The 60,948-nt window shown below is 36.8% G+C and overlaps 1 protein-coding gene across 1 annotated transcript; it reads left to right on the top strand.

The window, feature by feature from the left end:
- Positions 1–235: 235 nt before the first annotated feature.
- rps6ka4 (ribosomal protein S6 kinase, polypeptide 4) lies at positions 236–28,973 on the top strand. The gene is made up of 18 exons (XM_058775969.1): positions 236–1,146; positions 1,970–2,041; positions 2,641–2,708; positions 3,720–3,870; positions 6,109–6,224; positions 6,641–6,748; positions 6,868–6,948; positions 8,233–8,336; positions 9,366–9,516; positions 14,994–15,155; positions 15,692–15,817; positions 15,929–16,062; positions 18,114–18,207; positions 18,382–18,552; positions 19,741–19,938; positions 20,466–20,625; positions 24,671–24,834; positions 25,748–28,973. Exons 1-18 carry the CDS (start codon positions 1,059–1,061, stop codon positions 25,958–25,960), a joined length of 2,361 nt encoding a protein of 786 aa, XP_058631952.1. The 5' UTR covers positions 236–1,058; the 3' UTR covers positions 25,961–28,973.
- Positions 28,974–60,948: the final 31,975 nt, after the last annotated feature.

Genomic DNA, 60,948 nt, shown 5'->3' with positions numbered 1-60,948 from the left:
AATTCATAAAACGAATCATCAATTCGTTCACGGCATAACTTAATAAGGATATTTATTTACGTCATGGTTTATAACGAAGTAAATATATCCATATACAGCCGATGGCTTTTTACGTTTCCAACCTCACCTCACACATTTTTAAACAAAATGAACACAACCATGTCCGCAATTCGAGTGCTTTAAAAAGCGAATCGATTCTCTCAAATCAACCAAAAGAACCAGTTCAAAACAACGATTGGTTCGCGGTTCGAACAGCACTAAGTTACTTCGGCTTCCGTAGCTGAAATGATCCTTACTACACTTTCTTCCAGGCATTAATCGTTCAATTCATTTCATTTCCTTTCCAAAACAAACGCATGTTTTATCGCGAGTCAGGCATAACTAACGTTACACCCGGAAGGAAGGAGCAAAGGACTAAAATACGCCCGTTCAGCTTTAGTGAATCCGCTGCTAGGGACATTTTTAACGTGATCTGTCATGGTTGATAGTTAGCACGTACGCTATCAGTGTATAGCTCGTTAGCAGAGCTAATACCGCTTTATTTGAAGTGTGTTTTTTGGCAATACAGCGGTAACGAGATAAGCGCAAATGTGAACAGTCGCACTTGATGGACTGCGATCTTCACTGCAGTTGCGGACGACCTCACGACAGTTGTGTCGAAGTTGGAAATACGGAAATAACAGCCATTTATGGCCCACTTTATAATCAATTAGCTGTAATTCAAGTGTTAAAATACCGTATATCGTCGCCTTGTTTTGAAAGGTAATAAAGTAACGTTATATGGCTGTGCGCGCGCCTATCTAAAGTGGAGATTAATATCTAGGTCGTGCGCGAAGATTAGTGTTCACAGCAGGATGTCAAAGGGATTTGTGAGCTGAGAGAATAACAAAAACAAAAACATGTCATTCTCCCTGTCATAACGTGCACAATTTCGCTTTATAAAAGAAATCCGTGTGTCGACATTTGCCGTAGATAATATAGATGTTTACGCATTGGAAAAGCAGGCTGTCAAAATCACTTTACGTTACTGATCAAGTAGTCTAGAAATCAGAAACATCATGTCAGGGGAAAGTAGTGGTAGTGGCGAGGACTCCGACCAAGAAACCCGCCGTAAAGTTTGCACTGTTAAACACGAGATCACTAATGGTAGGTGACTGAAAGATTTCACCTGGTGTGTTTTGATTTCTTTACAAAAGTGGTTGTACTGTATCTCGGTGATGCTCATGCCAAGGTATTTTGATGTGTATCATGGCATTTAATTCTGAGATTATTTACATTATTTTAATTAATTAATTTATTAGCTTATTACATTTGATCATTATACCATGATATTTAAATAGAATTTAAAGGTACTTCAAATAATGCTAGTGTTTAAACATTGTTTTATCATTGTGTTTATGTGCATTTCCAAAGAATCATTGTATGGTCAAAATTATGTAGTGTAATGGTGTGTTGTGAGTGTAATATTTCTCAAATCTGACTCTTTTTACCCTAAAGAACTGTTGTTATTTAAAAAAGAATTGGTATGGCATCAAATATCTTGGTATGGTATAATTACCATTTTCCTATTACTATTGCAATAATGTGGTGCTTTTGTTACATTTTCTGTCTGTGTTTTCTTTTGAGAAACTTTATCAGATTGCGTAAAACAAAACTGGTTATTTAGCTGCGAGTGACATCATATATCATTTTATCAGTATCAGTCAGATTATTTTTCCAGTTTTAAACCATTTTCTTTTTCTGTGCTAGGTTTCTAAATATTACATCGTTTCTTTTCTGATATCTCTAATGTTAGATGGAACTGGAAAATATATATTTGGTATTGCCCAAATATCTATATCATTGCATCTGCATGTACTGTGTACTATATCAAATGTATTTGATGTAGTAGTGTACTAATATGTGTGTGTGGATTTAAATGGCCGTGAGTGTGATTTGTTGTGTACATTCACTGTTTGTCCCTTCTCAGCAAACCTCACCGGATACACTGAGAAAGTTGGCATGGAGAACTTTGAACTTCTCAAAGTGCTTGGCACTGGAGGTGAGAGCACTGCGCTGAACTTACAAAAGTATTTCTGTTGCATGCTACAGTTTGTCTTTACTTGTTTATCCATCCCGTAAAGGTCATTGGCGATGTTTATACTTGCATGATTATGAAAGCAAGTAGTAGCTCTAGCACATTTTTCCTGTTGTTTGACATTGATGTTTAGAGGTAAACAAGTACACCTTATGAGATTACAATCCACAAGCTCTCTGAAAAATAGACTGTACACTTCTTTTCAGTCTTTCAGGGTAATAATCAGCTAGACTGCTAGAGACACCAGACCCCTAATCGGACCTAGTGTACGCCCAAACAGCTTGTGCATGTTTAATGTTGGCTTATTAACAACGTATAAATTACAAGAATCATTTAAGTAATAACTGTATACTTTTGTAGTTCATAATACATTTTCTTCTCCAGTATAATAAGCATATTATGCAATTGCAATTAAGATGTTCATATGCTGATTTGCATAATGTGTGGCTCTTTGGGGTGTTTAAAACATTGTTTAATTGGTTTAAGCATTGAAATTACTCATGCACCTTGGTTGAGTTGTCTCTTTAAATAACTACATCTCTGTTTTTCCCTCTCTTTATCAGCTTACGGCAAAGTGTTCCTGGTCAGAAAAATCAGCGGCCACGATAAAGGCAAACTCTATGCTATGAAGGTTTGCACCGTCTGTTATCACACTTTAAATTTTGCTTGTCCTTCAGTTAGTAAAAACTAACAAAAATATGCACTTAACACTAGAACCACCATGGGGTAAATTTTACCCGTGGCTGTTTTTCAAATGTACATCACAGATTTTCAACAAAACGTTCAAGTCTCCTAGTAATTGACTTATACTAAAATTATGTAATTTACAATCCAATGTTGTTAAAAATTATTTAGATAAAACCAGATCAAAAAACTGAGCATTTATACCTATAAGCGCCACACGGGGCAAATTTAACCGCTATATAATGCATGTATTTTCACGCTGTCATTTTCTTGCTGCTTATGTTTTAACATTGTACATTTCTAGGCAATGCCTTTCACTCACAGATTTAGCGGTTATCAGTTTCATAAATAAAGTCTTTCATAAATAAATGAATTATTATTGCTCATTATTCTCTATTGACTATTTTTGTAATTTAAATAACATGGGTTATCCTAATATATTGATTAATGACATTGTATTATAATATTACACCACCCAAATATTTACTACCTTCTACTTTTCGTTGTCAGTGGAGGTTTTTTTTTTTTTTTTTAGCTTACTGACCACTGGATTAGTGTAGGCTGCATTAAAAAGTCTTGAACGTAAAACAACAGGTAAAAATATAGTTGACAACTAGACATAATCATTTCATGACTCTAGACACTTCTTTGTGAAGACAGTGGCATAATACAGTGAAATAATATGTTCTTTAGCCAAATAAAAACAGTTGCCATGTGTGTGGGTAAAATTTACCCGCTGGCGCTTTTAGGTATACAGCAACCTCTGGCGGTTCTAGTGTTAAAGGTGTATGCTTAATATGAAGAACTGAGCACTTTTTAAAACACAATTTGACACTGTGCTGTGGTTCTTCAAATAGAAATCTTCAATATCTACTATTGGGCTGAAAAAATCTAAACAAAAGTGACAAGAACAGTTTTTTTTTTCAATTTTGTATCTTTTCCATTTCTTTCCCTGTAGGTTCTGAAGAAAGCAGCCATTGTTCAGAAGGCAAAGACTGCTGAGCACACTAGAACAGAGCGGCAGGTACTGGAACACATCCGCCAGTCACCCTTTCTGGTCACCCTCCATTACGCCTTTCAGACGCAAACCAAACTGCATCTCATACTAGGTAAGCAGCACATGATACAGATTTCATCCTGATTCACTTGTGCATGCTGTTTTATGGATGGTATTTGTAGCATAGTTGTGTTTCAAGTAGGGCTGGGTGGTTCAATTACATGTGTCATCCAGCAGCAGTGTTAATTTTGACAACAAATTTTAATTTAGTTTTAGTCATAGTCTTTGGACTAAAATGCCATTTAGTTCTAGCCATATTTTAGTCATCTGAACTGTTGTAGTCTTAGTCTAGTTTTAGTCAACTAAATATCATAAGACTGTAGTCGACTAAATTTACAGTAGATTTAGTTGATTAAAATCGAATGGGTTTAGTTACAGCGTAATGCATTTATTAAGCATTTCTCTAAAATTTCCAAACTCATATGTTCTCTGAGAAAACATCTATTAACCCATTAATATGAATGATATTAAGGTTTGAATATGCAATACAGACACACATTTAATTCCTGTGACACATAACATGTCTTTGTCTCAAAATTAAAGGTGCCATAGAATGGAAAACTGTATTTACTTTGGCATAGTTGAATAATAAAAGTTCTGTACATGGAAATGACATACCGTGCGCTTCAAACATTGTTTCCTCCTCCTTATGTAAATCTCGTGAATAAAAAAGACCACTGAAAAATAGGCGAATCAGAACATAACACTGACTGTGACGTAACAGTCGGGATCACTAATAGTTACGCCCCCACCATTTGCATATACCCACCCATGTTCTAGGCCAGCCGCCAGCAGAACTATCAGAAGTTCTGCAGGTATTGTGAAGAAACAAGTGAGGACAACAGCGAAAATGGCAGATCATGGAAATAAATGTTATGTTCCAGCCTGTGCAGGGGATGTGAAGTGTAGGGATGGGTTGGTGTCTGTATTCAGAAAGGCACGGAAAGCAAATAACGCGTTCTAATAAAATAACGCGAGCCACTAAAGGGACATGGTCAGCTCCCTTGCTAGCTGTAGCCTGTTACATTGCAGTGCATAAGATTTCACCACATAAACAGAGTAAGGAGAGATGACTGAGGATGATGGTGAATGATTTACAGATCCTGAGCACCACTGACAAGCATCTGATCTTGTAAAATGTGTGGTAAGTACTGCCGCTCCATAGTATAAACAGAGCACGTGTGATAGTGAATCTCGAAAGTGAAAGTAAAAAGCGATCGTGCATTTGAAAGCAGTTTCCGTGCCCAGCATAATAATAATAATAATCAGCGGCTCCCTGATGCCCGCATTTTATATGGAGTATAAAAAAATGAAATATGTATTTTCCATGTTTTTCTTTCCTGTGAGCTACTTAAATGAGCTGCACTGTGAAACAGCCAATCAGAGCAGAGCTCAACATTGAGCCGCACTGTGAAACAGCCAATCAGAGCAGAGCTCAACATTGCTATTCATGACCCTTCCAAATAAGCCAATAACAGACCATTTCATTCTGGGGGGAAATCCTAGGGTTGTAAATGCACATGTAAAACCGTTCTGGAGAATTTTTGCCCTTACCTATGCCACATACCTTCTATGTAGATATCAGAGAACAATTTAAAATATTGTATCAATGCATTCTATGGCACCTTTAAATAAAACCACTTCTCATAAACAAACAAGAATATGGTCCTCTTTTCAATGAAATAAAAATGGTTATATAATATGCATTCTTTATAACAACTTGCATACAACTTCATTCTTTCAAGCAGACATATTTATTTATATTTATTAAAGGGTTAGTTTACCCAAAAATGAAAATTAGCTGGTTATTTACTCGCCCTCAAGGCATCCTAGGTGTATATGACTTTCTTCTTTCAGACGAATCCAATCGGGATAAAAAAATTGTCCTGGCTCTTCCAAGAAAATATAAAAATAGAAGCGTAAATATTCAAAAATTCGAAATATTAATAAACGTAATAGTATATAAATGATACTAAAATAACAAGCTGCAAGACTTATAATTCATTTGTTATGAATCATATAAAATGAGTCTGTTCCAAATAAAAAGAAAAATATATCAAATGGTAATGCCTATGGCATTACTATATAATTGGGTAAAATATGTTTTTTGAGTTTATCGAAATGAACTAAGTTGTGGTATTTACCATTACTGTGATGTAAACTGTCTTATACACCATGATGAAAAGAAACTGGTCATGCCACCCACCTGTAGTTATTTAGCTCTAGCTATTTGACTTTTAGTAAATTGGTGTTTTTGGAAAATGTTGTGAGTGTGTGTTTGTTTCGGAAGACTATGTGAGTGGAGGAGAGATGTTTACTCACCTGTATCAGAGAGATCATTTCTCAGAGGATGAGGTGAGGATCTACGTGGGAGAAATTATCCTGGCCCTGGAGCATCTGCACAAGGTACTAACATCTACTGGAGTATCTGCTGCCAACACTTTCATTGATAAGCACTTACACGCTTATGCATATGTAAGTTAGTGGATTTAAATTCACTTATACAATTAATGAAATATGCTGAAAACCGTACAATTTTAAAATGATTTAATTTAATATTTTTATGCCTAAATTATTTGTAAATTAAATGCAAGCAGGAAAATAACTCATTTATAATTACAGTTTGGGAGAAATGTAATTTTAGAATTATCAATAATATTTTATTATCCAAACTTTATAGTAATTTTTTTTACTAAACTGAGTTTAACGGTTAGGTTCAAGCTGCTGAATCTATAAAAAGAGATCATGATGAGATTTATGGTTTAAATTAAGATATAAATATTATCAGTTTTACTGTATTTTATTTGATCTTGTGTTTTCAGCTTGGCATTGTGTACCGGGACATTAAGCTGGAGAACATCTTATTAGACAGCGATGGTCATGTGGTTCTGACAGACTTTGGGCTGAGTAAGGAGTTTCTAGAAGAGGAGGTGAGAAAATAAAAACTAACGAATAATAACTGTAGTTTGGATTTCTATATTTTTTCCATTGTATCCATGTTGTAATCCAGAGTGCAGTTCTCATGCTGCTATGTTTTGTTCACGCGTAGAAAGAGAGGACTTACTCATTCTGTGGCACTATAGAGTACATGGCACCAGAGATTATCAGAGGGAAAGCTGGCCATGGCAAGGTGAGAGGAGAGAAAATTAGTTGTCAAATCTCACAAAATAATTTTTTGTGTCATATTAAAATATCTATAATGTATTCATCTTTTTTTGAGTTTGTATTTATCATTATTTACAAACATGATTCTCATTATTGTAATTACCTACAAATGTCTTAATGTCTTACCTACGCATATTTTACTTTCATACATGTGAAGCTGTGATCGGTTGCATAATTTTTTTTTCCCCACAGTTTTTTACCTTAGAGTGATGGCTTTTTTTTATTGCATTACAGTAATTAGAAATTTTTTATCATATTGCAAAATATACATACATTTGATTTTCATCAAAAATATGACCCAGGCATGTTTTTAATCCTATTTGGGTGTTAATCGTTTCCCATGAGGGTGTTTGTAGAAATAAATTAGCATGGCACCTGTAACTTTTAATCAATAAATGTAATGCCGTGACACACCTCAGTGATTAAAACATTCAGATGACATGTTATTCATGTTGGAGGAGCAAACTTATTTAAGTTTATAATAGAAAATAATATCCTGTTTATGATTTGATTATTGAAATATCCTTTTAAAAAAAATATGAAAATTAGCGGTATAGTTTAATAGTTTAGGTTGGTTTTGTGTCTTGCATTTTTTTTCTCAAAATGATGGTTGTCATTTAAAAAAAAGTGCAAATTACCGGAAATAAGTTAATTCAAATTCTTAGAAGGTACATGTTGGACATGGCTATCTGTTTGACTTGTAAAATGATTAGTTGTCCAAGCCTACATTATATAAATTTATATAATTAATATTTTAAAACTATAATGCACCCTATAATGATGGCCCTTTTCAAAAGCTTGTTCTCTTTTTTTCATTTTATTTTTAACAGCTCCCACTCACTGTCGTGGAGCAGTGATGTAATATTATTCTCATTAAGTTTTCAGTATTTCAGTAATAAAAGAATCTGTATTTAAATCGCATGCGTATTATCACAAAGCACATTAGTTACCATAGTGGCAAAAAGGATTTATAAAACAGATTTTAGATTGAGTCAAAACCAGCAGGTAATTTGACTGGGAATTTTTATGCTGGTGGTGGAAGACAAACACCAACATTTTGGATTTGAATGGCAATATAAACACCGTCTGGCCATTGTAAATGTTGAAATTACCATACGCCCCCATGAGAAACAATTACTGTCTGAATAGGTCTGTTGACAGGATTTTGAGATTCACCAAATTCTGATTAATGAGTGATAAAGCATGACATGTATGATAGTGGTTATAATTCGTTCCTTCCTGTCTGTAGGCAGTGGACTGGTGGAGTTTGGGGATTCTTATGTTTGAGCTGTTGACGGGAGCGTCTCCGTTCACTCTGGAGGGAGAAAGAAATTCCCAGAGTGAGGTGTCCAAGTGAGTCTCGTCTGCACATGGGCAAACCTCCATGACTGTAATGATTTTCTCCACACGTTCAGATCAGAGTATGTGAGCGGAGCGTGGAGTGGAGCGGTGTAATTTTGAATTGAGGGAGGAACAAATTTTTTAAAAGTCGGAGCGTCGTGGATTTCACTCGCTCCAAGAACGCTCCACTACCGCTCAATCACGAGTACAATTCATGCCAACGGCCCGTAATATAACTGCATATTTAGCAAGAATTCACATGGTAAACATATTTAGCTAGCTTGATAGAGAAGGATCACTCAAATCAGAAAGAATGTGAAGGTTATGAGCAGTGGACATGAGTGGGAAGTTATAGTTCTCAAGGAATTTGTTTGTTCCTTCTAGATACTGAATATTTTCGGGTGAGAGCATGATTTAAACTGATACAACACATTCACGCGCAATCGCTTTCTCAATAATGCATTCAAACAAATGTAATCTTACAGTGCTACTTCATCTGTAAGCTGTCTGATTTTGAATGAGAAGAAATCTAAGAAATGCATCGATCCGCAGGTAAAATAACTGACGAAAACGTACTGTTATTTTAATCACAAAACAAATCGTGCACTGCAAAAAGCACAAATTATACCTTTTAATGCTGACAACCATGTTATTAACTTGGCATGTGGTAGGAAAAAGTTTGCACACTTGTGCTCCAATAAGCCACTTGTAACTCTCCTGTAATTTAATTTTTTCTTTTAATATACTCTATGAACAGAACTGTGATATTTCAAACGTACTGAAATACTTGAGATGCGGAGCGGTGTTTCTGATATCAGTGAGTGCGGAGTGGAGCGGGAAATGGTGAACCTGGAGCGGAGTGATTATTAAATGCTCGGAGCATGGAGGGGAAATTGTTGCCGCTCCACTCCACTCACATACTCTGGGCCAGATTCATAGTGAACTCCCACAGTGTTTAAACTTTCAGTGATAACAACTGTTGTTATGACTGCATCAGATAAGTTATTTCCTAGAATTAAGTGAACTTTCTGTCTCTGACAGGCGCATCCTGCGCTGTGAGCCTCCACTCCCCTCGATCATTGGCCCCTTGGCTCAGGATCTCCTGCGAAAGTTACTGGTGAAGGACCCTCATAAAAGACTGGGCTCTGGTCCCAGAGGAGCCGAGGAGATTAAGTCTCATCCTTTCTTCAAGGTTCTCTCTTCATTCCATCTGCTTTCTTTTTGCTTTTCAGCTGTTTTTATTCCTCACACCTCTGTGTTTAATGTTGTTGTAATTATTGTAGTGATGTAGAAAGTGTGTTGACTGAAAATGGATTTTCAGTTTCGAACAAAACAGGGCCCAAATGTTTGGTTCATTTAGTTTTGTCTTAGCCACGGCATATTAACTTGTGGGAATGTGATTTGTCGTGGCCACGAGATCATTTTGTCCAGGTAACAACATCCTTATGTCGTAGATATCCAAGATCCTCAAGATCCAATGTTGAGGGAACGAGTCTACTTCCATTTCTCATAGCCACGACTTCTTAGGTTGAAGGAACAACATATTTTTCTCGTGGCCATGTGTTTAATGCCTAAACAAACCTATGACCATAGCAACCTGGGATTATCAGTGATGGATAAAACATTTTTATCCATCCCACAGTCTTGTAAATCCTTTGACTGACCGTGTCGTCTTATTTAATAGCCTATTTGTATATTATTATTATTATTATTATGATATAACTAATATAATAATATTATAATATTCTTATAATAATAGTAATAATAATAATAATAATAATATTAACTGGTTAGGGCTATATTTTTATATTTATTGTTCTATATGCTTATTTCTAGGGCTGCCCCCTAATAAGCGACTAACTGTTAGTTGATGAGAAGAGGCTTGGTTGACCAAAATTTTATTAGTCGCTTAGTCGCAGATTTAAAAAAAAAAAAATCGACATGCGAAGTCATGCAATCCGTGATGGACAGATCATTAATGGCTGGTCTTTGTGGTAATACAGTACATCGGGCAGGACATCCCAACGCTCACCTATCATTCCATCAACCTCAAATATGGCTTATCATCTGAAATATTTTAGTAGAGGCAACTTTACATACCTGCTTAACCCAGAAAATGTGCGCTATTCAAGTGTCTGTACGGATTGTGGAAGCTGAATTAGTGCAATCACTGCATGACCAATGGAGGCACCGGTGCGGTCACCTGCTCTTAAAATACTCCCTCATTTTTGCTCATACAGATAAGAGAGTCCTAATACAAAAAGAGTCAAAAGTTTATTTGTGTGCGCTCACAATAACAACAAAATATTGCTTTTTTGTAAAATAATGAAAGCAAACAGGATGCACTTTCTGCACTTTATCGCTCTGAAGTATAAAGTGTAGCAAATGCAGGAAGTCACAAAGTCACTTGTCTTTTTAATAAATAAATAAGGCCAGACAACAGCCTATGATGCTGAATTAATTAAATACCTATAGTCAAATACAAATTAAATAAGTTGGTATAACAACTAAATAATGCATTCAATATTTTGAAATGTTAAGATTTAATTTAATAAATACATTGTTTAAGTTTTATCCAACATAGACTTGCTGCTGTAGTTTTGTTAGTCTGAATTTAGTCTGAATCACTTAATGCACAGCTCTATTTTGACATCGGCTCGTCAGATGATTCATTCCGTTGCCACTGTTAATTTATAACAATGACTCGCGGCATGATTTAACGGATTCACTCGCGTAAATTTAACATTCGCGTTTGTCATTCCTGAAATGGTATATGTGGAAGTTTGGTCCTCTTAGACAAACAAAACTTTTCTCCAAATTGTGAATGGATTATATAGAGAAACCGAGCAAAGGGCGCTCCCCTTACGGCAAAGTACAGTTGACCGGAAATGACTGAGCTGGCTTATCTAAAACCAGGAAGTAATCGTGCATATGGTCATACATTTGCAGTGATGATATCAGTGACTTGCCGCCACCTGCTGGAGGATTTAGTTTAATTTTTAGTGTATAATTTCAGTTATTTAAATAATTTAATATTTCTGTATTCAAAATTTTATATTTAAAACATTAATCTCCACATGAATTTATGAATTGAATTTCACTCATACCACCTCTGAGCCTCATTAAACGTCTGAAAATGTACCTACAAGCCACTTTTGTGTTCTTCCGTGCCACCTCTGTAGTACAAATACATTTTTTTAATAATACTAATTTCATATGATTGGTAACTTCTTATTATATTGTTTTAAATAGAAATTTTCAAAAGCTTATAAACATAAATTTTGAATTTGACATAGATGAAAATGATGCCATTACAAAGGTAAAAAGAAAATACCCCTGTAAGTCATTTTAAGGAGTCAAATGTCACCTAAATTTTTTAAATTAGGAGGACAAGCACTCCTAAAAAGAAAAGTAAGCATAGAGCCCTGTGTAACAGTATATTAGATAGGTGCATGAGGTCTTAAAGAGACAGCAGCCTAAATAAACCTGCTGCTGTCTCTCATTATACAGTGAAGACTATCCAGTGTTATTTTACAGTTGAATAGATTATAGTTAGACCTAACTGAAAAAATTAAAGTACTGTTAATTTAATTTGTATCTTGTTTTTGTTTGATCTATTGATTGTCATTAATTTATTTGTTCTTATTTTATTATTTACTGTTTACTTGTCTTTTTTAGTTAAAATAAATTAAATTCTGAGTGCACGTGATACTTGGGTGGGAAGGGGACGTGTTCCATGGGAAATAGTCCAGCCACCACAGCTGGAAAAAATCCTAGAGGAAGCACTGCAAACATTTAATAAAATTTAATGAGAAAAATGCATTTACGAAGGTAAAAAGAAAGTCCCCCTGTAAATCACTTTGAGTCAAATGTCACCTCTTATTAGGAAGGCAAATTTTTGATCAGAATTTTTTATTATTATTGATTAGAAGGTGCTCCTAAATTTTTTTTTAAATTAGGAGGACAAGCGCTCCTAATTACAAGAAGAAAAAACTGCTGTTAAACTGGGTGTGTGACAGGTATGGCTGTGGAATGGGGTTTGGCCGAGGAAAAATTTTCAATCAAAATAATTTTTTTTTGCTTTAACCCCTGAGAACAAATATTCTCAGATTATGTAACCCATATGAAACCTGCATACAGGCACATCCACTACTGCGGAGATGATGAGTCAGTGTCGCCAACTTCATCTCTTAAGCAGGAAACACAGAAAACACTAGTTTCTCAATAAATTATTAAAATGTTAATGCAGCCTCCTTACTGTTTTTCCTGACACATTCATAATCATTACTTCTGCCGGTGCGCTGTGGAGAGCTTTATGTGTGTGCTTGAGCGCTTATTAGGCTATGTAGACAATTATGTAGACAAAGGCTCATTATTATTATTATTTAAATGGTTTAATAATAAACGTGCGATTAGGCAACTAATGCTTAAAAGGAACGACAGTCAAACAGAAAAATCTTTAGCTGAGGGCAGCCCTACTTATTTCCCCTTTTAGGCTAATTTGTTTAGTGCTTTACCCAATTAACGTTCTATATAATTATGCTAGTATTATTAATATGCTACCATTTATTTTGCGAATACTGTAAACACCTGACAGTTATGCAAATAAAGTTTTGAGTTTATGGTTGTATTAACTCCCGTATGTGAAAATAAATGAGCGCGTTGTGTTTTCATTTACAAATGAAACCACACAAATGATTCATTCCTCAATTAAACACTATAATATTTATAATTAAAATCTAATAATTAGCCAAAATAAAATAAAATGTTCATTTCAACCTTTAAACCTTTTGCACTTCCAGTAAAAAATTATGTAAGTCATATAGCATAATCAAAGCTTTATTTGTGTGTCGGCATTTACAGTAGGTTGTTATTTACAAATCTATTCAGAGAGGATAGAGATGGAAATGAAAGGAAAGAAAAATAAATCAAATATGTAATGAATATAAAAATATAACTAATAATAATAATAAGCAGATATTACGGAAAAATAGGATCGGTTAATGGACTTACAAGACTGTGGGATGGATAATTTATTAAAAACAATTTTTTGTAGGCCTATTTTATGTCATGTACTTTATGTAACATTTATTCACGATAAACTTCATTCGAAAGCTGTCTACATCGTGCACAAAAGTCTGGTAGCCTAGGCCTATGGTTAACATAATTTAATAATGCAGTGTCAATAATTTCTATAATAATGAATAATTATTGTAATAATTAATAATTTCTTAATTCAAAATAAAATATGAATAAATCCATCTCTCATAATCCCAGATAACTATGGTTACGCAGGTTTGTTTAGGCATTAAACTCGTATGGATATCATTCCCTCCACATTGGATCTCGAGGCCACGACTTCACATCTTGTGGCCACGACATATTATCACGAGTAGAAACATTTATATTATGACAAAGTTACTGCTATGTACAACTTATTGGTTTCCATTTCGGCTGAATGAAATCTTTAATTTAAGTTTCTGTATTTTGGTTAAAAATGAATTTTGGTGCATCACTGCTCTTAATCATTTCTTCATCCTTATCTCGTCTTTTCTGTTTCTCTCTAGTGGTTGTGTTTCAACCCATTTTACTTCCTGTGATGTGGATTTTTTATTTATTTTTTTAATGTAGGACAGGCTTGATTTTATTCATTGAGAACTGATTAGATTGTGAATAATAGCTTTTTTATATGACAAACGAGGGCTTGGTGATGTCTGAAAGGAAAAGTAATTTCAGAGATGGAGCAAGTTATTGAATTTCAATTAATTATAATAGGATAAACATTAATAGATAAAAGATCAGCTTAAAGGGGTAATTTTTTTTTACACTTATTTGTAAAAAAAAAAAAAAAAAACAGCTAAAATTTAGTTTTACATGGCTTATTTCTTGTCCATTTTTTCACAAATGAAAAAATGAATAGCTATATGCATTTATGGTTTTCAGATTTTAGGCAATATAATTTCTGTTGCTCCATCCTTCAAAAAAGCATTTTTATAAAGACTGTAATAATTGATGCTGTTTAAAGTCTACATTAAATAAAATTTTTAATAATTTCTTAATGCAGATTAATTTCTGGATTTATGAATTTATTTAATTAATGAATATGGGTAAATTAAGTCCTGTCCTCATTCAGTAATCTGTTTCTCTTGGAAATGTGTCACAATACATTAGTAAAGTAGGTCGCATCACCCACTTCTTAAAGACTGAAGGAACCCTAGATCTTGGTTAATGCTGTATGTGTTAATTAATGAAAAGAAAATCACAGATCTTCATAACAATTTTTGAAGCTTAGCTTCAGTAAATGCTTTTCCTTCCAAAACTGAGAAAGTTAGTGTGTTTTCAATGTACATAAAACATTTTTATTTTGAGGTGTAATAAAATGTTAGTTTCTCTTAAATGACAAATTTAAGCCCAAAGTGATTTTTAGTTTCACAAACAAAAGCGTCTGAATATTTAGTATTCATTCTGAACTGCATGTCTGTTGTTTCATCATTTAAAAGCCTAACAATCTTCTTTATATAAAATGTTTAATCTGAAAAATTTTGAATCTTAAAAACAAACAATCAAATCAAATGACACTTGATACTTGATCTAATACAATGACAAGTGTTTTAAGTGTCCGCATACTTTTTGAGATTGTCACACCTCTCATCTGATTGATCTTTTCAGGGTTTAAACTGGTCCGACTTGGCTGAGAAAAAGGTTCAGAGTCCATTCCGACCAGAACTACGTAATGAGTTGGATGTGGGTAACTTTGCGGAGGAGTTTACAGGAATGGAGCCGGTCTATTCTCCTGCCAGCACACCACCTAGTACAGACCGTCTGTTTCAGGTACTCGCACATGCATACAGTACATTACTTCCCATTTCCTGCCACAGCCCTCCATTATTAAAGGGTTACTCCACCCCAAAATGAAAATTTTGTCATTAATCACTTTACCCCCATGTCGTTCCAAACACAGATGCAGTACAGCTTTGTAACTTAATACCCAAACACCCCGGTCATGTCACAAACACACGCACACTTTATTGTAACACCCTTCTTTGTCATGTATACCCTGTTCCATGATGTTTTTACACATTCCTGCTGGAAAATAGAGTTTAAACCAACCTTAGCTGGTCAAAACAGACCAGTCTAACCAGCTAAACACCAGCCTAACCAGTCTGGAAGACCAGCTAGACCAGCTTAAAGAAATAATTGACTTATATTCATATAATTTCAAATTTTCATGGAGCAATTTTATTTTTTTTTGAGAATAGAATATTCTTTCAGACTAGCTAAGACCAGTCAACAGACAAGTTTTTTCAGAAGGGATTTTAGATTTTACTCTGTATCTCTGTAGTGATTGTGTCCTCTCTTGCTCTCAGGGCTACTCTTTTGTGGCTCCTTCTATCTTGTTCAATAAGAATGTGGTGATGGCGGATGTTCTGGATGCTCATGTGAATGTTGACAGGCCTGGTTCTGCTACAGTTCAGCGCAGTGCTATGCTAAAGGTACACAGCGCCTCAAAAAATTTAAAAAATAAAAAATTTAAGAGAATTTTGAAATTCATTGTTAAGCTTGTAAAAAAGGTTAAACAGCATTGTTTCTTCTGTCTTTTTCAGGACTCCCAGTTCTTTCACCACTATGAGCTGTGCCTGCAGGGGGCTCCACTGGGCGAGGGTAGTTTTTCTGTCTGCAGGAAGTGCAGACACAGGCAGAGTGGCCAGGAGTACGCTGTAAAAATCATCAGCAGAAGGTAGAGACGTTAAACCAGATTTGTTCATTGCTAAACCACATTTATGTCATTGCTTGAGTCACTATTTGAGGTTTCCACTAATGAATTAAGATATGAGTTGAGCATTAAAAGAAAAAAAAAAAAAAAACAATAACATGATATTCTCAAAATAGATGCACCCCTTTTTAGTGGAAAAATCATGGAAGGCCACAAATACATTTTTTGTCAAATAAATTGATCAAGAATGAATAATTTCTTTTTCTCAGCATGATTTAAAAAAACTAAAAAGTGCCTTTTTCTCATTTTATTTGAATATTAGTGAATATTAGTGTTTGCTCTAAATTCTGAATTATTTAGACTGTTTTTGGAGAATTACAGTGTCCCTTAAATAGTGTTTGCTTCGCTGTTATTCAGCAACAGCACAAGAGAGAAATAAATGTATAAGTTTGAGCTATGAGATTGCATTCCAGTTTTAATATAATGAGAGACTGGGATGCTATGAAGTAATAAATCAACAATAAATTCATTATTGTCCTAAGTGACTACTAACATAGTTACCAAGTCAAAAAATGTGTTTAATTCACTAATAATTGCGTGAGATTATTCATATTTATATGCACAGGAGAACTTCTCACTAAAAATTTCAGCCTAATTTATAACACAATAACTCCCCATAGGCCTATACAGTGTGTTCCCAAACACCAGCCATAAGACATTTTATTTCCAACAATGCTTTAGTCTTAGCACTAGAGGTGTTTGATATTGACAAAAAGAAAACGATATCTTGATATTTTCTGGGGTTTTGTCAGTAGAAGATATTTTCCTGATTGTGTTTTTGTGCTAGTACTTGGATTAATTTGGCCTGTCTTGGATCTCTGACTTCCAATGCTTTTCACATTCTTCATATTTTGTGCGTTGGTTAGTTCACAGCAGTGACAGAAATTAACTTTTCCATTAAGGAGTGATATACTGTATGCTTCCCAAAACTGATTTCAAAGGACATTTTCTATCTTTATAAGGGCAATTTCTCCTAACCTTATTAGATGTATACGTCTCCTTTGTCAAATTCTTACATTTAATTTAATAAATTCAAGTAGAATAATAAGACAATATAGGGCTGTTATCAACAAAATCCATTTTTGCACTGCAGTGGTGGCGCAGAAGCTGTGTCTGAAGTAGCATTTTGGTTAGTCAGTTCACAAGTAGACGAGGGAGACACGTTACAATTACACCTGATGTTTATGTCTGTCTCTCTTGCCCACTTTCAAGCCCTTTTGTCCTGATTTCTTTGAGAGAAGGGTCTGTGGGCAGGTATATGTATGTTTTTATTTTTTTATTTTTTCGATCTAATATAAAAGTTTACATAAGAAAGTGAAAGGAGACGAAGGAAAACGATACAGAGAGCAGCAGTTTTCGCTTCTGCTCCCATAGCCACAAAACTATGCTGTACTAGAATCAGGACTGGTAAGAGAATGTTGTGCATTTTATATTTTTCACCTTCCAACCAATGATTAAAACCTTTCTGGCTAGCGCACTTCAACAACACGTCTCATAACATAAGAATCAGGTCAATGTGCATTGAGTAGGCAGTCTTTTGTGGCTGTTTGAATGCATTTAACCACGTAAGCATCTGCACTATACTGTAAAAGCAATCTGATCAAATTATTTTTCGACTACTTTTGTTTCATCCCACGTTTACACCTGTATGTAGCGTTGTCCACTTGTGATCGGACTGACAAAATTGCAACTTAATACCATGTGTAAACAAGGCCTAAAATGGCTGATTCATTTAGAAACTAAGCAAGTAACTGTCTTTATGGATGGGTTATTGAATCATTAAAAAATGCAAATTCATTCAGTAATGAAACACCTCTGAGTGTTGCTCTGAGGTGACTTTCTAACTTTGTTCTAATAGGCTACATCATGCAGTGAATATGTGAACTCTTGGCATGTTTTTTTTTGCAAAGCGAGTGACATACTCGATAATGCACATAATTAAAACAACAATTACGACTTTATCATAAATGAAACATATCGCACACCCTACTCATAGTTTTTTTTTGCCGTTGTAGGATGGAGGCCATGACTCAGAAAGAGATAGCAGCACTACGCCAGTGTGAATCTCACCCCAACATCGTCACGCTCCATGAGGTTTATACCGATCAGGTATGCCACACATACAGTACCTAGCTATCAAAATGAAGACATTTTTCTGTTTTTAAGCAAAAAAGTAATATGTATACATACCTGGTCACACATTTTACACTGTTCTCTTTTTATAGCTTTTTACTACCCCTGTATATCACTACTTTCTTTTTTTTTTTATTCCATCTCTCACAGTATCACACGTATCTGGTTATGGAGTTGTTGCGTGGTGGAGAGCTGTTGGAGCGAATAAGGAAAAAGAAGATGTTTGCAGAATGGGAGGCCAGTCAGCTGATGAAGAGTCTGGTGTCTGCGGTCAGCTACATGCATGAGGCAGGAGTCGTACACCGAGACCTCAAACCAGAGGTAGAGAGACGGATATTGAGAAAAAGAATTACAGATATAAAAGTTTAGCTACACCCTAGCAGCCAATCAAAACACTGGCAACTACAGCAGGGTGCTAAAAATAACTCTAAACACAGTGATGTTTGCACATTAAATGTGAAGTCTAGTTTAGTCTACTTATGATGGATAGATGGGACAAATCAGCATGAATGGACTGCAAAAGGAATATGTCTACTCGATGTATTAAAATGTTGTCGTGACATTTAAATTTTCAGCTTTAATGGAATACCTTGATATAAATATACATATTCAAAACCACAGGGAAATATTAAGGGCATAGAATTGGAACTACATCTATATATATTATATAACTATATATATTATAGTTAATTTGCTGTTGGCTAGGAAATATAGCTAAAAAAATGATCTCAATATTTTTCCAATTTTGACGATATTTGATATGTATATCAATAATTTTCTACTGTTCTCGATAAATGTAAAAAGGTGTTGTTGTTTTTTTTGCCCAGGATAGAACAGCTATTGTATATATATTTGACAGCACTAATATGTAGATTTGTTGATGTTTGAACAGCAAACAAATACATAAATACAAGGATGGACATCCTGATATTTGAATGCTTTAAAAGATCAACTAAAATGCAATTACAAAATGAACAGCCTTAATGCCTTTCTCTCTCCAAATGTATAAAAGGATGCTTTCATGCGTTGAGAAAAGCATTATGCTCACATCTGTTGCACCGCTAACTGGCCGTGCTCTATTCAGTATCTCATTCTCTCATTCAAATCTCCCGTCAGCTGTGTGATCATCACTCATAGTTTGCTTGATTTCACTCGGTGATATTATACATTCAGCGCTCACTCTGTGCTCAGCTATCCATGTGCTGATTTGTCTCTGTGCAGTGGAATTTTAATGTGCTATCCACATGCAGGTAAAAGGACTGTAGACGAGAGACTGTCGACATTAATCTTCATCAGTGGGATTTTTTCCTAAATGAGATCTTTCAGCCATCGCTTAGACCAACTGCCTCCAATACGATATGCACTGCACGTTTTAATACATCGCAATGCATCATAATTGGATCAGCAGTGCCAAAATGTCAAATCGTTGTAACGCAGAACCTCTTGTGGTTTATTGTCAATGCATAACTGTATGTCACATATTGTCCCTCTTTTTTTCACCTCTGGCAGAACGTGTTGTTTGCTGATGAGTCGGATGACTCTGTGTTGAAGGTGATTGATTTTGGATTCGCGCGGTTGTTTCCAGCGGGGAGCGGCAGCGCGCCCCTGCAGACCCCCTGCTTCACCCTGCAGTATGCCGCGCCGGAGCTCTTCCACAGCTCAGGATATGACCAGGCCTGTGACCTCTGGAGCCTAGGGGTGGTCCTGGTAGGTTTGAGTGTATATAAGTGTGCTTGAGGATGTTTATGGATGAAGTACTGTTTTAGACTGGACTGCCATATGTATTGTTTTATTCAGGGGAGAGGTCAGTGTTTAAAAATCGATACCTAAACTTGAATAAATAGAAAAGTAACACAAAATCTGTTTCGGTAAATTCCAAAAGTAAACTTAAACTACTTAACTTGAATCATTGGGTTAGTGCTGGGGATATACTGTAGCATATGATCTATATGATCTTTTTTTTTTTATTGATCTGGTTTACTTTCTGTCTGTCTATCCATCCATCTATCTATCTATGACCTGCATGACCTTGAAAGTACTTCAAACTGAAAACCTTCAGAGATACTCTTTTAATCTTTCAAAATGCCAGGCTTTCTCAAATCAACATCAAAGTTTGTCTGAACCGTTTTTTTTAAAGTCTAGTTTCTTATATAATTTGACAGTTTGTTCAGAAATGCAAAACTAAAAATGTAATATAAAATGCTGATATTATTAGTGCTGTTCTTTTTCGCCAGTACACCATGCTTTCTGGCCAAGTTCCATTCCAGAGTGAGAAAAAAGGAATGACATCATCGCACGCAGCGGACATCATGCACAAAATCAAGGAGGGAGATTTCTCATTGGAAGGAGAAGCCTGGAAGGGTGTGTCTGAAGAGGCCAAAGATTTAGTGAGAGGTACTTTTACTGAAAGAATCAAAACTTGCTTGGGTGGTGAAAAATCTTACTCCGAGGTAGGGCAGGTATGCCATCATCAGAAATAGCCTAGTCATTAGTATTACTATACTATATAAGTTAGAATAACCTCCAACTTATCTTAAATCTTCACACGCAAGATGTATAATTAATCAATTTGGTTGCTTCAAATCAGTTGTGGTAATTAAAGGGGTCCTATTTATGCCCTTTTACAAAATCTTGATTTGGTTTTTGAGGTGTAGAATAGGTTTTCATTCTTGATTGTTCCAAAAATGCATTTTTTTAAAACACTTTTTTTACATTATTGCAGCACCTCTCTTACCAGTGTATCTCGAATGCACTGTTTAGTTCCTGTTGTGTGCTCTGATGGGCTAGCTGGCTCAGTGTGATGTGATTGGCCAACTGCTTAGAGCATGATTGAAAAAACAGTCCTGCTGTCCTGAGCTCTACTTCGAAGTGTTTTGAATATAGTTGATCAGCAAGTCTGTGGCAGGAACCACCATACAATCAGATGACAACAAATCATTTTCTTGTTAAAATGATAATAATATGACTCTTAAGAAAACATTTGAGAACTTTTTAAACATTTTTCAAGAATTGAACATCCTTCTTGCAACTTATATTAAAGCTCTTAACTTAACAAACCCCCAAGGGGGCTATAGGATGACTTACAATTATTTAAATACATTATGTTACATAATTAACACCGGTTCATTTGATGTCAGAGTTTGGTTCATTTGAATGATGCAAGTACGGTTTTTCAATATCTTCTGTGTCTTGCCTTAAAACCAGCCCAATCTCACGGCAATTTATAAATATTTTACGAGGTGGCTAATTCGTACGAATTTGTGCAACCTCGTACAAATTCATACGATTTTTGCTAAATCGTACGTATTTTTACGAGTTGCACAATTCGTATGAATTTGTACGAATGACCTACACCTAACCCCGCCCCTAAACCTACCCGTCACTGGGGTTTAGACAAATAGTACAAAATTGTACAAGTGAGGTCTTACGAATTAGCCACCTCGTAAAATACATACGAATTGGTCGTGAGATAGCGTTTCTTAAAACGGTGGTCTGGGGTATGGTTCATGTGAAGTCCTAGCAATTGAACACTGGTTTGGACCAAGCAATCAAACCAAGTGTGAAAGCACCCTAAAATACAACGGTGAGAATGTGGACACTCTTAGCGATAATTTTTTTTATAGCACCTTTGTATGTCAACCATGATGTGCAACTCATTACACACATTATACAGAACTTTTAGGTATTTCATCTCATTTAATTACCATATTTTCTTGACAACAAGTCACCTGAATATAAGTCGCACTGGGTTAAAATGGCATTGTTTAGAGAAAAAAAAAACTTTGCAAAAATGGTGAGATGTGAGTGAGGATTTGAGAAGAAAATAGTTACAAATTTTGAAAAGATTCAGCTGGGAGAACATCTAGCAACTAATTAAGTTAATTGACATCAGGTCTGTAACATAAAAGGGATGTCTTAGAGAGGCAGAATCTCTCAGAAGTAAAGATGGGCAGAGGCTCTCCAATCTGTGAAAGAGTGCGTAAAAAGATTGTGGAATACTTTAAAAACAACATTCCTCAACGTCAGATTGCAAAGACTTTGCAAATCTCATCATCTACAGTGCATAACATCATCAAAAGATTCAGAGAAACTGGAGAAATCTCTGTGCGTAAGGAACAAGGCCGAAGACCTTTGTTGGATGCCCGTGGTCTTCGGGCTCTCAGATGACACTGCATCACTCATCGGCATGATTCTGTCATTGACATTACAAAATGGGCCCAGTAATACTTCTAGAAACTACTGTCGGTAAACACAATCCGCCGTGCCATCTGCAAATGCCAACTAAAGCTCTATCATGCAAAAATGAAGCCATATGTGAACATGGTCCAGAAGCGCCGTCGTGTCCTGTGGGCCAAGGCTCATTTAAAATGAACTGTTTCAAAGTGGAAAAGTGTTCTATGGTCAGATGAGTCCAAATTTGACATTCTTGTTGGAAATCATGGACGCCGTGTCCTCCGGGCTAAAGAGGAGGGAGACCTTCCAGCGTGTTATCAGCGTTCAGTTCAAAAGCCAGCATCTCTGATGGTATGGGGGTGCATAAGTGCATACGGTATGAGCAGCTTGCATGTTTTGGAAGGCACTATGAATGCTGAAAGGTACATAAAGGTTTTAGAGCAACATATGCTCCCCTCCAGACGACGCCTATTTCAGGGAAGGCCTAACCCGAACCCTAACAATGCAAAACCACATACTGCAGCTATTACAACAGCACGGCTTCGTAGTAGAAGAGTCCTGGTGCTGATTTGGCCTGCCTGCAGTCCAGATCTTTCACCTATAGAGAACATTTGGCCCATCTTTAAACAAAAACTACGTCAGACGACCACAAACTCTTCAGCTGCTGGAAACCTATATCAGGCAAGAATGGGACCAAATACCAACACCAAAACTCCAGAAACTCATAACCTCGATGCCCAGACGTCTTCAAACTGTTTTCAAAAGAAGAGGAAATGCTACACCATGGTAAACATGCCCCCGTCCCAAAGTATTTTGAGACCTGTAGCAGGCATGAAATTTGAAATGAGCTCATTTTGTGAAGAAAATTTGTAAAATTTCTCAGTTTGAGCAATTATGTTATTTATGTTCTATTGTGAATAAAATATTAGCTCATGTGATTTTGAATTTTTTTTTTTTTTTTTCTTTTTATTCAAATTAAAAAAAAAGTCCCAACATTTCCGGAATTCGGGTTGTATGTTGTGGACCCATCAAAATAAAGTGTTAGAAGATATTAAGCATAGAGTCTACTTGTACTCTAAGGGCTGCTAGTTGACGTGTAGTTTCAAAGTTACTTACTGTTAGTAGAATGTCTAAAGTGGACTATCAAAAAAAAAGTGTTAGTATAGTATAGAAAAAGTGTAAAATCCTGGAAAATCAGGTGAGATGATTACAGAACAGAATACAAAGCCGACATATGGCTCAATCCAAATTAATGTGCTCACGGACCTCTCATGCAGCACAAATTCAAATGTGCATATTCATAATGTAACATATGGTTGCTAAACTGTTATTTCTTTTGGGAACATGGATTTGTACTTCACATGTTCCAGTATCCAAGTACAACAGCAGCCTTCGTATGTGCTAACAACTTATGCAGCTTATATTGGTTGACTGCATTTTAGTTTAATGATAAATAGGCTGCAATGTGAAGTTAGCAATGCTAGGACTGATATGTTTGGTGTTTGTGTGCATATGTCTGTGGCTGTACCTTTTATCTGCTTTATGTTAATTTCACTTTAATACATAGAGTACATAGCAACACCAGAAAAAAACTAAAATTCTCTGAGACATTCCTTGATTTTTTATTTTTTCCTCAGTTCTTTAGCCTGTTTTGTCCCAGTACTCTAAAATCAGTAAGCAGTTCTCCTATGATTGGATATTATCCTTCCATATACAGAAAATCCATTTGGGTGACCCAAATGTGTGTCATTTAAATCAGATTTAAGGTTACAGTCCAAATTGAGGATTCAATCAGAAAAGCCCTTGTTATAGGATCTTCTAAGTTTATGAAATCTTCTGTGAAATAGTTGGTGATCGTCCATAGTAACTGAATTGCAATCTTTATAGGTTTAGAGCTCGGAGACCTGTGAAATTTACTTGTGTTCACCCAATACTTGGAGTCTCTATTGATTACCACCTGAAATAGCAGTGAAATACGTTGTAATAGTTTTATACCACTCCAAAGCTTTTGATGAGTGATTCCTGACCCAGCCGTCAGGGACCCACAGGCACTCGAATGCATTTCAGTCCAATTTCAGCACAAGTGCTTGTTATTATAGCTGTCATCTGATCATCTAGATTGAGATGGATGAGGTTCAGTGCCCTGATGGAAGGAAAGCGTGTGATGGTCCCTGAGGACTCTGCTTTAGTGGCTGAAGGATGCTTATATTGGCAGCCCCCAAATTAGCTTCCATCTGAAGTTTTATCTCCCTCTTCATCTTCACAGGTTTGTTAACCGTAGATCCTGAGCGACGGCTGAAGCTCTTGGCTCTGAAAGAGAATGCCTGGCTTCAGGGAGGTGGCGTCATGTCCTCCACCCCTCTCTGCACCCCTGATGTTCTCGAGTCCACCGGCCCAACTGTCCGTACCTATGTCAATGCCACCTACAAGGTCAAGTATCTGCATTTTATACCTATATTCAGTAGTGATGCATTCAAGTAAAATCCTTGCAAGTACATATGGAAACAAAAATAGTGATTGTTTTTATGATTGCTGATGTTGGTAAATCCTTTCCTTCCCCAACATTTTAGTTCACGTTATGTGGAATAAAATACAAAATACATTAACCCTCTGTTGTTGTTCGGTCATTTTAGACCGGGAAAAAAAAAAAGTTTCAAATTTTAAAAAAAATTGTTACTTCATCGGAATGGTATGAAACTTGGTGACTTTTATGGCAGTCGCTATGTGACCACAAAAAAAACAAAACAAAAAATCGTGGACTTGATTCGAAAAAGCTCGTTAAATGGTCGTTAAAAAAATATTCACACTTGTGTTGTTCACGGCCATTGGAAATGAATGGGAAATGCGCAAAAATACGAAAATATTTTGTGTAAAATTTACAAATCATTCACGATGCAGAAAAAGAGTGTGCACAGCAATAAAGGGGTGACACTCTAAAATATTGAGTGCAAAATAGACACTCCGCCCACCCCCGCCCCGCAGACTCACATATATGAACTAGTGTGAACACAAACCTTTCTGCAAATGCATGAAATAAAATCTAAAATTCGGCCAAAAATGCAGTCAAAACACAGGCACCAAGAAAGGGGTTACACACTAAAACATCAAGAGTACAAAACAGACACACACAACACACTATTATATACACACAAATGAACTGGTGTGTAACAATATGGTGTGTAACAATATGGCACAATTAAGCCAGAAGACTCAAACAAGAGGTTGAAATCAAATAAGTACAAGCTAGAAAGGGAAGGAACAAATAAATAAAGAGAAAGACAAAGGTTTTATTTTTTTATTTAGGATGAAGTTTCATCATCATGATATCTCTTTATTCCCACAGGCATTTAACCGGGGGAAACGTGAGGGCTTTTTCCTTAAAAGCGTTGATAATGCACCGCTAGCAAAACGTCGAAAGATGAAAATGACCAGTACTGGTGTGGAGACGAGACGCAGCTCATCCTCCTCCTCATCTTCCTCCTCTTCCTCATCCGCTTCCCATTCCAAGACGCAGAATTGCCAATCTTTGAATCCCCATGAGGACCCCAAACTGTGACAGCTCCCGTTTGACTGAAAAGCTGCTTTGATGTGGTGAGAGAATGTATTGCAAAAGCATTACAGGGTGAAAAAGACCTAAAAAAAAAAAAAGACTACGCAAAATAATATAACCTTGATATGGCAACAAATTCAACATTTATTGAAGTCTCTGCAGGAGTAAAGCCTTGTGCTGACAAGATCAACTTGGATTTTCAAGTCATTTGGATTTGGAGGAAAGAGGATTTTTATTTTTTTTTTTATCAAGGCGGCTCTCTGTAAACACAATGCCAAGGAAATGATCTACATTATAAAATAGACTCCAGTGGTGTTTCCTTTGTAACTTCTTTTCCTCGTTTGAGACTGTAGACATTTTAATGAATGTAAAAATGTTATATCATGTGGTGGGTATCTACCCGCTTTTAGAGAGATCTTTTAACTGCAAGAGATGATTGAAACGCGTGAAACACGATCAGGGAAAGCTGAAATATTAAAGAATAGTGGACAAGAGAGCAAAGCCATACGTGAGAATTAGAGTGGACTTCTATTTTAATGTATTTTAATGATCCACTGAGCAAAGCTTTATGTGAATCATGTACAGTCTATTTACATATCACTACTTTCAGAGTTTTCTCGATGTTTGCATGGCTATAGTATTTTGAATGTTTTACATTTTTTAACAGTTGACCTATGAAGTCAGACCATACAAAGTCTCTGAATCACCAGTTAGAAATAGATCCTAGCCACACTTTTGGTGAATCTCACAAAGACATGTCAGTTGTATTTCTCCTCAAAATCAAAAGAAAAAATATATTATATTTTGAGAACAATTAAATATTAAGTCCTACCTGTATTTGCCGTTACTGCAATGTGGGGGGCGGGGGAAACCCTCATTAATTCAGATTTCTTTATTTTTCATTCAAATCAGCACAAATGCAGCAATATATACTTGCAATTGTTCTTTAATAGTGTGGGGAAAAAAATAAATATTTTTTAAATAAAAAAAAAAGAAAAAACTATAGCCAGAAATTTCTTGACCGTTTCTGTGAGATTCACCTTTTTTGGGTTTTTGTTGTCTCTATCTTTTTACCTTGTGTCTTATTGCTAGTTATCACGTGAAGTGTGTAGAGATCACTTTATATACCATCTCTAACTTACTTGATCGGTTTGGTTATATGAATCGCTGGCTCTAAAAACCAGATGTGGCGTTTGCTTTTATCAGTGTACTTGAAATGTGCTTCATTAATAGTGTGCACAGTCTTGTCTCTTCTACTGAGCTGAGGGATCCCAACATCCACTGCCTGTTCAACTCTGCTATCCGTCGACCATAAGGGCTGAGGTTCACAAGACAGCAATCAATCCCTCACGTTCTTAAGGGCTTTCACAATCGCACATCCACGCTGTAATCGAGTGACCCTCTTGCACTGTGATGAGTGTGAGAGAAGATGGCACTGGCATCCCTCCCTATTTGCCTTTTTTATTAACCGTCTTCACGGCCATTAGTCTTGCAATATTTTGACTTGATGTACAAGCATTCAGACATTTTAGTGTGGAGTCTTTCTGCTGTATGTGCTGTGTAAATCCACCGAACGACACTTAGGATTCAGACTGCGTGTTGAGCTGACTGTTTTATTAAGATGCAAACAGGTGTCGAGGCCCAGTAAAACACCTCCAGCAATGTTATATAAACTCTGCTTTTCTTTTAAGAGGTGTGAAGCTGGCAGGTATGAACAATTTAACGGTCAAACGGATTGTTTGGCACTGTTTTTATTGAAATAACATATTCATCATTTGTTTGTGCCAAAATAATCAGTTAATGGAGGGGTAATATTGTCTGTAATATAGTTTTTCACACAAGATGCACTAGTCTGGGTTTTTTATGCCTTCATTGTTCACAAGCGATGCTTCTGTCAGCTTTTCATTGATGGAAACAGTGAAACTGTTTGTGAAAAGACTGGAACAAATTCAGCACATTCTGATGCGTATCATCAAGGGGTTCAAATGCAGAATTTTGCTCCGCATCTGCAATCAAAGTATCTTTCAGATGTAATCAGCAGAGTTGCATCATGCCGTGTGATGAAAATAGCTTTGACTTTAGGCCTTTTAAAGAATAGTTCACCCAAAAAATGACTTTGCATCCAAGATGTAGATCCAAGTTTGTTTCTTCATCGGAACAAATTTTGGGGAAATTTACGGACTAGAGTTGTGTGGATTATTGTGATGTTTTTATCAGCTGTTTAGACGCTCATTCAGAGGATCCATTGGTGAGCAAATGATGTGATGCTACATTTCTCCATATCTGTTCTGATGAAGAAACAAACTCCTCTACATCTTGGATGGCCTGAGGGTGAGAAAATTTACAGCAATTCTTTTTTTTTTTTTTTAGGTGAACTATTCCTTCAAGGGATGATATATCAACGAACACAGTGATTTTACACTATTGTTTTAAGTAAATCTGAATCATTTTGATTTCTTTTGTCACAGGTTTGTCATGTCAATGTGTTTTGGGCTTTAAAAAAACAGTAATTTTTGTATTTATTTCTTGTAACTTGCTCTTTATATCTTTATTCACAGTGTTATGGCTTTTTGCTTAATGTAGTTTAGTTTATTTTTGTTTGTTTAATTTGTCAGTTGGAACAAGTCATCTGCTCTTATTAGATCATGCACTGCCTTTTTTTTGTGGAAGTTCTATAAATGTACATTTTTGATCGCAAAAGTTTTACTAGACACGATTTGATGTCTACAGTTTAAGGGTGAGCTTGCCGTGTCTCTTTATGGCTTGAGTGTGGTCTGAGTATATTATGTTATGTTAGGGTTCTGATTTGCATGTTTTGTTTTCTTTTTTAAAAAAAACAAAATCTTTCCTGATAACTTAAATGTTCCCATCTCTGCCAAAAAATTGTTTTGTAATAAAAAAAGAGAATTATAGAACAGAAATGAAATACACTGTTATAAGAATAAATGAGATGCATTGTTGTGCATTAAGAACATTGCTGAATCCAAAGCATAAAATATAAAAATATACTACACTCTAATGTTCTTTTCCCTTCTTAAGCCAGTAATGTTTTTTACCTTTTGTTTTTATTTTTATTTTTTGATATTATGTCTTCGGTGTTGCTTTGATAGTTCAGATCCATTGCATTATCTTTGAGTGTTGTCTTAAAGGGATAGTTCGCACACAAATGAAAATTCTGTCATCATTTACTCACCTAGATGGACAACACTTGAAAGTATGCCAGTGACTGTTGGTACAATCTGAAATAAATGAGGAAATGAGAAATATTATTTGTCCCCGGGACCTCCACAGCCCTGATGCTTTATTCTGAACACCTTAATTGCAGCTCTGAGAGTGTTTGCGACCAGAGGATGTAGCCACAGGCCCTTGAAGGACCATAATCCATCTTTAATGGCAATGGGGAGTTTGAGGCCAGCTGAGAATGTCACAATGTAAAACATACTGGACACATCACGGAATAATTCTGTCATTTATTTTTTTTAGAATCAGCAAATGCAATTTCCACCACGTTTTAAATGATTTTAATTTGTTTGATATGTGATGGAAAATATTCTAAATATTTGTTTGAAAAAAAAAAAAAGCCTGATTACTTGTAGCTAGCAAATGTACTAAATACAGTTCAATATTATTTTCACACTTTTATTAACACTTTGACAATTAGGCTACGGCTTGATATTTTAATGCCTAAAATATTCTCACACACACACACACAAAATTTTTAATTGTGTTAATTTGCCTATTGTTTCATTTCTCTTCTCTACTTGTTACACAAAAGACACTTTGATCAAAATAGTTTAGTGTAGAAATGATGCCACTCTGGGACTTTTAGAATTAATTTTATTTTAGTTTTTGAGACGTGTATAGCTTTTATTTTCGCATGATTCTCTAAATAGTCTAAAAAATGCCCGTACTCACAAAAACAATTCTTCTACGGAGTAATGTGCATTTAATTTATTTACATTTAGATTGGTCTTTAAAATATGTACATTTTTCTTAACGCCAGTCCCATTTTGGTAATCACGTCCTGTGTTCTCTACGAATCAAAACTAGCGATTCGCTAATGAATCACTTAATCTAATCAGTTCGGTTTGCCTTTCGGTGTCCGAGTTCGAAATTCATTTTGATTCATTGGGACAGTTCACTCATGAATTGTTTGCGGCGGTTTCACACACTGCAATCAAAACCGCAACATATAGGCCTATATTAAAAAAAAAAAAAAAGAGTATACAATATGGTGTGTGCCCCGGTACTGATAAAAGGCTAGAAACGTCCCTACTGTGATCTGAAGCTGCTGAGGCTTAATTAATCTTGAATTAATTCTCACTCTTTCAAATGTGCCATGACGTAATGCTCCAGAGGCAACACCTTATTTCGCTCCTGCAGTACCTAGTAAAGCACACCAGATGTCAGTGCGACTCTTACAGCCTCACCAGGAGACTGTACATTGAAAACTTCGCGTCAAAATGGCCCTAATGCGACTGTCAACGCGTCATTAATCAAAGTGATGTGTAAGCGGATCATTTGCATAGGAAATTGTGATATATGGAGCGTGACACAAATGGATATGAATGGAACAGTAAATCAAAGAGATTCCATCAATTATAATTGGCCCCTTCTGGCTGTGACCCAAGGTCTACTAGTGTCTGCTAACACGCAACGCTTATTATTTCAAAAGCTCCTTACAATGAGGCAGACATACAAGCACATGTGCGCGCACACAAATGTGTTCACATCGGTGCCAAAAATGAATGAAACGTCAGCTGCTACACTCCAGCCTGACCTGTAGTAAGTTAAAGTGTCTCACACTTTTAGGTTTACTAGTGTCTTCTCTCACTGGCTCTCGCTGCTGAATTATTGAGCTCACGGAGAGTGAGTGTGACCCCACCGGTGTCAGTAAGAGCGTTGAGCTTGATTTCATGGCATATCTTCAGATTTCTGCATGAATTTTTCATCACGCCTTTCCAAAAAAGCTTTTCATTATTAAAAAGCCAAATATGAGTACAGCACTATGGCCCACCCAGCACGCAGAGTGAAAGTGCATGATTGTTGCTTACTATGACACCTCACTACTTTAACAACATCTCCTTCTCAAAGCAAAGCCCCGGAGGAGGTATACGACTGTCTGATGTTTCTAGGTAGATATTAACAGTTGAAACAGTCTCACTGTAAATATACAATAAAAACAGTTTCAGTTTCAATTTTTTACAGTACAGTTTTTGGAAGTGAAAAATAAGTTCAATTGTGGAAAAAAAAAAAACATTCTCTGAATCCTCTATGTGATAGCTCAAATTTGATGTTTTTTTTTCTTGTTGTGTACATTAGAGTTTTGTTATATTTTATTTTGTTAAATAATAATGTTTGTTGAATTATGTACCATGATATTGTTTTGCATTTGTGTTTGACACAACGAAACGTCTATAGTGCCACGGCTTGTTGAAAAGCTGCTTGTGATGAAATTGACAGTAAGCTGCTTTGATTTATCATGTGGCATAAAACAATTTCTGCCAGGACCACTACCGTCAAAGATGACTGACAATTAGCATACAGTTTGGACTGCCAATATGGTTCTGTTCTGGGCAAGAGCAGCAATAATCCCCCAGGGTAAACAGAACAGAACCAACATAAATGTATACTGCAGATATCATAAAAGTTCAATAATTTAATGTAACATTTTAGAAATTAGTCTGATGCAAAGGAGAATCAGAAGGCCGAATTCTGACTGACGAGAGGAGGAATTGGGGATGGAGGAGGGTAATTAGATATTGAGCAACGTGAAAGCTGGTGATAACACTGAAGGATCTTATATATGGCTGATGTGATAGGTGTCGGATCCCTATAGGTAGACGTGGATCAGCTGAGAGTCAGAACTCTCATTATGACGGCACCCATTCACTGTAGAGCAGGGGTGTCAAACTCAGTTCCTGGAGGGCTGCAACCCTGCAGAGTTTAGTTCCAACCCTGCTCCAACACACAAACTATGCAGTCTTCAAATAAGCCTAAATGACTTGATTATCTGGATCAGGTGCTCCGGCCCTCCAGGAACTGTCGTAGAGGATCCACTGGTGAGCAAGTGATGTAATGCGACAATGAGATAAAAATCAGGTTTTGTATTCATCAAATTGGTATCCAATCCAAAAACATCTCTGCATGGGTAACAGATGTTTTTAAACATCTACCACACTTAGGCTCTCTCGTGACAGGATAGTCAAATTAGATTCTAAAATGTTATATATGTTTGTAATTTTTCCCGAAAACAGGTGTAACAATGTTACAATACAAACCTGTTAATTGGTTAACTTCTTGAAGAAAGAAAGAAAATGTAAATGGTTTAACATCACCATACTTAATTTTACTGTGAGATACTGTCAAAAAATGGTCTGTTTCTCTTTTTTAAGTAAAAAATATGAATTACTTTCCTTTGTGACAGCACACATAATATACATAGTTTTGTTTCTTATTTTTAGTTATCAGTAATGTAAATTAGGGTAAATTGTGTTACATTTTCTCTTATTTAGGTAATATTTATTGCATTATTTTAGTGTTACCTTGATGGTGTTTTGTCTTTGTGTGTATCTATACTAACATTTTAAAATGACAAGTTGAAGTTGTTTGGTAATTTGTAATTATATTATAATTATATCACAAATATGCAGTTATAGATTATATTAGTAAAATATACAGGCAACAATATGCCATCTCAGAAATATTGTCTCTGTATTTTTTAAAGTGATTTTTTTAAAACCATAAATTGAACAAGATATTTTTTTACAGGGCACATTTTGTAATGCCAAGGAGACCTGGATGACCTATAGCTCTTATTTGCCAAAATGCGCAGTATACATTTATAAGTATATTTAATCATTTAGCGGATGCTTTTATCCAAAGCAGATTACAAATGATGAACATTGCAAGCAGTTTATCATACAACAGCCGACAGTATATGCAGCACTAGGTTAGATTACTATAGAAACTAGAGCTGAAGTACAAAATGCAGAAAATATAGAACAGGTAGTAATTACAGATACTACATTTATGATACTGGACAGTACTTCAGAGGTTGTGGGCGGGGCCTGAGAAGATATGACATCAGACTGCTCAGAAAATCAAAACGGCTTGATAATTGAGACTGTTTAGTTTAGTTTTTTTTTATCATTGTAGGGTAGTTGTGTCCACACACTGCTAATATACATTTATGCAAATACCATGTAAAAGTCAATTTTGCATCCAATGTCTCCTTTAAAATTAAAATATTATAATCTTAATTCAAGTGATAAAGGATTTCAAAGGTTAACCCTGCCTGGTTTATGTTTGAAAATGATTAACAGTTGAAAACATTAGAAATTTAGAAAAGTAATCAAATGTAATCAGATACATTACTTAATAAAGTAATTGAAAAGTTACACTACTTATTACATTTTAAGTAGAATAATATGTAACCAATTACATTTCCAAAGTTACCTTGGTTACAAGTTACAACTAGTCTCAGCTTCAAACTGTTTTCATAGGCCTACTGTGGTATTTCTACCAAACAGGCAGTATACAGCACACTGCACAGCATGCAGTCAACAGTACATTAGTATTCTATTCCAAACGCAGTCAATCTGTCTCACCTGCCTCCATCTTCCTCTCGCTCTTGCACTCCCACTCGCTTCTCATGCTCACTTACTGCACTCAGTGACATTTACACAAGATACTTTAATATTGCAATAGTCAACATCTGGGAGTGGGTCTAAGACATCAAACTCTGCTACAATGTACACACACACACACACACACACCCACTGCTCTGCTGTCACTGCAATGCTTTACTGTAGCGCTCATCTGACAGTCATATGGTCATAAAATAATTTAAGTTTGAACAAAAGAACCCTTCATTTATTTATTCGCCAGTTGAGGATTGTGAAACATTTAGCGTCTGCTGAATAAATGCCGCATTGGGACGTTTTCGGGTTAGATTTTTCCATCTTCAGCCCATCTTTCTGGCCTTTCAGATTCACTTATGTGTCTTTATGTGTGAAAGATTTCCTGCTCAAATTGAACTTTTTATCTTCTGGGATTGCCTTCAGTTATTTAAATCAAATTTTTAATTTAATAAGTAATAATTCTCATTTCTTTTTAGTTCACTAGCTATTTCGATTTAGCATTGTAACACACTATCCATTCATCCATTTTCCAAACCACTTGTCCTATGAAGGATCGCAGGAATGCCTATCGCATCTCTGAGAAACACATTGAATGGATACCCAGTCCATTGGAGAAGCACCACTAATAAAACAGAAACGTGTAAACATTGGTTTATTTATCCCTTTAGATTTTTCAGGTTGACTTATGACTCAAAATTCATCCACAGCCAAATATATATAGATGTTTATTCTGGTGTCGTTAAAACTAATTAAATGAAAATGAATACAGACTTGTGCTTGGAAAACATTAGTGATTAGTGAACCAAATTACACAAGCGTCAAGCCAATCAGCAGCGAAAGATCAATGAATGCCAAACCAACAGGCAATCTTTAACCCTGTCCACTCAGCCCACATCCCCACATCCATAGCAACAACACATTTAGAGCCCCAGTTTACAACACCAGCCCTCACAAGCAGCATTTATAAGTAATAGGAAAGTATCTGAAAGATAGTCAATGTTTGCCTAATGAATTCCCACTGCTTACTCTGCTTAGTTTTTTTTTTTTTTTTTTGGATTAGGGAGAAAGTTGGGGGATTCCTCATTAACATTAACTGCTAATGTTTAGAAGTTTAACCCTACAAAGCCTGTATCATATTTGGTGCACTAATTTCTAAGGCCTGCATGATCAAAACTTTGCTGAAAAACCTGCTGTACACAGTCTATATCATCCTTTGAAGATATATTATTCAGAGATAATTCACAACTTATTTATCTGCATTTTATGTAAGTAGTCTGTGTTATAAAGTAAATCTCATTGATGTACATTACAAACTTCCAAGATTTCATCTTTATTTTTATTTTTTGGCCAATATTTGATTAGATTTTTTTTTTTTTTTTTGGTATTTTTTGCACCATTTTTCAGCCTTTGAATGAAATTGAGATGTTTTTAACCCCTCCTTGAATATGATTTCCACAATATTCTCATATCATACTACATGTACAGTATATGAGCCATAAAAGCCTAATGTGTCTAATATAATATTTAACCAAATCTACATTTTTTGAATACTCTGTTAACACTTTTATAACTTTCATCAATAAATCATTAACAAGCAATATATATTGCTTAACAGATCATTATATATTCACATGGCTAGAAATACGGGATGTTAGTTGTTAACTAAAGAGGACTTTTATTGAAAAGTGTTATTACTTCTTTTTAATGTGCAATGATGAATCATGCATAATAGGACCAGGAGCATGTATTAAATGTATAGTTCATGCTAAAATAAAAATTGTGTCATTATTTATTCACCCTTGTGTCATGTCAAATCTGTGTGTTCTGCGGAACACACACACAAAAAGATGTTTTCCAGAATGTTGGTAAAGAAAGTAAATACTGAAAGAGTCATTTTGATCTCATGTTGACTTTAAGGTGAAGTTGAGTGAATGTTCAGATGTGCAGGATGTCGGCCTGCTGGGAGAACAGATGGCAATGTTTCAGATATCATATGTCCTGAGAGAGAGAGAGAGAGAGAGAGAGAGAGAAGGAAGGAAAACTGAGGAACTAGCCTACTTTTATTGATATCCCGAGCCTCTCAACTTCTCAAGCCTCACGTAGACCTGCACACGTTCAAACACTGTGCTGTGATGGGCTTTCATTTTAGGCACTGGGTGCATTGACTCAGCGATGGTTGAAAAAAAAGCCATTTTCAGTTAGTGTGCCATTTTAAACCCCCCACACACACACACTATTCTTCAATTCCATTAACCTCTCTCCTCACTGGCTCGATCCCTCGTTCCTCTCCTCTCATCTCACATCTCTGTTGCTCACCCCGGCCCCCTATCCCACTCATCCCTTCATTTCTGGTTCATTTCAGAGATCTGACCCTGTCAAGCTCTTTCGTTCTCTGCCCATCTCTACCATCCTACATTCTAATTATCACTCCTTCCATTCTTCATCCGTTTCTCCCGTGTTTTTCAATTCTCTCATCCCCACTATTTTCTCACTCTTTTGCTGCATGATTAGCCATTCAAATTCTGTGCCAAATGCAAACTCAAATATTGTTTAAAGGGATAGGTCATTAAAAATTAAAAATTCTGTCATTATTTACTGAACCTGTTATTAATTTTCATCTCAGTAAGCCCCATGTTTTCCCAAGCCCATATGCTGCTATTTATTCTGTAAAACATTAAAAGAAATAATGTTTGAAGAATTACACTGGAAAACTTTATTTTATTTATTTTTTTCTCCAGAAGCCGTATAAAACAAAGAACACGGGAGTACATTTTACAAGAAAATTTTCTTTCTTTGTAACTGTTTGCAAAATTTACTAAATTTACTAAAACTAAACTGGAGAGGTTTTGACTGTATATCTCATCTGAGCAGAAGGAGTGTCTTAAAACAGTGAAAACAAATGAAACACTAAAACTATAAAAACACAATACAAATTTTGGTAACACTTTACCTTAAGGACCAAATCTCACTAATTGTTTATTAGCATGCCTATATAGCATATTGCCTGTTTATTAGTACTTATAAAGCACATATTAATGCCTTACTCTGCATGACCATATTTTAGGTCCCTAATAGCTAAACTTAACAACTACCCTACTAACTATTAATAAGCAGCAAATTAGGTGTTTATTGAGGCAAATATTGTCATTAATAGTTAGTTAATAGTGAGAATTGGTCCCTAAACAAAAGTTTGAGGTTTTGGTATTTGCCATCATTTTATGTGTGAGTGTGGTTGCAGGCATCAACTATAGCACACTTGGTCCACACCTGTTGGGAAATACTGTTATACATCCCTAAAAATGACAATGTGAACAGCCTCATGTTTCTATTTTATCTCTTCCCTTGTTTACTCACCAAAGGATGGACAGAGATGTGGTAAAAGCCGGCACACTGACCCAAATGGAGGTTATTGTGATGTCAGGCATGATAAAAGGCATATTTAACCAGGCACTAACTAACAAATAGGAAAGCATTTTTAAAAGCCACAGTCAACTACCAGTTAACATTTTAACATAATACCTTTTGGAAAACAAGAAATGTGGCTTTCTTTTCTTTTCAATACAATCAATAACCAAAGATTTTAGTTCATTAGCCTTACTGTTAATTAGTTTTAACAGAGGTTTTATTTTTTTTCCTCTTGTTCTTTTAAAGCATACTATTCCATAAAAAAAATGCTAAAGTGCCTTTCTTTTTGAAAAGGTTAAAATCAAATTCTAGGTCTATAAAATAATACAGTACAGTATTATTTATACTAATTCCTATTATTATGCATGGCACAAATCTTTCCTGAGAATGATCCAGTCAGAAATGGTTACTATGAGCAAAGTCTCACAAAACTATGGCTTTGTTAGAAACGCCAGCACATCATGTTGTAGAAAGCAGTGGAGATTTTTTGAGTCAACTCATCCTTTCTAAGGAGAAGCGCCTGGAGAAAAAGACAGCTGATCCCAGCAGAGCCCTCAGTGAAAAAGACCACACTGTGTGTAAGATGTAGAGGGGAAAGGGTGACAGTTATGTTAGAAGAGAGACAGAGACAGAGAAAGAGAAGATGATGGAATACTCCATGTCAGATTCAAGAAATAATGAGTTATCTCTCATTCACAGCTTCGCTCTCCCCGTTTTTTTCTTTCTCTCTTTTTCACTCATTCTGCCATCATTAAGAGTGCCTCCCCTTTATCTGATCCACAGGGCAGTGTGCAGTTTATTAAAAAATGAAGGTAATTTTAAATGAGCTGATAATACAGCTGCAGCCCCCCACACCACTGAAAGGGAATATAGATGGAGGTGGGCACATTCCTGACAAGGTTAAAGAGAGGACAATGGACAGGGGAGGAATGGGGGGAAAGTAGAAGAAGGGCAGAATGAAAGACTTATTGAAGGGGGTGAAATGTCTTATTGATAACACTGCCTCACAGCTTTCTATTAGAGAAACGTTAACATAGTCACCTTGAACTTAGTATAAATTCAGCACTGTTTAACAAAGGGTCTTATGCTCATCAAGGTTGCTTTTATTTAAAATACAGAAAAACATTAAAGAGATTCACCTTTAGTTGCTGGTCCCCATCCCCATTGACTTCCATATGGTATATAGAATAACTTGCTCTATTCTATTTATTTATTATTTATTTATATATTATTTATAGTATTTATCTATTATTTATTACATAATAATAAAAACAAACAAACCTTGCTACATGTACTTGTTATAACATTTGCATATCATTGCTCTTTTGTTGATTTTGATTGCTTCCATTGTACTCATTTTTAAGTCGCTTTGGATAAAAGTGTCTGCTAAATAACTAGATGTAAATGTGTGTGTGTGTGTGTGTGTATATATACATACACACACACACACACACACACACACACACACACACACATTTACATTTAGTTATTTATATATATATATATATATATATATATATAAACACCATGCGAGTCAATGGGGACCAGCAGCTGAAGGTGAACTATCCCTTTAATATTGTGAAATATTATTGCAACTAAAAATAATTTTTCTAGTTGAATATACTTATTCTAGAACATAATTTATTCTAGTAATGCAATGCTGAATTTCCATCAGCCATCAACCATAACACACACATATATATATATATATATATATATATTGGAATAGCAATACTTTTTTTCAGGATTTTTTGATGAATGAAAAAAGTTAAAGCGAACAGCATTTATTTAAAGTACATTTTTTTTTTTTTTTTTACAATATACACTCCTGTTCAAAAGATTGGAGACTGGGGTCCGTAATTTTTTTCTTTCTTTTTTGGTCAGTAATTTGTTTCTTTCGTTTTTTGAATAAAATTAATACTTTTGTTCAGCAAGGATGTGTTAAACTGATAAATAGTGACATCAAATACTTTTTATTACTATTGTTAGAAAAGATTTACATTTAATAAATGATCATTTCTATTAAAAATATACATTTTACTCTCTCTCTCTCTCTCATATAAAAAGTTTAATATAGTAACAGTATATTTGCTGCTTTTTATTTGCTAATAATGATAATGATTAAAAATCCCATGATACCCATCGTAAAGAGTAGGGGTGTAACCCCGGTGTCCTGGCCAAAGTCCCGCCACTGGCCCTTATCAGTCATGGCCTCCTAATAATCCCCATCCACTTGATTGGCTCTAAGACACTCTCTCCTCTCCACCTGTAGCTGGTGTGTGGTGAGCGCACTGGCGCCGTTGTCCTGTGGCTGCCGTCGCATCATCCAAGTGGATGCTGCACACTGGTGGTGGTTGAGGAGAGACTCCCCACATGATTGTAAAGCGCTTTGGGTGTATAGCAATACATAATAAAAGCGCTATATAAATGCTTCATTCATTCATAATAATAATAATAAAATTTGCTATTATTACTATTAATATTTTTTATAATAATAAATATCGTTTACATCATGCATCTTCAGTAAAATAATAAAATAAACAGCAGTTGTAATGATTTGGGATTATTTATTTATTTATTTCCAATTATGGCATCCTTTACTTTATGAAGTTCATTTATATTTTGACATGGCTGAATGTTTGATATATAAGTTGTAAAGCTGTTCATTAGCATCATTCAACCATTTCAGGCTGATTTGTAGAGTGGTCATGAACCTGATAGTCACGCATTATTCTGTTGACAATGTGACCCGCAAAAAACATTTCACAGTTTCCACCTCATAATAACACCACACTTTATGAGAGCACAATAAACTCAACTGAAGCAAAACAAACTATGGTTCTTTGCTGGTGTTGCGGCTGGACAGTATAATGACAGTAGGAGTGCTGAGACTGTTTATTTACTTATTTCTGCTTCATTTATTTATATTTATTTATTTTGAGTCAGCAGTCATGGATTGGAAAGTGCTTTTGCTGGTTGTCAGTTTTACTAAACAACCCCCATTAACATTTCCTCTGAGGATCATCTCAAGCATTGCCTCAGATTTGGTGGCTATCAGCAACATCATCTGTGAAACACCCAGCATGCTGTGCAGTGACGCCCTGTTAAATCGGCAGCTGTTCCGGATCATGTCGCATTGCTCTTGTTTGTGAGAGCGCTTATTAGAATTTAATTTGCTCCTGCCACAACAGAAAAGACAATGACTTCTATTTCAAGTTGCCCTTCTGCGTATAATGACTCTTACAAAACACAGACATCGTGAGTGCATTTACATGCACACAATCTTACATCAGTTACATTGAATGGTATAAGACAGTGGTTCCCAACCTGGGGGTCTTGAAAACAACAAACAAAGAAACAACAAAACTGGAAAATATAGATGAAAAAGATATATACAAAATATATACAAAAAGGTATCTTCAATATACTCAATACGCATAATTTTTAATATGATGGGGGTTGCTCATGGCACTACTGTTGCATGCTTACGTTCGTCTTGGTTAACATGTGACAACTGTGAGACTGGCCTCCCTTTTTATATGCAAGACTCCACCCCTTTTTTGGACATTTTTAACAACACATTTGCCACTATACTCATTACATACCTGTATATACAATAGACATATTTTATAAACACAAAATCTCATTTAAACAGAATAACCACAAAATAAAACAATAATACAAATGACTGTGTTTTTCTTTTACCTTTGTCAGTCTTTAATGGTGGGGTATGTATTTTTTTAAAAATGCTTTAGAAAACGAGTCGGGGCCGAGTACCAAAACAAACTTCTAGCCAATCAGCAGTAAGGGGTGTATCTACTCATGACACAGGGGAGAGAGCGCTCAGTGCACAGGCCCGGACATTGGCCGAGCCGAGCGACGACAGAATGATAGAGATGGCGGATAAAAAAACAAAAGAGGAAAACGTCTGCGGAACAAAAGAAGGCTTACACCATGTCTACACCGGATGCCGCACCGACAACTAATCTTTGTCTGGGATGCGTACGTATGTGTGAGGTGGAGCTATCAAAATAGGGGCGAGACCCTTTTGGGGTTGGGGCGTGATTGTTTTGGTGATTTCAAATATCAACATTGGCTACCAGAAATCACTTACCCCACCTTTAACTCATCTAACAATGATTTTGAGCACAGTGTGCCGACACGGCGCCAACGATGACGTCATAAGCGGTTGACTCTCAATCACTCGGTTTCACTGGCGCCACCAGCAAGATTGATCACGCCAAACACTCATTAAACAAACATGAAAAGCACAACATAAACGAGACAATGCATGTAGTATGTATGATTGGGTACAAATCTGGAACAGGGAAATGTATTGTGTGAAACTGTCCATGGGCTGTCAAGACGGCGTGTGCACCCGTTCGGCTGACAACCAAACGGAGGGGAAGGGAAATCAGCGTGGTGAGTGAGAGTGTGTTTGTGGTGCAGCGTGCATGTGTGTGCGCTGTACCCAATGGGAAACTACTTCATCACAAAGTGGATTTGCATTTTCATTCGGCCCGTCTTTTGTTTTTGTTCAAACCAATGCAAAAATCACACCAAATTTTTATGCACTGTTGTATTTATTTTTTTATTTTTTTACCAGTTAATGGAAAATAAGCTAATGCACATGCTAAAAATCTAAACAATTTGGATAATAACGTAAAGAATTATAATGTATCTAGAATTATTAACAGAGCAGACAAAATACCTATAATCATTTATCATTTTGCGTCATATCTCTTTTCTTAAAAATGGATTTAAGTGTAAAATATGAGATGATATTTAAAATATCATTTTAAAACTTTTTTTAGGTCAAAACATTATATTAGTATGTTATACATGCAGATAATATGTTATGTTGTGGTCATCCAACCAACATTTTTTGTTGATTTAAAATCCAGCAATCATTGTTTGTCATTATTTCAGGGTTTCTGCTGTTGCATTTATTACAGACGGATTTTTATTTAATTACTTATTTTAAATGTGGTTGTTAAGCAAACTGAATATTAAAATAGGGTTCCCTGGGGGAAAGCTGAGAACCACTGCTTCAATTGACACCAAGTAATATTTTTATTCAGCTACTGTTTTATTCTGGCTGCAATTTCTGCTGTTTTAATTGCTTTTGTGACTCAGTTTTTGATGATAAATGTATCTAAAATTCATGTGAAGGTTTCTTAACTCTGTGTGTCAGTATAACAGAGCCATTTGCCAATCATGCCTGCTTGTATTTGTATTACATCACAGCCATGTGAATCAAATGATCCAGCTTGAGAAAAGAAAAGGTTTAGCTTCTAACTAGGTCCCAAAGTTGAGGATTTAAGTTTATCTTCAGTGCTGAAACGTTAGTTTGTCAATCTACAAGCTACTTCTTATTTAAAGAAGAAAAAAATATAATTAAGCTCTTTTGAAAAAGTAATTAGCTATGCTAAAATCTGCAATCAAACTGCATTTAAGCTACTTAAGGGGACAATGTATTTTTAATTATATAAAGAACGACTAATATCCTATAAAAAAGTATAATTAAAAAGGTGATAATTATAAATTTGGTCCGGTTGTGGCTAATTCTTTTAAAGTCTGGAAAACGGTTGAACGTCTGATAGGAGGACCCTTCATATTTTGTAATAGTACACCTTTATGGCACAATTTAAATTTTGTATGCGGAAATCGTCCATTTGTCCAACCCTCTTGGTCTTCTTTAGGCGTAAACACGTGCGGTGATATACAGTATATGATAACCATGGCCTCTGTTCATTTCAGACATTAAGAACTAAATTTTGTTTAACAGCATCCGCATATTTTGTCTTTCTTCAATTATGTTCTGCTCTCAAAGCGTATGGAGATCCTTGGGCATCTCTCATTTCCTCTCATCCTATGCGGGACTGGATTGCACCACCTTCTGGTCGGCCATCTGTTTCCTTAATATATAATAAAATTATTGACTGCATTACAAAACCTCTTTCTATTAAATCTATTTGGAATAGGGAATTATCTGAGCTTAATTTATCTGTTGACTGGGAGAGAGTGTGGTCTAACCTCAGCTTAACATTTAAAAACTTGGCTCATCGTCTTATTCACTTCAAAGTCATTCATAGAGCATACATAACTCCTTACAAAAGATTCAAAATGAAACTACAACCAAATTTGAACTGCCATATATTTAATACTGCATCATCAGGTACTTTTCTTCATATGTTTTGGGAATGTGCTGTTGTCATTAATCTATGGACACATGTAAACCTGGTTTTATCCTCCTTACTACAAATTGATTGCTTTGCTAACCCAGGTTTATGTCTTCTTAATAATGATTTTGGTCTCTGTATAAGCTTAATACAAAAGAGAATGTTGTTTGCTGGTTTTACGGCTGCGAAAAGGACAATAATACAGAACTGGTTAACACCGCACATGTGTGGAAAAACACATTGATCCATAGCCTCCTGAAAATAGTGACTTGTGAATGTACAACAGCGCAAATTAATGGGGCCAAGCCCTCTACTACTGATGCTTGGCAGGGTTTTTTCTTTAACATACTTGATTATATAAAGGAATGACTTGTATTTTTTGTTTGTTTTTTTCCTCCCTCTCTCTCTCCCTTTTGATTGGACTCTTTAAAGTGTTGATTATATGTCTGTTGTTTTGTTTTGTTTTTGTTTTTGTTTTGAATGCATGTTATGATGTTGTGTGTAAAAAAACAATAAAAAGTTGATAACAAAAAAAAAGTATAATTTAGTCATGGATGACACATGAATGAGCTTGTGATTGAAAATGTGAACAGAATGCAATCAAATGTATTTCTTAAAAAGTACTTATTACAGAAATAGTACAGTTTTAAAGAATATACTGAAGGGTGAACTGTAATATTTTCCATACACTTTAATTTCAATTAAATGGAAAATGTATTATAGTTTAAATTTACTGTATATAAATGCAATTGGCTGAATTTTATAATGCTTTTTTTTTTTTAATTCACTTATATAGGATTAAGTACATGTTTATATGTATATTCAAAATTTCTTACATTGCTATTGAAATATGGTTAAAGTGTACTGCTGAATGTACTGACAAGCATTTATGGTAAAGTACATTAAACTTGAATGTTATTTCGGTAATACTTTATTTTAAGGTGTCCTTGTTACACGTACTTAGTATTATAATAACAATAAATTATGCAGAATTACTTGCAAGTAACCCCAAGCCAAACCCTAATCCTAATCCTAACCATATAGTAATACTTAAATGTATAATGTATACTCAATACTTAAATGTATAATTACACTGTAACAAGGACACCTTAAAATATAGTGTAACAGTTATTTTTATTAAAACTTGTATGTCATGTGTTTATTAAATATACTTGTAATTACACATTTGTAATACATAAATTGCAATTTACTGGTCAGACATCATTATATCTCATTATCTTCTCTTTCACACTGAATATTATTAACATATTATTAAATTATTAACTTCATTTACTGATCAATATAAATGCAGAGACAGAAAATGTGTGTTCTGGGCAGCTACAGCCATCATCAGTGTACAGAAGAGATGTACTAAGAGTAGTATAGTTGGAGAAAGAGACACTTTGTAGTAGGAATAAGCAGGAAGTCAACTATACAGAATAACAACTGTCTATCAAAGAGCAGTGCACCTGTGTGTGTGTGCCCATCATGGAGTTAGAAAGCAATAGACCGAGGTTAAGAGTGTGTAATAGAGTGTGAGAGAGTGTCAGAGTGAGTGTGTAAATGGAGGCCTATCATTTAGCATGGGTCAATCTAGTGAAAGCTTGCAGCAGCTCTCTAAGTGTCTGGCATTGCGGCAAATTGAGCTGAATGCTTTTCTACACGCGTAAACAGAGCAGAATACAGATGAGACAAACTGAATCTCTCATTAAATCCACTTTTAATAGAACAGAGTAAGAGATAAATGAGAGAGAGAGAGAGAGAGAGAGAGAGAGATCATATATAAATGTATACATTGCATAAGGTATAGGCTTATCAATCAACTGTAATTCTTTAGATGACTGGATTAATTAATTGGATTAATTAATCCAATTAATCACATCTATCAATATCTGCTGCTCTATTTTAATATCACTGGACATAAGCCATCACTGACTTGCAGTCCACAGAAATTCATTCATTAGACATACTGTAGAGACTGGAGTTGCTGTGCCAAGTAACCAGTAAATATGGCTCTTAACTATAAGTCTGTGAGTTTGTTTGGCCATTCACCGGGCAAGCAAAAGGTCAGATCACATAGCACACCTCTCTTTACAAACACTAATTAATAAACTTAGTGGTTTAAGGCCAAACTGAGCCAGATGCTGTAGGGAAAGTAGTTGATTCTTGCCATATCATACATTTGAATGATACAAATATCTCATCATAACAATATCTTTGTATGATATGTATTGTACCTACACTCTAAAAAAATAATTCAGAGGCTTTGTAAATTATGAAATGTTTAAATAAAACTTTAATAAGGTTTCATAAAAAGGTAAACCTCAGCCTTTAATTACAGAAAAGGATTAATAATTGATTAATAAATGATTATATGTATTTTATCTCCTCCATAAGTAATTCTAGATACCTTTTCTGAATTGTTTAAATGTGTAGAATCCACATAAGCTTGTTTTTCATCAACCGGTTAAAATTTATAGCAGGGCATACAAATTCTGTCGATTTTTGGCCAGACTATGTATGTATATATATATATATATATATATGTTTTATCTACTCTCAAAGAGACAAGAACTGGGAACTAGCATTATATCAATCACCAAGGAGCACAGTTTTAGAAGAAAAACGTCACTTACATATTGGATGGCACCTATACTTCTTTAAAAACAACAAGGCTTGTAATCATAATTATTTCAAAATATTGATCATATTTGGCAGTCTTGTAAGTCCATCCATAGTTGGTGTCATTCAAAATCTTTGCAAGTGATACTGTGATTAAAAGTGTCTTTGCAGAATCATGGATAATATATTTTCAAACAGTAAATTCCACTGTTCAATAAGAATATTGCTGTAGATTGTTGCAACGTCTCACACCATTCTGATAGGGCTTGTGTTTATAACAAGCTTGGGGGGGGGGGGGGGGTGAACTTGATGTTTGAGATTGAACTTTTTAGTCATGATAGTTAGCACCTGGAGGATGATCTGCTTCTCCAGGTGATATGAACCATATTATCTGTGTCCGTGTCTTCTAATATACAGGCTGAATATTTGCTCTAACCTGTTATTCTTTATATTTGTGTCTTCAGGATGTTGCTGATCCACCTATTTGTGTTCAAGAGGAATTAGCAGAGGAAGTGCTGAAGATCTACCTGAGCAGAGCCTGCTGCTATCTTGTGGGATTGACATATTCCTTGGACCTGCGATACCCCAAGAACATTAAAGGGTTAGTTCACACAAAAATGAAAATTTGCTCATGATTTACTCATCTGTCCAAAAGAAGTTCAAATAAAGTGTATCCATCCATAATAAAAAGTGCCTCACATGGCTCCAGGGGGTGAATGAAGGCCTCCTGTAGCAAATTGATGCGTTTTTGTAAGAAAAAAATCCATATTTCAGGGCTCTACAGTGCGACCATTTCAGTCGCAATAGATTGATTAATCATTGATCATTTATTAATCAATTACTGTGTGTGACTATCAAAAAATATTAAGGAGCACCAGTGTGACTAACCCGATCAGAATATTTGTGTTTGAGCTCAGGGGAGCTTCAAAGATTTCTGCTTGTGTGTTTTTGCAGCATTGAGTAATGCATCGCAGACATACTGTATGTTGATTCCTTGAATGCAATGTTAATCAGAATCCACTCACTGCTCAAAATACTGGAGTTTTGTTAATTGCTGAGTTATTAGGGTTCCCACTCTTTTTCAGAGTTCATTTTCCAGGACTTTTCCAGGACATTTCAAATTTCATTACGATGGGAATAAAAGACATGGATCACATATTCATGGCCTAAAGTAATATATTCTTCCCTCCAGAAGTCTTAAAAAAACATACACATTATGGCTATGATTTAACTATAAAATCAGAAATGCACTGAATACGCACACACACTTAGCTTCTGATGTTAAACTCTTCACTTTATTATGATGAACACATTACAATGACTGCCTAGGCTGTTCTCATTAAGTTTCCCCTTCAGTCTTTCCCCAACTGCAGCCTTAACTCAACTCAACTTAACTCAATAAAAAAATAATAAATAAAATAAGGCATTGTAAAAAAATAGTCTGCAAAAAGCATCTTTCCCAAACAGACTAAACTTATTAAGCTCCTTTTGAACTTCTTAGTGCAGTTGCTTCAGACTCTCTTGCATGTTTTCCAGACTTTGTTCTTATTTTGTCTTAATTTACTGTACAGGTGCATCTCAATAAATTAGAATGTCGTGGAAAAGTTCATTTGTTTCAGTAATTCAACTCAAATTGTGAAACTCGTGTATTAAATAAATTCAATGCACACAGACTGAAGTAGTTTAAGTCTTTGGTTCTTTTAATTGTGATGATTTTGGCTCACATTTAACAAAAATCCACCAATTCTCAACAAATTAGAATACTTCATAAGACCAATAAAAAAAACATTTTTAGTGAATTGTTGGCCTTCTGGAAAGTATGTTCATTTACTGTATATGTACTCAATACTTGGTAGGAGCTCCTTTTGCTTTAATTATTGCCTCAATTCGGCGTAGCATGGAGGTGATCAGTTTGTGGCACTGCTGAGGTGGAAGCCCAGGTTTATTTGACAGTGGCCTTCAGCTCATTTGCATTTTTTGGTCTCTTGTTTCTCATTTTCCTCTTGACAATACCCCATAGATTCTTTATGGGGTTCAGGTCTGGTGAGTTTGCTGGCCAGTCAAGCACACCAACACCATGGTCATTTAACCAACTTTTGGTACTTTTGGCAGTGTGGGCAGGTGCCAAATCCTGCTGGAAAATGAAATCAGCATCTTTAAAAAGCTGGTCAGCAGAAGGAAGCATGAAGTGCTCCAAAGTTTCTTGGTAAACGGGTGCAGTGACTTTGGTTTTCAAAAAACACAATGGACCAACACCAGCAAGATGACATTGCACCCCAAATCATCACAGACTGTGGAAACTTAACACTGGACTTCAGGCAACTTGGGCTTTGAGCTTCTCCACCCTTCCTCCAGACTCTAGGACCTTGGTTTCCAAATGAAATACAAAACTTGCTCTCATCTGAAAAGAGGACTTTGGACCACTGGGCAACAGTCCAGTTCTTCTTCTCCTTAGCCCAGGTAAGATGCCTCTGACGTTGTCTGTGGTTCAGGAGTGGCTTAACAAGAGGAATATGACAACTGTAGCCAAATTCCTTGACACGTCTGTGTGTGGTGGCTCTTGATGCCTTGACCCCAGCCTCAGTCCAATTCTTGAATCGATTTTGTTTGACAATCCTCATAAGGCTGCGGTTCTCTCGGTTGGTTGTGCATCTTTTTCTTCCACACTTTTTCCTTCCACTCAACTTTCTGTTAACATGCTTGGATACAGCACTCTGTGAACAGCTAGCTTCTTTGGCAATGAATGTTTGTGGCGTACCCTCCTTGTGAAGGGTGTCAATGATTGTCTTCTGGACAACTGTCAGATCAGCAGTCTTCCCCATGATTGTGTAGCCTAGTGAACCAAACTGAGAGACCATTTTGAAGGCTCAGGAAACCTTTGCAGGTGTTTTGAGTTGATTAGCTGATTCGCATGTCACCATATTCTAATTTGTTGAGATAGTGAATTGGTGGGTTTTTGTTAAATGTGAGCCAAAATCATCACAATTAAAAGAACCAAAGACTTAAACTACTTCAGTCTGTGTTCATTGAATTTATTTAATACACGAGTTTCACAATTTGAGTTGAACTTTTCCACGACATTCTAATTTATTGAGATGCACCTGTATATATTATTGACAGTATTCAATCAATAGGGGTTAAATGGATCGTAGGTGATCCATATTGATCATGAATTTAATGTTTTAAAATAAATAAAATTTTGAATAGTATTTTGAAAAAGATACTTTAAACATTACACTAAAATCACCAGTAGGTGGCAGCAAATAAGTCTTAATGAGTGAGTCACCAGAGTAATTCTTATTAAACAATTCATTCAAAATGCTTATTCATGAATGGGTCATTGAATCACTTTCTTAAATGATTCGTTCAGCAACGAAACACTAAGTAAGCTGTTTTCATTCACATAAGAAATAAATAAAAGACGTGAAAGAGGAATGAGTTTGTTCTTCGCGTGCTGTCTGAAGCGCCTCTCTCTGTGTGTGTGTGTGTCCACAGAAAACATTGAGAAAGTAATGTTACCGAATTATTTCACCACTTCTCACGATGGAATCGTTTGAAATTGCTTGAGCGTGTAAACAAGCAAGACAAAACACATATAATTGATAAACTTTTACTCTGTGATGGCTGAATTTTATAACTAATGCGGACTGTTTCCCTATGGATCACGGAACAACTACAATCCATTTAACCCCTATTAACAAGATTAGCTACGTGCTTATCAGACAGAATTTGCTGAAAACATTTGAGCACTTAATTTCTAGCAAGCACCTGCAACCGCCAATACAAGACAGCGTCACTACATCACAGCTAGATTACTCACGTGTCTGCGTCCCTGAACAGAGCGCTTTCTGTTACTAACGTTAATGTTAATTGTTTTAGACCATTTGTAAACTGTTCTGCAATGACCAAGGACATTAAAATAATAATAATAATAATTTTCCAGGACAACAAGATTTTTTCCAGGACAATTTATGTTTTCTCTCATTTTCCATGTGTTTTCCAGGACTGGAAAATTGGTCATTCATTTTCCAGGATTTCCAGGTTTTCCAGGAAGCTTGGGAACTCTGGTTATGCAAGCTCACAAATCCTCTCGTTATAACAAACAAAGTGTCGACAGGGTGTAAATAAGATATTTGTTGATTATAATGGAACTTTGTGAGATCGCAATGAACTGAAGTGAGTGACAGCTTTTAATGATTATTAAGGGAGTTTGCAAATGTGATTTTAAATTAATACAACAGTTCAATAAACAAGAAGTTAATATTAAGTGACGTACTTAACAATATTATTAAATATTGACTTTATTGACAATGTTGACTTTAACAATATTGTCTGATTTCGCTCTGTTTCGTCAATGAAAATAGTTTCAAACAAAGTCACAGCTGAGCCTTGACTCAATGATTCAATTACCCATTGATAAAGACAGTCACTTGCTTCCTTCCTGAAAGAATCAGCCTTTCAAACGAATCGATTGAACTGGCAGCCACCTGCTGCCAGTTTTATTTTTATTTTTAAAGTATAATTTCAGTTATTTAAATCATTTCAATCAAACAATAGTTCAATATTCAAAATGTTATATATAAAACATTAATCTTGATTATTGTAAAGTCGGGTTTTGTTTCACGTTCATGTTTTCATGTCTTTTATTTTGGAGTGTAGTCATGGTCCCTGTTTTGTCATGCTTCCCTTACCCTCATGTATTCCTGCTATTGGTTCCTTTGTTCATTGTGTCATGTTCCGATAGGCTATTGTCCTGTCTCCTTACAGACAGGAGGCTAAAGAGCTGGCTGTCTGGTGCAGTCTTAACAACCTGGAGCTTAACACGCTCAAAACTGTGGAGATGATCGTGGACTTCAGGAGAAACCCCCCTGCACTCCCCCCCACTCACCATCATGAACAGCACTGTGACTGCAGTGGGGTCATTCAGATTCCTGGGATCCACAATTTCTCAGGACCTGAAGTAGGACAATTACATTGAGTCCATTGTGAAAAAAGCCCGGCTGGCAGAGGAAGTTTAACCTGCCACAGGAGCTGCTGAAACAGTTCTACTCTGCCATCATTGAATCCGTCCTCTGCACGTCAATAACTGTCTGGTTCAGCTCAGCTACCAAATCTGACCTCAGAAGAATACAGAGGGTAGTCCGGACTGCTGAGCGAATCATTGGCACAACCCGCCCCTCTCTCCAAGAACGTCTCGGTTACGTATGTAAGGGTGGAGGGGGACAGCCTACGCTCCAACCCTTGTTGCAAAAAGGAAAGCACGGCTGTGATCGAACATCTCCGGGGGTCCTCACGGTGAGAGGAACACCATTCGACGAACAGATTCCACTTCAGCGCATAGGCCCGTCTCGTGGACGGTGCTCGTGCTGAAGCGATAGTGAGAGCTACCTCCTGGGGTAGATCACCTAGAACCTCCGCGTCCCGTCCAGGGACCACACATGGAGTTTCCACAAGTCTGGACGCGGGTGCCAGAGGGTGCCCCGTCTCTGAGAAAGCAGATCCTTCCTCAGAGGAATCGGGAGTCGCGAGGAGCATGAGTTCCGGGAACCAGGTCCTGTTGGGCCAATATGGAGCCACTAACAAGACCTGCTCCTCGTCCTCCCTGATCTTGCACAGTGTCTGTACTAGCAGGCTCACTGGGGGGAACGCATATTTGCGCAGGCCCAGGGGCCAGCTGTGCGCCAGTGCATCCGTGCCGAGCGTTGCCTCGGACAGGGAATAGAACCACTGGCAGTGGGTGGTTTCTAGAGACGCAAACAGGTCTACCTGAGCAACTCCAAACCGACTCCAAATCAGCTGGACCGCCTGGGATGGAGTCTCCACTCCCAGGAGTGCCGCCGAGACAGCTCGTCGGCCACCTGATTGAACACTCCTGGGATGTGGATGGCACGAAGGGACCTCAGATGCTTCTGACTCCAGAGGAGGAGGTGGCGGGCGAGTTGCGACATGCGACGGGAGCGTAAACCGCATTGCCAGTTGATATATGCAACGGTCGCAGTGTTGTCCGTATGGACTAGAACGTCCTTGCCCCGAAGGCGCCCTCTGAGGCGGTTCAAGGCAAGGCGTACTGCCAGCAACTCGAGGCAATTGATATGCCAACGCAGTTGGGGACCCGTCCACACCCCTGACACTGCGTGCCCGTTGTACGTGGCTCCCCGGCCGGTGGCTGAGGCATCTGTAAATACCACAGCATGCCTGGATACCTGCTCCAAGGGCACTCCTGCCCGAAGGAACGAGGGATCTGTCCACGGGCTGAAGGTTTTGCGGCAGGCCGGTGTAATCTGAACCCGGTGAGTACCGCGTTTCCACGCCCACCTCGGGACTCGGCCATGGAGCCAGTGCTGAAGCGGTCTGATATGGAGCAGACTGAGCGGAACTATCGCCGCAGCTGCAGCCATATGCCCCAGGAGCCTCTGAAAGAGTTTCAGTGGGACCGCCGTCCTGCCTGATAAAGTCTTGAGGCAGTTCAGCACCGACTGAGCACGTTCCTGGGTGAGGCGTGCTGTCTGGTTGACCGAATCCAACTCCATGCCGAGAAAAGAGATCCTCTGCGTTGGCACGAGTTTGCTTTTTTCCCAGTTGACCCGAAGACCCAACTGGCTGAGGTGGGTCCCTGTGGTCCCTGTGTGCGCACAACTGCTCTTGAGACTGTGCAAGTATGAGCCAGTCGTCGAGGTAGTTGAGGATGCGCACACCCCGTTCTCTCAAGGGAACAAGGGACGCCTCTGTGACTTTGGTGAAGACGCGAGGCGAAAGGGACAGCCCGAAGGGCAGGACCTTGTACTGATATGCCTGACCCTTCAAACGCGAATCGCAGAAATGGCCTGTGTCGCGGGAGAATCGAGACATGAAAGTACGCGTCCTTCAGGTCGATCGCTGCAAACCAATCTAGGGGACGGACGCACCCAAAAATGCGTTTCTGCGTCAACATCTTGAACGACATCTTGTGAAGTGCACGGTTCAAAACTCGCAGATCCAAGATCGGTCGTAACCCACCGCCTTTCTTGGGCACAATGAAGTAAGGGCTGTAAAACCCCGACCTCATATCGGCTGGAGGGACCAGCTCTATCACGTCCTTCGCCATCAGGACTGCAATTTCCGCACGCAAGACAGGGGCATCGACGGCCTTGACTGAAGTGAACCGGATGCCCCCGAACTTGGGGGGACGCTGGGCGAACTGAATCGCGTAGCCGAGTCTGATGGTCCGCAGGAGCCACCGAGACGGACTGGGGAGCGCTAGCCAGGCTCTGAGAGACCGTACCAGTGGGACCAACGGGGCCACCGACATACCCACGGTGGGGCAGCGAGGTGGAACACAGGGACCCGGCCCGGAGCCTGTGACGGCTTAGCCTGTGACGGCGGGGGGCGGGGTCTGGGTGTGCAGTGTAACACTCACCTGATTCCTCCTCGTGAGGGAGGAAACACAGGGACCTGGCTTGAGGCTTGTGACAGCCTGGCGTGTGACGACTTGAAGCGGGGACTTGAGTGCTACCGCCCTTACCTGGTTCCACGAATGGGCAGGAGGGGTGCTCTTGGGCAACCCACTGCTGCCTGTTTGCGAGAGAGGAGATGGGAAGTGATCCTGTGATGCACGGGAGGAGCTTCAAGATTTTTTTCGGGCAGTGAAAGGTGCCCTCCACGATCTTGTGAGCTCCTCATGCACTTCCGGGAAGAATGGCACCGGAGGGGAACCACTCGTCCAGCCTCGAAGGATCGGGACGCGGTGGAGGATTCCACACGAGCCCGACATTCTCGGCGGCCCGGGAAAGCATAGCCGTCATCTCTGGGTCTGGCTCGGACAACGCTACCACACCCGAAGGGGGCAACGCAGCCGGGTCATCATCCCCGGAGAGAGAGGACTCGCCCTCCGATGCAGCGACCGACATCTGGTCGTCAGAGGGGGCGCCGAAGGAAACGCGTGGTGCACCCTGTCCAGCAGAGGGCCCAGCGCGCTCCTTCGGCAGCTCCACCGGCTGCGGAGTGCTTGAGGGGTGAGAAACTCCTCTTGGGGAAGCCCTCACCGTAACCCTCAGATTACCTCTGACTCCACTGGATCCAGCGCCGCCCCGGGAACGAACACTGGATCGCGGCAGAGGCAGAGGGACTCCGCCATGTTTGACATAACGGAGTCTATTGTGCAACTCCGAGATGGTCATGTCCCCACAAGAAGAACATGAACCATCCACGAAAGCTTTCTCAGCGTGCTGAATGCCCAGACACGTGAGGCAGCGATCGTGACCGTCCTGAGGCGCCAGGAAACGAGCACACCCAGAAACGCACGGGTGATAAGACATCTTTAAAAAGACGCGATCACCCGTGTTACTCTTTTAGAGAAAATTTGCTCTTTATTAGTGCTGAAGCACGCAGGGGAGCTGGCCACCACACACTCCTAGTGTGACTGCCTTCACAGGAATCGATCTCTTTCTCCCGTGAGACCGCGACCACCACTGCTGCGCTGTAACGCCCGCACTTGCTCGCTCGTCTTCTCACTCGTTCAGGAAAGAAGAGCAGCAGTAATTCACCGCCGCTCGGCTCCGAAGCAAAAGGATGAATTAATGCGGTGCACCCGCTGCCTCTTATACTCACGCTGTGATCAGCGGCAGCTGGATGCAATGATCGCATGCCAATGTCCATTGGCTCATTTAGTTACACTCGAAGTGGATTGGTCTCTCTGGTGAGATCCCAATTCGTCGGTCATCCGACGTGACTCGGAGTGACCGACTGAAAGGGAACACTGTGTTGGTAACACTTTATTTTAATAGTCCACTTCATATATTCAACTAACTATAAGTAAATTTGCAACTGCATGTCAACTACCAGTCATTAAAGTAGACTGTCTGCTTAATATCTGCTAACACTTTATTTTGATGGTCCCCCAACAGACATTCTACTGACTGTAAGTACCTTAAGTTATTCATAAATTATGAATAGTTTATTCTAGGTATTCTAGATTTTCTAGGTAAAATTTTTCTTATATATGTGTGTGTATGTATATGTGTCACGAATTATTCATTCATAAATGTTATTATGTTTTGAAAAACTGGAAGAGGTGTATTGAAATCTTTGTATGTATGATGTCCATTTTTAATAATTTCTTTAAATAAATAGATTGGACAAAAAAAGTTGAACTGTACACTGTAAAAAATTGCTGTAGTTTCTACAGCAAAACTTTACAGAATTTTACTGTTTAAACATTTTACAAGATGTAGCTGTAATTCGCAATGCATTATGGGTCAAATAAGGTTTTACAGTTGTTAACTGTATATTTCCATGTCAACTGTAATTAATTTACAAGAAGCAGGTGTTATCACTGTAGCTCCTGCTTTTTACACTACTTTACTGTAGGGTGGCATTATGGGATTGCGCGCGCATCGTTCAAATCTGAAATCCAGCCGACTGGAGCAGTGCCAGAACGATTGAAGATTAGAGGCTTTATTCATAATTCCTGGTAAATTCACTTAAGAAATATATCCTTTTATATTTATTTAAGTTAATGTATAAGTGATATCATGTAACAATAGCCTGCTATCACACATTTAGACAAGCGGCCTTGGTATGTGCAGTAAATGGAAATTGCTATCATAGCATAGTTAGGCTGAATGCTGCATTTTTCTCATTTTGGCAGTTTAATTTTCTTATTGAGAGCATTTAAAGTAGCGTTTATCAAACTTTTAACATAATGCCCAGTGTGAACGATTGTCATAGTAACGTTAACTTCTATCTGTCGAAATAACTGACGAACAGCAAAATATGTGAAATTTCATTTGTTTATATGTGTTCAACTGTCCCATATTAACGTGACAAATTACTATAATTAGAAACAACATGTAAATGAGAAATTGTGTCTATTGCCCTGCACTGTAGTTGTACTCGACATCTTGTCCAGGCCAATTTTTTTGTGAAATACATCTTTACAATCTAGCAGATTGGACAAGTTAGCCTGATTAAAACTTGAGTGAAAAAAAAAACTAGGGAAGCATCGAAACGCGAGACTGATTCTGATTTTGCTAATGTTACATTCAACATCAAAACAAATAACGTTAACAGCACACATAAACTCACGGAAGAAACATGAGGTAAATGTTCAAACTGTTGAGTTTATTTATAACACATGATATTATTAAGTAGCATAACAAGTGATCTGTTGCTGATTATCACGATTGCAAATGTTACCTAGTTCAATAAACAATTAGTTAACATTAAGTTACTTACTTTTTAGACACAATATTGACTGTTGTTTTATTTCACCGAAATAAACGAAAATCGTTCCAAACAAAGATCAAAACAAAACTCAGGGGTGTTTTTACTGAATGATTCAGCATTCTGAACGAATCGGTTCAATGAATGACTCAATTGACTCACTCATTAAGTTATTTGCTGCCACCTAATGGCGGTTTAGTTTCACGTTTAAAAGTATCATTGCATTTTACAACGTTTCTTATTTGTAATTTCAAAATTCATGTAAAACATTAATGTCATAACACAGTTGTAATTTAATTTGATTGGTGGTACAGTTCTACAATGTATTATTATAACTGAATTTATTAATCAAATGTAAAAGTTTTTTTTTTAAATATATGCCTTTTTGGGTGTTCATTTTGGTCTCATTTATGTAAATGCATTTTAAATCACAAGATAATTTTCATTATTTCTTGTAGGTGCAAAGAATAGCAGCTGATGTGGAGAAATGTTTGATGCTTCAAGACTCTGAAGCATTAGGTAATGTATTAATTCTGTTGTAAATCATTTGATAAACTTGTATTTTAGATTACATTTTAAATTGAAATACTGTATTGTAAGTTACATTATTGCTTCTATTTATTCATTTCAGGTGCACCCAATGGCTTTTGACTAGACCTATTCGAGGGTCACATGGTTGTGAATACACACCTCAACTTTGCGGCTGGAATTTCAGTCTTATTACAACTTCAGCCTGGCGTCCGGAGCAGGCGACTTTTGCACACTTGAATTAATTTCAAAGGTACCATGTTTTACTTGAGTAATTTCATTTGTGAAAAAGGTTACTTATTTAGTTTAAGTACTGGTAAATGCTGCTTGTATTGTATAAGTGGCATTTTTACATTTATTTTATTGAGCTAGTTTCATTTAATACTGAACTTTATTCTAAAGCTTCTGCTTGTTTTTATGTGCAGATGTTTTGTTGGAATCACAACACTCACTGGATACAAGACGGATACAGAGAGGCAAAACAAGTGGAAAGGTCTCAGAGAAGAGGGACAACCCTCATTTGTGTGCTCATCTCAGAAAGTTGATGGACTTTCAGTATGTATTTATTAAATTGTCTTTTGCAGGAATATTCTAAATTTAATATAACATAAGCTCAAACAACAGAATTTGTGGTATAATGTTGATTCCAGCATTTTATTTTAATCATTTAACCAAAATTATACAAATTCTGTTGATTGACCTTAATTTTTTTATAGAAAGTAAATGTTCTACTCCGAATATGGCTTATTTTTTGTGATATAACAGTTATTTGTAGTTATTTTGTGATGCTATGTTATTTTTATGATAAGATTTTAACTGTTGAAAGACTGACATTTTTATTTTTACCAGTAAAAGCCTTGCAATGTCTTTCTGCCAGTTTTAATAAATATTTATTTGCAACATCTTTGACTTGGTTTTTATTCATTTGTAAATGTATTAAGATAGTTCTCATGATAATTCATTTAAATCAGTATTTTACAGTTTACTGTTAAAATTATTCTTTGCAGCATTTTCATTGTTAAATTATTACAAAATCATCTTGGATTTAGGGGTATTTACAGGATTTTATTGGCAACTTTTGTTGCCAGGTAAATACTGTACTTTAGTGAGATTACAATATATTGCTGTAAAATATATTTACAGGATTTTATTGGCAACTTTTGTTGCCAGGTAAATACTGTACTTTCGCGAGATTTCAAAATATTGCTGTAATATAAACTACAAGTTTAATTCAATGTTACTGTAAAAAATACTACAAATGACTGTATTTCACATACAGCAATTAACTGTGATTTGCTTTGCAGTATTATACTGTAATCCATTTTACAGCAATTAACATCATTTTTACAAGATTTTATTGGCAACTTTTTTGCCAGTAACATCCTGTAAATTCTACGGTACATTTTTTACAGTGTACTGTATTTTCTGTCTTAAGGTTCAGTCAGCTTAGTGAAATATACATTTTCTATTGTTCATTATCAATTATGCAATGTATGGAGCACTTTCAAACCAAACAGCTTGCTGTCTGTCAGTGCAGTGAATTTGTGGAACAACTGAACCAATGAGAAATCGATGTGGAGAAATCTTTTCCCCTTACACAAAAAAAAAAAATCCTGAATACATGGATTTCGAATTGAAATAACTACGCTGTTAAACAAAGTTATCATGTGGTTTCAGAAGACAGCACACAACGTTTACTGCAGCTGTACAGCCACTGAATGGATATACCTATAATGTGTAAAAATGGTTGGCATTGTTAGTGATATCATATGATGAATCATTTGATTGTTTCCAGTGCATCAAGCTGCTTTCAAATTGCTGAAATAATATGCGGGCTCCTAGTATTTACACTGTGTTGTCAACACAGTCTCAGTAGAGAACCATGAGTCATTCTGCTTTCTCACATTGTCTCTCTCTCTCTCTCACACACACACACACGGAGCGAAGCAAATGTATTCTAGCTAACAGATCGTCTTCACCTGCAACCATATGTATCTATGGCAACTCCTTCATTGCGCTCCACCTCTGCTCTGTGATCAGCAGTAAGAGAGGACAGCAGCACGAGCCAGCGGAGTGGAAAATGAGCCCTCTGATTGGGATTCTTAAAGAAGGTTTGCGTGATTGGTAATTTCACAGGCCTCTGGAAGCCTGAAGGAGAAGATGAAATTCACACCAGCTTCAAGAGCTTCAGTTTCTGATTAAGGCTCAGCTTCAGTCAGCCTATGCAAGAAATTGAAACCATGCCTTGATCCTTGTTTCTCTTTGCCGATCTCCCCAAAGAAAAATGTGAGGACCCAGTTGAAAAGACCTGCATATGTCCCCACCAGGCTTTTTATTAAGCAGCAGGTCAACAAGCATCAATGGAAAGTCTGTGTTGGACAACTAACATCACCAGATATGTTCTTCAGCCAGACCTGTGTGGAAATAGTTGAGATAGAGACATGATTGAGTTTTTTTCATTCCTGTGAATTCTGTTCTTCTTTTGAGTGTGCTCCTAAAGCTGAGCCTCATGGGATGTTTGCAGTGACTCAACATTGGCCCTTCCTCATCGACACTGTCCCCATATGACACCTGTTTCTCCACACCCAGCAACAAAGACAGGCGTCATGAGGGACATGAGAGAAAGTAAGAACAAATGAAAGCATCGTGAGCGTGTGCTGTCAGTGATTTCTGCTACCTGATCCTGTATCTAGTACAAATGAAGAGTTCAGATGCAAAAGCCTCTAAATGCCATCTGAAATTTTCTTCTAAAATGAGCATTTTTATCAGGCTCCTATATTTATTTTCAGTTATTTCACTTTAATTGCATAGAATATATATATTGCCATTAGAGTAAAATAACTGAACCTAAACATAGCAGCCTGATAAAAATGCTAATTTTAGATGAAAATTCTGGTTGGCACTTAGAGGCTTTTGCATCTGAACTCTTCAAATATTCCTTCCAGTGAAGATAGCTAGACTGTGCGCTCCATAAAAGGGACCCCCTGCACGTTGCATAAATATTGATCCAGTATGAAGCAATAGCTAATCAGCTAATCAGCTTTTGGAAAGCTTGTGGGTACTGATAAACCTCAATAAAAGACCAGTTCTAACCAGCATTTCCACAATGGTTAACGTAACTTATTAGAAAAACATGCCTCTATCTACATTTTTGGGAAAGTCTTGAAAAATACTTACACTGTACATGAAATTCACTGTAGTGTCCAGTTGATTATCCAGTGGATTCAGTGTCCAGTTGATCCATTAGTGGACTCATAAAAATGGAATTACAGTATAATGTGGAATGTCACAGTATTTGGCAAGTGGAGATGCCTACCTGGTCTCATGGCATTACGTACCTGGGTGCACTTTTTAGCGTGACATGAAATACGTACCAATACGTACATATCACTGCAGTTTCCAAAATAAATGAACACTTTCACACAAATTTACAGAGTTACGATTAATGAAGCGTAATTTTCGCACAATTACTTGAAGAATATCATGCTATGACTTCAAAACAATATTAATATGCTGGGAGATTTGAAAACTGATGCTTTTGAACGTTAGCATCACACACATCCAGCTTCATATCTATGGGTTTTCATAGATGATAAGTTTGTTCGGTAGCGCACAGAGTACGGAGACGGACTTAGGAGACGAGAAGCACCGGTTTGACAAAGCAGTTTTGCGTTTGTTAACACTATCGGGTAGGTTTAGGGCTGGATTTGATGTAGGGCATATTTCCAACACGATAGAGCATTAACCTTTAGCGACAGTACCCGGATATTTGAATTCTGAACCGCCGCAATACATATCTGAAGCAACGTAATAAAAAAACAGCAATATGTACCAATATCAACATAACAAAAACGTGCCAGGGTTCACATATTGAACCTTTGTTTTAGTGCCACTCAGTGGACATTTCTATTTGAAATTGCGGCGAAACGTGCAGCAAGGTACGAAAAACGGTGTTGCACAAAAAGTGCGCAGAGGTACGTATTTTTATGAGACCAGGTTGGGAGATGCATACTTAATTCATCAATTTGTTTGCAATCAATCAATCAATCAATCAATCAATCAATCAATCAATCAATCAAAGGAACTGTTAAATTTGAATTTCATTACCACCATTTTTGATAATAAGTTTGTTATACATAAATCCAGAGAAAATTAAAACAGACAACACAATTTCTATAAAAAGATAAACCCTTTTTTTGTAGGGCCCTATTATTGTAAAATACAAAACAAAACAAACAAAAAATCATTAAATTGTTAAAGTTCTATAAATTGAATAATAATAATTAAAAAAAAAATGGTGGAAAAAAAGTAGCATTTTTTTTGTTAAACTTTTAATACATTCTTGTTAAATAGTATGTTTCTTTATTTTAATGAACTAGACTTTAAAGCATGTCTAGTTAAATAAAAATTAACC

This window comes from Onychostoma macrolepis, chromosome 05 (genome assembly GCF_012432095.1).
Source record: "Onychostoma macrolepis isolate SWU-2019 chromosome 05, ASM1243209v1, whole genome shotgun sequence".
NCBI lineage: Eukaryota > Metazoa > Chordata > Actinopteri > Cypriniformes > Cyprinidae > Onychostoma > Onychostoma macrolepis.
Note: the sequence above shows the minus strand (reverse complement) of the source record. Positions and strands in the feature narration are given on the sequence as shown.

What these genes read in the sequence shown, in the direction of transcription:
- rps6ka4 (XM_058775969.1), top strand. Translation starts at nt 1,059, where the DNA reads ATGTCAGGGGAAAGTAGTGGTAGTGGCGAGGACTCCGACCAAGAAACC. An exon ending in CCCTGGAGCATCTGCACAAG is followed by an intron (nt 6,225 to 6,640) that starts GTACTAACATCT and finishes TTGTGTTTTCAG; the next exon opens with CTTGGCATTGTGTACCGGGA. An exon ending in GTACAGACCGTCTGTTTCAG is followed by an intron (nt 15,156 to 15,691) that starts GTACTCGCACAT and finishes TCTTGCTCTCAG; the next exon opens with GGCTACTCTTTTGTGGCTCC.